This window comes from Leucopleurus acutus, assembly GCF_964270905.1.
Source record: "Leucopleurus acutus genome assembly, chromosome: 8".
In the NCBI taxonomy this organism is placed as follows: Eukaryota; Metazoa; Chordata; class Mammalia; order Artiodactyla; family Delphinidae; genus Leucopleurus; species Leucopleurus acutus.
The window spans coordinates 84,168,774-84,240,862 of NC_139151.1; the positions used below are offsets into that span (position 1 = coordinate 84,168,774).

Below are 72,089 nucleotides of genomic sequence, written 5' to 3' on the forward strand. Positions count from 1 at the left end.
AATTTTTGTGTAGCCATTTTAATATTGAAGATGGAATAAAAAAGGCAACATTTTCAGCACATTATGCTTTATTATTTCAAGAAAGGTAAAAACGCAACTGAAACGCAAAAAAAGATTTGTGCAGTGTATGGAGAAGGTGCTGTGACTGATTGAATGTGTCAAAAGTGGTTTGTGATGTTTCATGCTGGAGATTTCTCACTGGACAATGCTTCACGGTCAGGTAGACCAGTTGAAGTTGATAGCCATCAAATAGGGACATTAATTGAGAACAATCAATGTTATACCACAAGGGAGGTAGCCGACATACTCAAAATACCCAAATCAAGCATTGAAAATCATTTGCACCAGCTTGGTTACGTTAATCACTTTGATGTTTGGGTTCCACACAAGTTAAGCGAAAAAAACCTTCTTGACCGTATTTCCACATGCAATTCTCTACTTAAATGTAATGAAAACATTCTGCTTTTAAAACAAATTGTGATGGGCAATGAAAAGTGGATACTGTACAATAAAGTGGAACAGAAGAGATCGTGGGGCAAGCAAAATACACCACCAACAACCACACCAAAGGCCGGTCTTCATTCAAAGAAGGTGATGTTGTGTACATGGTGGGATTGGAAGGAAGTCCTCTGTTATGAGCTCCTTCCAGGAAACAAAACGATTAATTCCAACAAGAACTTCTTCCAGTTGACCAACTGAAAGCAACACTGGAGGAAAAGCGTCCGGGATTAGTCAACAGAAAACACATAATCTTCCATGACGATAACACAAGACTGCATGTTTCGTTGATGACCAGGCAAAAACTGTTACAGCTTGGCTGGGAAGTTCTGATTCATCAGCCATATTCACCAGACATTGCACCTTTGGATTTCCATTTATTTCGGTCTTTACAAAATTCTCTTAATGGAAAAAATTTCAATTCTCTGGAAGACTGTAAAAGGCACTTGGAACAGTTCTTGCTCAAAAACATAAAAAGTTTTGAGAAGATGGAATCAATGAAGTTGCCTGAAAAATGGCAGAAGGTAGTGGAACAAAACAGTGAATATGTTATTCAATAAAGTTCTTGGTGAAAATGGAAAATGTGCCTCTTTTTTTTTAACTTAAAAACCGAAGGAACTTTTTTGCCAACCCAATATTTTGGGTGTTGGGGTTATAGCAGTGATGAAAGCAAAGACCCTGTCCTAATGGAGTTTTCATTTCAGTCGCTAATAGGCAGACTAGTAAATAATGTTGAATGTTTATTAGTGCTATGGAGAAAAATAACGCAAGAAAAGAGGGTTAGGCAATGTGTAGAGAGGATAGAGGAAGGATGTTATTTTATATCAGGTGGTCAGGGAAGTCTTCAGTGAGATGAAGTTTGAGCAGAGACCTGAGAGGAAATGAGGTGAACCAACTTAGTATGTTTGAGGAAAGAGCCAGGAGACCTGTGTGGCTGGAGTGGAAAAGAGATAAAATTGGAGGTTTAAGGGGGCAGCAGTTAGGTTACTTAGTACATTGAGGATTATTGTAAGAACTTTGGCTTTTACTAGGGTGAGATGGGAAGCCATTGGAAGGATTTGAGCAGAAGAGTTTCATGATTTGGCTTTACTTTTTTTTTTTTTTTAAACATAATTGACCTTACAACACTATGTTAGTTCCAGGTGCACAACATAGTGATTCAGTATTTCTGTACATTACGAAATAGTTACCATCTGTCACCATACAAAATTATTACAACATTATTGATTATATTCCTCATGCTGTACATTTCATCCCTATGACTCATTTATTTTGTAACTGGGAGTCTGTACTTCTTAATCTCCCTTACCTATTGTGCTCATCCCCCCCACCTACCACCTGTTTATTCTCTGTATCTATGAGTCTGTTTTTGTTTTGTTATGTTTGTTCATTTATTTGGTCTTTCAGATTCCACATATTTATCTCTCTGACTTATTTCACTTAGCATAGTACCCTCTACGTCTGTCCATGTCGCCTCAAATGGCAAGATTTCATATTTTTTATGGCTGAGTAATATTCCATTTTATTTATATATTTGTATGTGATACACACATTATATGTGTAATATATACACACACCCCACATCTTTATCAATTCATCTGTCAATGGACATTCAGGTTGCTTCCCTATCTTGGCTACTGTAAATAATGCTGCAGTGAACATAGGGGGGGTGCATAGATCTTTTCGAACTAGTGTTTTGAGTTTTCAGAAAAATACCCAGAAGTGGAATTGCCAGTTAGTATGGTAGTTCAATTTTTTTAATTTAATTTTTTTTTTTTTTTTGCGGTACGTGGGCCTCTCACTGTTGTGGCCTCTCCCGTTGCTGAGCACAGGCTCCGGACGCGCAGGCTCAGCAGCCGTGGCTCACGGGCCCAGCCACTCCGCAGCATGTGGGATCTTCCCGGACCGGGGCACGAACCCGTGTCCCCTGCGTCGGCAGGCGGACTCTCAACCACTGCGCCACCAGGGAAGCCCTAATTTAATTTTTAATTTTAATTCTATTGATAAGGGGTTAAAATCCAAAATATACAAAGAACTCATATAGCTCAATGTTTTTTAAAAAATCAACCGGTTTTTTAAAAATGGACAGAGGACCTGAATACACATTTTTCCAAAGAAGACATACAGATGGCCAACAGACACATGAAAAGATGTTCAGTAACACTCATCAATGAAATGCAAATCAAAAGCACAATAAGATATCATCTCACACCTGTCAGAATGGCCATTATCAAAAAGACAGCAAATAACAAGTGTTGAAGAGGGTATGGAGGAAAGGGAGCCCTTGTACCCTGTTGGTGGGAGTGTAAATTGGTGCAGCTACTATGGAAAACAGTATGGAGATTCCTCAAAATACTAAAAATTGAACTATCGTATGACTTCATTTTTTAAAGGAGTGACTCAGGCTGAGAATAGGGGGTGGGAGGGGTTAGGGCAGAAGCAGAGAGACCAATTAGGAGGTTATAATTATTCCTTGCCTGTTAAAGAAGTGGAGTTAGCATGGATTTCTAAGAAGCAAGACAAGACAAAAAACCACCCCTACAACCTCCTGATATTTACAGTTCATCTTGATCATTATTCTTACTCTTAAAGAGGTTTCAAGATTTGACATGGCTTACAAATTTTTCTTAGTGTAGATTGTATTTTTGAGAGCCTCTTTTGTTTTTTGTGGGGTTTTGGGGTTTTTTTTGACCATGCCACGTGGCTTGTGGGATCTTAGTTCCCCAGCCAGGGATTGAACCCCAGCCCTCAGCAGCGAAAGCATGGAGTCTTAACCACTGGACTACCAGGGAATTCCCTGAGAGCTGTTTTAGATTTACAGATAGTTACAGGGTTCCCATATACACCCTCACCCACTTTCCCCTATTATTAACTTCTTATATTCTTATGGTACATTTGTTACTAGTAATTAACTGATACATTGTAGTCAACTGAAATCCATAGTTTATTCAGATTTCCTTAGTTTTTACTTAATGTCTTTTTTTGGTCTCTCCAGGGATACCCCTTTACATTTGTTTATCTTGTCTCAGTAGATTCCTCTTTGCCATCACAATTTCTCAGACTTTTCTTGTTTCTGATGACCTTTATATTTTTGAGCAGTGCTGGTCAAGTATTTTGTAGAATGCCCTTCTCTTGGAATTTGCCTGATGTTTTTTTTCTCATAATCAGACTGGAGTTATGGGTTCTCTAGAGGGAGATCATAGAGGTAAAGTGTTACTTCCGTTACATCATATTAAGGGTATATCTTATCAATGTGATTTATCACTGTTGATGTTGTTTTTACCACCTGGCTGAGATAGTGTTTGTCAGGTTTCTGCACTGTAAAGTTATTTTTTTTGTTTTTTTCCTCCTTTCAATACTATCCTCTTTGGAAGAAAGTTGCTATGTGCAGCCCATTAAGGAGTGGGGAGTTATGGCCCACCTCCTTCAATGTAGAGTTGCTACGTAAATTATTTAGAATTCTTCAAGGGAGATTTGTGTTTCCTCCTCCACTTATTTATTAATCATTTAATTTTATCAATATGGACTCACAGATATATACTACTAAATTTTTTTTGCTCAAAATGTTCCAGTTTTGGTCATTGGGAGCTCTTTCAATTTGCCTCTTTGTCCCTTTGACATATCCCCATAAGTGTAAGGTTTTTTCCCCTCTCTCTTTCTGTTTGTTTGGTCAGGAAGAAAATGCAAAGATGCTCAACATCATTAGGTAAATGAAAATCAAAACCACAATGAGATACCACTTCACACCTAATAGGATGGGTATTATAATAAAAGTAAAGACACAGGCAATAACAAGTATTGGCAAAGATGTTGAGAAATTGTAACCCATTAAACGTTGTTGCTGGGAATGTAAAATGGTACAGCCAGTTTGGTTGGCCATTCCTCAAAATGTGAAACATGGAGTTATCATAAGACCCAGCAATTCCACTCCTAGGTATATACCCAAGAGTATTAAAAATATACATCCAGGGCTTCCCTGGTGGCGCAGTGGTTGAGAATCTGCCTGCTAATGCAGGGGACACGGGTTCGAGCCCTGGTCTGGGAGGATCCCACATGCCGCGGGGCAACTAGGCCCGTGAGCCACAACTACTGAGCCTGCGCGTCTGGAGCCTGTGCTCCGCAACAAGAGAGGCCGCGATAGTGAGAGGCCCGCGCACCGCGATGAAGAGTGGCCCCCGCTTGCCACAACTAGAGAAAGCCCTCGCACAGAAACGAAGACCCAACACAGCAAAAATAAATTAATTAATTCCTACCCCCAACATCTTAAAAAAAAAAAAAAGAAAACCACAGCTTTAAAAAAAACAAAAAACAACAACAACAACAAAAAATATACATCCACACAAAAACTTGTATGTGCATGTTCATCACAACATAATTCATAACAGCCAAAAAGTGGAAACAACCCAATGTCCATCAGGTGATGAATGGCTAAACAAAATGTGGTATATCTATACAATGGAATGTTAGTCAGCCGTGAAATGAAGTACTGATACATCCATGTTTGTAACATGGATGACCCTTGAAAACATTATGCTAAGTGAAAGAAGCCAGTCACAAAAGCCTGCATATAATATAATATGATTCCATTTATATGAAATGTTGCGAGTGGGCAAATGCATAGAGACAGAAAAATTAGTGATTGCCAGGGACTGGGTAGAGGAGGATATATAGGGTGTGATGCTAATGGGTACAGGTTTATTTTTGAGGCAGTGAAGTGTTCTAAAATTAGATTATGGTGATGGTTGCACAACCCTGAGTATTCTAAAAGAGCTCTGATTTGTACACTTTAAAAGGGTGACCTTTAATGGTATGTGAATTATATATCAATAAAGCTGTCATTTAGAAAAATTTAGAACAAAAGAAAAATGAGATATCTAGGGATTTATACTTGTAAGAATCATACACTAAACACTACAAAAGATTGCTGACAGGAATTAAAGACCCAAATAAATAGATATACTCATGGATTAGAAGACCCAATACTCTTAAGATGGTAGTTTGCCCCGGTTGATGTATAGAGTCATTGCAGTGTTTTTGTAGAAATTGACCGGCTGACTCTAAAATTTATATGGGAATACCTGGCATAGACAAAGTCATTTTGAAAAAGAACAAAATTAGAAAATCTGTACAACCTGAATCATTTATCAGACTGTGTGTTATTGGCCTAAGAACAGACATGGATCAATGTAACACAGTAGTTAAGAACAGAACCACAAACATATGGCTAGTTGACTTTTTTGGACATAGGTTCAGATAGGTTCAATAGGTAAAGATTCAGTAGATAAAGAATAATCTTTTTGATAAGTAGCACTGGGATAATTGCATATCCAAATTAAAAAAAAAAATGAATCCCAAGCCTTACATCACAACATGTACAAAAAATGAATTCCAAATGAATCACAGACCTAAGTGGAAATATTAATACTATAAAACTTCTAGAAGAAAACATAAGAAGAAATCTCTGAGATGTTGGATTAGGCAAAGATTTCTTAGCTACAACATCAAAAGTACAATTCATAAAATAAAAATTATTTTGCTCTTCTAAATACATTGTTAGGAGAATGAAAGCCACAGATTGGGAGAAAATGTTTACAAAATATGTATCTGTCCAAGGATTTGGTTCCAGAGTATATAGGCAACTCCTAAAACTCATTAATAAGAAAACAAACAACCCAGTAAAATATGGGAAAAGATTTGAGTGGATACTTTACCAAAGAATGTTTCTGCATGGTAGATAAACAAATGATGCCCAACATTGTTAGTTATTAAGGAAATGCTAATTAAAACCACAGTGAGATACCACTGCACACCAATTAGAATAGCTCAAATTTTTTTAAAGAAAAGGAAAAGAAACAACTTACAAACTTAAAATACTTGGTGCCAGTGAGGAAGCAGAGTAACTAGACCAGATGTACATTATTGATGGGAATGCAAAGAGGTATAGCTACTTTGGAAAACAAGTAGTTTCTCTAAAGTTAACATATTACCATATAACTCAGCCATTCCCCTCCTAAGTTATTTACTCAAGTGAAATGAAAACTTATGTTCAGACTAAACTTTAGGCATGTGTTTATAGCAGCTTTATTCATAATTGCCAAAACAGGAAAAAACCCAAAGTTCCTTTGACTGATGAACGGATTTAAAACAACCATCAACCTTTGGTACATCTATATAATGGAGTGCTACTCCACAATAAAAAATAATGAATTACTGGAAGTGGGCACGCTCCACGCCTTGAGGGCATTGGTCTTTTCCCACCTGCCTTGCGCCACTGTGGGAGATTCTGAGAGTCAAGAGGAAGTCATCTGGGACATCGCCAGGCAGCTCATCCAAGTAGCAGACAGGATGAAGTGCGGCATCCAGCCAGGGCTGGTGGGCAACCTGGCCACGCAGTTTACAAATGGGAGCCTGTCAGAGGAGGACAGGCGTGTCTATTTGTTCAACAGATACAAAGGTTTGGTTAATGCAAGATGAGTAAGCTCTTCATCGTTCATGAACAGATCTGCGGTACAACATGGTGCACATAGTTAACAATACTGTATTATATACTTTAAGCGGGTGGATCTCATGTTAAGTGCTCTTACCACAATTAAATTAATTGGTTAGAACTTCGGCCTGGAAGAAAACATTCACAATACATGTATCTGACCAAAAAAAATGTGGATCCAGACTGTATTTATTTATTTATTTATTTTAAAACATTTGATTATTTTTTTTAAAATTTTTATTTATTTTTTGGCTGCATTGGGTCTTCGTTACTGTGCACGGGCTTTAGTTGGGGCGAGCGGGGGCTACTCTTCGTTGTGGTGTGAGGGCCTCTCACTGTGGTGGCTTCTCTTGTTGCAGAGCACGGGCTCTAGGTGCGCGGGCTTCAGTAGTTGTGGCTCACGGGCTCTAGAGCACAGGCTTAGTAGTCATGGCGCATGGCCTTAGTTGCTCCGCGGCATGTGGGATATTCCCGGACCAGGGATTGAACCCATGTCCCCTGCATTAACAGGAGGATTCTTAACCAGTGCCCCACCAGGGAAGTCCCAGACTGTATTTTAAAAACTTTTTACAACCCAGTAAGATGGCTAACAACCCAATTTTTTTTAAAGGGCAAAATCTTTGAACAAACTTCACAAAAGAAGTTACAAGAATAGTCTATAAGCATATACGAAGATGCTCCTCATCATTGGTTATTAGGGAAATGCAAATTAAACCACAGTGAGATACCACTTAACCTACCTAGAATAGCTAAAATTAAGAAGACTGAAAAGATCGTGTGGTGACAAGGATGTAAAGCAAAAACGGAATGTTGATTAATTACTGATGCTGATGTAAAATGGTACGTGCACCTACCTTATCACCCAGTAATTCATTCCTAGATATTTAACTTAGAGAAATGAAAGTATATGTCCACAGAAGACTCGTATACAAAATGTTCGTAGTACATTTATTCATAGTAGCCTCTAACTACAGACAATCCAAATGTTCATCAGTAAGTGAATGGATAAACATAATTGTGATAAATTCATATAATTCAATGAAAAGGAATGACCTACTTATGTATGCAACAGTATGGTTGTAGCTCAGAAACATTATGCTGAAACGAAAAAAGCCAGACACAAAAGAGTACGGACTGTATGATTCCATTTATATGAAATTCTAGGACAAGCAAGCCTAAATTTTCATAACATTAGGTTTCTCAGTGGTTGTCTGGGGCCAGGGGTGATATGAAAAGGATATTGACTGCAAAGGGGCATGAGAAGCCTTCTGTTGTGATGGAAATGTTCTGCAAGTTGGTTGGGATTATGGTTATACTGGTATGTACATTTATCGAAAAATGTGTACACATTGAACTGTACACTTAAAATGGGTGCACTTTACTGTATGTAACTTACACCTTAATAAGGTGATTTATAAAGTTTAAAATAGATTTAAAATTAATCCTAAAATTGAATCTTCAAACTAAAACAATCATTTACTTAACTTTCGAATCAGTATTCTAACTGTATATACTTAATGGGACATGATCTTGAGACAGAAAGTACTGTGCAGAAATACTTAACTTTACTTGGTGGTTTTGTTTTTGAAAGAGGTTGTATTACAGTATTTTCTGATAGAACTAATAAGTAAATATGTTGATGTATCAATAGTTGTGAACTGGGATTCTGACTGTAGGAAAAGGGAAATACATGTGAAATGGAGGAAGGTGAGGAATACTACATTAGATTTGAGTTAGAGTTGTCATTATGAACTCACGTTTTTAAAAAGACATGTATTTCCTAGCTTTGTCCACTTAAAGGGCCTAGAAGCAGTGACACCTCAGGCATTGAATACACCTGACACCCAGATCTTGGTTTCAAAATGCCACTGCCCACTAAAAAACCCCTAGTGGAAATGGTTGATTTCAGGTGTGGTACAGGGTTAAAAAAACAAGGTGAACCTGAAGCATCTTGTGCTAGGAGGTAAGAATGTGTCTGAGCACCAAGGAGGATATGTCAAAAGGAAACAAGATTGAAGGGACACTATAAATTAAATATGAAGAGTCTACGATGATATTTTTTTAAGCACAACGTATATACATTAAAAAACATTAGTATATATTTTATATATTATATTTAAGTACATATATAGATAAGAGAGAGAGAAAAGGGGAAAAAAGCTAATTTTTATTTTATAGAAGAATGCTAACTTTTAAATATGGAAGGTAGTGTAATTAGAACACTGCTGTTTCTAATCTTCAGTGCAATAATTGAAATGAAGATCATGAATGCAGGGTGTTTGAAACCATTAGCTGTTGGGACAAGATACTGACACTGTCTTAAGTAACACCTCACAATTGCATACTTATTTCAAAGAGAAGAAATAACTACATTGAGAGATCTGACAGTACCTTAACCACTTCAAGTTTAGCATCACCAGTGAGACAGACTGACATTATGTGTGTCCTCATGAGTGCAATAAGAATTACGAAGCATCATTATGTATTTCTCATGAAGTAGCAATCAGACAAATCCAGAATTTGGGATAGCGTATATTCAACTGACTTCAACAGACATTCAACTGACTCCTCAAAATAAAAAGTCCATGTCCATGGAGTCAAGGCAAAAGGGGTTTGGCATTAGAGGCAGAGTGGAGGCACTGTTCTAAATGTAAAGAGACATAACCAAATGTAATTGTTGAATTTTGATTGAATCCTACAGAAAGCTTTAAAATATCAAACATTTTGACAACAATTGAGGAAAATTGGAATGTGACCTCTGTATTACATGTTATAATGACAGTGTTGAATTTCTTCAAGTCTAATAATGATACTTGGTTATACAGCTGAATGTCCTATTCCTAGGAGATGCAACTGAATTATTTAAGGATACAGTTTCATGATGTCCACAAGTTATTTTCAAGTAGATTAAAAGAAAGGAGTATATATGTCTGTGTATAAAGATAAAACAAATATAACAAAATATTAACAGTTGTTGAAACTTAAGTGGTGGGTATACAGGTTATTCATTGTACTGTTTCAGTTTTTCTGTGGGTTTAAAATATTCAGAATAAAAATCAAGGGGAGAAAAATATCTTGTTCTGAATTACTCTCAAGATGTATAAGCTTGAAATTTTCTAGGAGAGTTATTGGGAAATAGTGTTAAGTTTCAATTCATTTGAACTGTCTATTATATTCCAGAGACTGTTAGAGGGACTTTAGAGATTATCCTATCTGGGTCCCTTATTCATACAGGTGAGGAAGTAAGTCCAACAGTAATAGAGTCACTTATTGAAATCACATGGTAAGCCAGTAGTAGCACTTGGACAGTGAATTCAGCTCTCCTATTTTCCAGGATATTGCTCTTCCCAATGTACCATGCTACCTCTTGCAGTAAAAGGACTTTGTTGTAGGTAAAGTTGAACTAAGAAAAATACTGTGTATTATTTTTCTTCCCAGTGTATCTTCAATATGTTCCCCCGCATTTTGACAGTATTGTCAGACTGTGTTTGATCTCTTGATCTGTAGGTCAGGAATTTAGTCAAAAACTTATGCTACTTTTGATAATTGCTCTCCTAGAAATTTTTTGATCATCTGGTTTGAGCTCTGTGTTTTTTGTCATTTATTTTTATCATCCTCTAGTTTAAGCTATGAAGAAGGACATCCTTCTCACTCTGAAACAGATCTCCTTCAGAGACAGACTTTTGCAGCCTCTCATCAGCTTCCTGGATATGCTGCCACACCTCACCCAACCGGTAAAAATTCTCTTATGAAATATACCACAAATCTGGGTACATTTAGTGAATAAGAAGAAAAATCAATTTTCACATGTTGGGTTACGAAAGTATACGGAACATAACAGTCTCATGGGAAATGTTAAAATGAAAATGAGATTAAAAGCTTTGTCTTTTACTGCTAGGGAATATCTGTATAATTAGTAGGGAGATCTCTTTTTCATGCATCTCTGTAGATTTTAAATTATAATTATGCTTGAGCAAATTAATATTTGTTGCTATTCATAATAAAACAGTTTAGGGTTGTAGAACTTCTGGCCTCAAATGTCAGAGATTCCTTTTTAAAATAGGATCCGGAATATCATTTTATATTAACATATATTTTTACTTTGGGATACATTTTATCTTCAAATGTAGGTCTTTCTGGAATATTTGATACTAGTGTGAACAATGCCAGCACTAACACTAAAGAATCTTCAGTGATGAATTTTCTCTCTGCTGTTGAATCCCGAACTGCTCAGGCTGCTTCTTCAGGAACTACTCTTGTACCACAATTCAGGGCCCCATCCTGGCAGACAGGTGATTCTTTGTTTTCAGAATTTTTAAGTCCTTTAAAAATATGGATAAAATTTCACTTTTGATAATCTTGTCATTATAGTAGTGTGGCTGAGAGTGATGTTAATTATTGATTTTCCAGTGAACTTTAAAACCTGGAATTTTTCACTATTTTAAGGTGGACAAAATTCAAGAAATTGTTACTAGCAGAAATTCGGTTTTAGCACTCTGATGAAAACTAGCAAGTTGAAGAAGGTAGGTAATTGTTAAAGATAAATCCTAGATATCAAATTTTTATCTAGCAATTTAAGTAGTTACTTGTTTACTTGAGAGGAGGAAAGATTAAATTTTTCCTATTTCACCTTTATAGAGGTGTAATTGACATATAAAACTGGAAGATGTTTAAGGTGTACATTGTGGTGATTTGATATACATTTACATTGTGAAAGAATCCCCACATCTGGTTAATTAACACAGCTATCACTTCACATATTTATCTTTTGTGGGGGGCGGTTGGTGAAAGATTAAATTTCATTTCTTTTAGTGACTTTGGGCTGGATAGGTGTGGTATAGTAAAAAAAAAACAATCTTGGAACTGATTTCATCATTAGAGTTATGTAAAGTTATCCTTAACTGAACAGAATAAGTCAATCTTTAATAAAAGCCATTCCAAGTTGATATATTATGTACTTTTCTTTTTAAAATTTATTTATTTACTTTTATTTTTGGCTGCGTTGGGTCTTCGTTACTGTACACGGGCTTTTTCTCTAGTTGGGGTGAGCAGGGGCTACTCTTTGTTGCAGTGCGCGGGCTTCTCATTGCGGTGGCTTCTCTTGTTGCGGAGCATGGGCTCCAGGTGTGTGGGCTTTAGTAGTTGCGGCGCACAGGCTTAGTTGCTCTGCGGCATGTGGTATCTTCCCCAGACCAGGGCTCGAACCTATGTCCCTTACACTGGCAGGCGGATTCTCAACCACTGCACCACCAGGGAAGTCCTATTATGTAGTTTTCTGTTTTATTTTTCTTATTTCATTTTTCAACTGTTCCCCCGCCCCAAAAGTGTTTGTATATACTTTTATTTTTTGCCGGATGACAGAAAGGTTAGTTTTTTTTTTTAAGGTTTCATTTTAAAGAATATATTTTTAAGTAATAGCTATAAGAAATAATATTTTACATTCTGATATAAACTCCATTAATAGAGCTTCTCAGTATGTCTTAGAAACATTTTTTCTGCTTCCAAAGAAACAATGTTTTACTGTGAAATAAAACAGTATTAAAAAACACAATAGGGGACTTCCCTGGTGGTCCAGTGGTTAAGAATCCGCCTTCCAACACAGGGGATGCAGGTTCAATCCCTGGTTGGGCAACTAAGCCCACACGCCGCAACTAGAGAGCCCACGGGCCACAACTAGAGAGAAGCCCATGTGCTGCAACGAAGATCCCGCGTGCTGCAACTAAGACCCAATGCAGCCAAATAAATATTAAAAAAATAAAACTACACAGTAGCTTCATTGTTTGCTTCCTGGAATAATTTTACATTACATGTATTGAGTTAGACTTTCTATCTCAGTTTCTATAATTACATTATTTTAAACATTAATTCTAAGCGCTGTTTTTTCCTTCAAGAGTAGCTAGATATTTTCTGTCCTTGTAATGGTAATCCTTTTTCTGTCTGCATTGCGAGGCTTGTGGGATCTCAGTTTCCTGACCAGGGATTGAACCTGGGCCCCAGCAGTGAAAGCACCGAGTCCTAACCACTGGACCGCCGGGGAATTCCCACTTTTTTGACATTTAATGGAAAGAGTTGAAAGAAGAATATTTTTGAAAAGGGCAAGAGAATCTTTTTTCCCCAATTTTTCCAAAATGAAAAAGAATCTTTTTTAAAGGAAATTCACTAAAAAATATGTAAACAGACTTAGAGAATGAACTTATGGTTACCAGGGAGGAAGAGTAGAGGGGAGGGATAGACTTGGGAGTTTGGGATTGACGTGTACACAATGGTATATTTAAAATAGATAACCAACAAGGACCTACTGTACAGCAAAGGGAACGCTGCTCAGTGTTCTGTAATAACCTAAATAGGAATAGAATTTGAAAAAGAATAGCTACATGTATATGTATAACTGAATCATTTTGTTGTACACCTGAAACTAACACAACATTGTTAATCAATGGTGCTCCAATATAAGATAAAATTTTTTTAATGTAAACAATAAAAAGGTGTATAAAATGGAAAGTGATAGTTCCTAATTACAGTCCCCCGTTTTAAAGAAGAGTTAACAGTTTGGTATTTACTCTTCTTTAATATCTTTGTACATCAAAACTGTTTTTGTATATCCACCTAAGCAATGTTTATAGCATCAGTATTATTAGGATATGCCATAATTATTTTACCAGTCTCCTCTTGATGGATATTTAGGTTGTTTCTACCTGTTATTCACAATAACTATAATGAATATCTTGTTTGAATCTTTGTGTCCACTTATTTCCATAGGGTAAATTTCTAGAAATGGAACTTTTGGATCGCATGGGTATAACATGTTTTTACTTTTGCCGTATGTGGCAAGAATGCTGTCCTGAAATGTTAATACTCTCTTCTTGACAGTGCTTTATTAATTTCTGATGAGCTTCTTTTGATAAGCATGCATCTATTGTTATGAGAAGTTGTTCATAGGAAGTCAAAACTTGAAATGCAAGGAATTTTAAAAATGCATTTATTTTGATAAAAGAAGCTGCACTATTAATCTCACTATTATTTTCAGATTTATTATGTTAAATATAGGCAGTTCAGTTTCAATTTTAATGTTATGAACATTTTAGTTTGTCCATTGGTATTTTGCATTGGGATTTCAAGGGAAATTAATCATTAGAGATTATGTACATTTTCACTGTTTTCTTAATTATCAAATGACCTTATCTGACTATATATATGTATAATCTCATATTTGTAACAATCATACATATGAATTGCTGATACCTTTGTAATTTTGTTCCTGCCTTATGAAAGCTAGCTGTTTTGAAATGTATTTTTGAAAATTCATGTGCAGAACTAATTTGTCAGGCTTTTCAGTTTTAAAGAGATTTTGATGGATTGAAGGTTATGTAAGTTTTATTAAGTCTGTATTATGAAAGCAGATACAAGTGTTTGTGCTGTAACTGCATGAGCATATTTGTTTTCTTTTCATAGGTATGCATTCCTCAGCAGCAACTGAGCTGTTTGTTACTGGACCTTTGCCAACCACTGGAGCACTTCCACCCTCTGCCCTCCCTGCTTATCAGCATCCCACCACCTTCAGCAATAGAAACTTTGCCACCACCTCACCTTTGGTGCTTCAGGATTCAACTTTTAACACTACATCCAATGGAATTTTAAATCCTCATGATCCTTTGCTGCAAATCAAGACTTCCCAGGGAACTGTTCCAACCGCTTTGGCATTTGAGCGCCTGGGCAGTTCTGCGATAAGTAACAGCATACCACCTCAGTCTTCAACATACCGCTCAGCTCAAGAGTCTGCACCCCATCTTTTACAACCTCAATTTAGTTTGTTGCCTTCAGCACTTGGAGGAGCCCAGCAAACTCCTCAAGCCTACGGTTCAACTCTCTTTACTAGTTCTACTGCTTCCATTGAAAGAGCTCTTCTTCGAGAATGTAGTGTTATTAAACACCATCAGCGGCCTTCAGGTACTCAGTCTATTCAGGCACAACTGACTGGTTCACAGCATTCCTTACACAGTTATCTATCAAATGCAAGTGTGGTTAATTTTCAGGAAACAAGCAGGCAGTCATCTTTATCCTGTAACCCAATTGGAGATTCTACTCAGGTGAGCAATGGAGGATTGCAACAGAAGACATCCCAGGTCTCAGTGGAACTTGCTCAGTCCTATTCATCTGCAATTCCATCATCAGGGTATCCTCCTTCTACTACAAAAGTAAAAAGCTGTTCTACAAAACAACCACTAACATCAGCCAAGTCCCCCAAACCTCAAAGTATAATTCCTCCTGTGCAAACACTAAGCTATTCCAAACCTTTACATAACCAGAGTTCTGTAATATCAGGCCAAGCACAAATTTATTCTACAGCGCAGCTACCAAGCCTTTTATCAGTTAGTCAGTCTCAAAATTATGGTTTAGTACAGCCACATAATGTGCCATCTATTGTTCATTCACATGTTTATAGGTCCAGCAAAGTTGAGAAGTTGCCATCTTTATATAAAACATTGACTTTTTCTGGGTCATCTCAGACTATAACTTCTGAAAATCCAACACTTAATTATTCTTCTGATCAGCAAGAGGTATTATCTTCAGTTACAAATGAGAATTACCCTGCTCAAACAAGAGATCTATCTTCAGTTAGCCAGTCTCAGAGTTACTCATCTGGTCACTCTCAGGGTTTATCACCAGTTAGTCAGACACAGGTTAGTTATTCATCTCAGTCACAAGTTTTGTCAGTTGTTAGTCCTTCAGAAAGCTATGCTTCAGGGCAGTCCCTAACATTAACAGCCCCTTCTCTTTCTTATTCTTCTGCCTCTCGGGCTCAGAATATGCCAGATTCTAGCCCAACTCAGAATTATATTTCTATGCATTCTTCCCAAAATGCTCAGACTCAAGGGTCATCATCTCCCCAGTCCCAAAAGTTTTTGCCTGTTGTCCAGTCATCATCTTTTGCGTCCTCTACTCATTGTCAGACATTACAGAATAACATACCTTCCCCTGATCCAAAGTCTTACGCTGAAAGAAAACTTGACTCAAATGTGTATACATCTTCAAAGCAAGAGGATGATTTTCCAATGCAAGAGTTACAGGTATTACAGCCGCAAGTATCTCTTGAGTCATCAACCCAAAGGCTATCTGATGGGGAAATTAATGTTCCTGAGTCAGCTTATAAGGTGTCAAAGACAGATGACAGATATTCCCAGAGCATAATCAGAAGTAATTCCCATCTTGAAGATCAAGTTGTTGGGATTGTTCTACAGGAGTCAAAAAAAGAAGAAAACATAGTTGGTTCAGTGGCACAGCTTAACCAACAAGTTGGCCAAGTCAATAATGCAGCAACCCTTGATATAAAGAAGACAACTAATTTAATGCAAACTCCACAAATAAGGTTGAATACTAAAGACCTAAACCAGCAGCATTCTCTTATACAGAAGGTACATGAAGCCAAGGTCCAGGAGCAGCATGATCAAATAATTAATGCCTCATCTCAGATTCAAATTCCAAATAATGCTTTAGGGCATGGCCATCAGGCATCTCTTCCTAATACACAGGTCCTTTTAGATTCTGCCTGTGATTTACAAATTCTTCAGCAGTCAATACTACAGGCCGGTTTAGGACAAGTAAAGGCATCTCTGCAAGTACAGCGTGTTCAAAGTCCTCAACAAATAGTACATCCTTTCCTTCAAATGGATGGTCATATTATTCAGAGCAATGGCGATCATTCTCAGCAGCAACTCCATCCTCAAAATTCTGAAATTATGAAAATGGACCTCTCTGAGTCTTCAAAACCATTACAACAACATCTAACAACAAAGGGCCATTTTAGTGAAACAAATCAACATGATTCAAAGAATCATTTTGTTTCTCTTGGATCAATATGTTTCCCAGAGGCAATGCTCCTCAGTGATGAAAGAAATATTTTATCAAATGTAGATGATATCTTAGCAGCTACAGCAGCAGCTTGTGGGGTCACACCTTCTGATTTTTCCAAGTCAACTTCAAATGAAACCATTCCTGCTGTTGAAGATGGTGATTCTAAATCTCATTTTCAGCAATCATTAGATGTCGGGCATGTGACGTCAGATTTTAACTCCATAGCAGCTACGGTAGGCAAGCCACCGAATATAAATGATATTTCCTTAAATGGAAATCAAGTTACTGTAAACCTTTCACCAGTACCTACTCTTCAGTCAAAGATGACTCTTGATCAACAGCACATTGAAACACCTGGTCAAAATAAAGCTTCTAAAGTAACTTCACCAGTGGTTGGGCCGGGTCATGAAGTCCAGGAGCAAAGTTCTGGCCCATTCAAGAAACAGTCTGCTACCAATCATGAACCTGAAGAAGATAGCGAAGTACCTGTTGATAGTACATTAAATAATAACAGAAATCAAGAGTTTGTTTCTAGTAGTAGAAGTATAAGTGGAGAGAGTGCTACATCGGAGAGTGAATTCCCTTTAGGGGGTGATGACAGTGGTGTGTCAATGAACCCGACTAGGAGTACACTTGCACTGTTGGCCATGGCCCAACCTGGGGAGCCAATCAGCGTCAAGATTGAAGAGGAAAACCAAGATTTAATGCATTTTAACCTTCAGAAGAAGAAAACTAAAGGAAAAGGGCAAACTAAAGAGGAAGACAACAGTAATCAAAAACAGCTGAAAAGACCTGCCCAAGGCAAACGCCAGAATCCAAGGGGAACAGATATATATTTGCCGTATACTCCCCCTTCCTCGGAAAGCTGCCATGATGGTTATCAGCATCAAGAAAAAATGAGACAGAAGATCAAAGAAGTAGAGGAAAAACAGCCAGAAGTCAAAACCGGATTCATTGCCTCTTTCTTAGATTTTCTGAAATCTGGGCCCAAGCAGCAGTTTTCCACTCTTGCTGTACGAATGCCTAACAGGACTAGACGACCAGGAACCCAGACTGTTCGTACATTTTGTCCCCCACCACTTCCAAAAGCTGCATGTGCAACACCCACACCTTTAGTGTCTGAAACTGGGGGTAATAGTCCGTCAGAAAAAGCTGATAACGAACTTAAAAACTCGGAACATTTATCTTCACTTTCTTCTGATGAAGATGATCCTGGAGTATGCAGTCGTGATATTTATAAAAGCACCTCTACTACCTTAAATACTTCGGATGCCACTTCTGATAAAAAGAAGAAAACAGGTAAAGTTTTAAAATTTAGATTCATAATTATGGCTTTCCACTTTTAATTTTTCTGGCTCTATACCAAGTTTTATGCTTTCTTAGCTTGAAGCAGGTCTGCATTTTTCAGGACAAAATGCATAGGTAGGTATCTCCTTATTAAATAAGGAGACTTATTTTTTTAAATGTTCCTTGCTTATAGGAAAGTTCTGGGTTTTAGGCTGAGTAGTTCTGGTTTTTCTCAGCTTTTTACCACATGCAACATAGTGCACTATCCAGACTATTCTAACCTGAGACATCTTGAAGTGGCTCATGGATATGAGGCATTGTACTGAGGGCCATGTTGTTATATAAACTGGCATATTTTCTTGGTATGCTAATTTTACCTAAAGATTAACATTTTACTATTAAATATGGTTATTTTATGTGCAGCTTGAAGATTAATATAATTAAGTTAAAACTTTAAAAATTTTGTGCTGGGGCTTCCCTGGTGGCACAGTGGTTGAGAGTCCGTCTGCCAATGCAGGGGACACGGGTTCGTGACCCGGTCCGGGAAGATCCCACATGCCGCGGAGCGGCTGGGCCCGTGAGCCATGGCCGCTGAGCCTACGCGTCCGGAGCCTGTGCTCCGCAACGGGAGCGGCCACAACAGTGAGAGGCCCGTGTACCGCAAAAAAAAAAAAAAAATTGTGCTGGTTCCAAAGTATATGCCCAAATCCTTGGGTGTGTGTTTCACTTTATTCTGTAGTTAAGGGAACATTTCAAGGAACTGTTTTGAGAAGCACTGCCTTATGTAAATGATTGACAAGTAGTATAAAAGTTACTATTTTAAAGAGCATGCTGAGCTTCCCTGTGGTGCAGTGGTTAGGAATCCGCCTGCCAATGCAGGAGACACGAGTTCGAGCCCTGGTCCGGGAGGACCCCACATGCTGCAGAGTAACTGGGCCCGTGTGCTACAACTACTGAGCCTGCGCTCTAGAGTCCACGAGCCACAACTACTGAGCCTGCGAGCAACAACTACTGAAGCCCGCGCGCCTAGAGCCCGTGCTTCACAACAAGAGAAGCCACCACAATGAAAAGCCTGCACACTGCAATACAGAGTAGCCCCCAGTCGCCACAACTAGAGAAAGCCCGCGCACAGCAACAAAGACCCAACAGCCAAAAATAAATACAAATAAATAAATTTGAAAAAAAAAAAGCTTTTAAAAAAAATCATGCTAAGGAAAAACATATTTATAACAATAAAATAACTACCATCTCTGTGCCAGGAACTATTAGCAATGCTGTAAGATGTGCTTTGTTATCTCCAATATACAGATGATATAACAGACTAAATGAATTTTCCAGGTCCATACAGTCAGTAAATGGAAGAGCTGAAATCCAGACTCAGGTTTATCTGGTTCTAGAATCTGTATTCCTGCCTACCTCCTTTTTTTTTTTTTTTAATAATTAATTTTTTGGCTGCATTGGGTCTTCATTGCTGCACGCGGGCTTTTCTCTAGTTGCGGTGAGCGGGGGCTACCCTTCGTTGCGCTGCATGGGCTTCTCATTGCAGTGGCTTGTCTTTGTTGCGGAGCACACCTGTGCAGGCTTCAGTAGTTGTGGCACGTGGCCTCAGTAGCTGTGGCTCGCGGGCTCTAGAGCGCAGGCTTAGTAGTTCTGGCGCACAGGCTTAGTCGCTCCATGGCATGTGGGATCTTCCCAGACTAGGACTTGAACCCGTGTTCCCTGCATTGGCAGGAGGATTCTTAACCACTGCACCACCAGGGAAGCCCCTGCCTACCTCTTTTGTATGAATAGAGTGGTGCTTTATGAGTAAAACCTTGTTTTGTGATATACTTTTCAGCTTCTCTCCAGATTTGAGACTACCTTTTTAACTACTAGAGTAATATGAAACAGCTGGTATCCCAAATACTCTATCAGCATAAATTTCTGCTAAAACATTTGTAAAGAATTCTCATTTTGTTATACAAGGAAATTAGCATAATGGAAAATCATTGTTAGATTCAAAACATTAGAGATGTGGCTAATCCTAGTAAGGTTTTACACTCTATTCCCCCAATTCAGAGTTCTTTGCAATTACTGTTATATTCCCTCCTATGTTCCTAGAGCAAACATTTTATAATCTCTGTTATAAAACATGAATGTAGAACTAGTTTCTTCCAGACAACAGTTATTATCTCATTTTTAGTTAAAAATCACCACCATCAAACTGATCCTTACTAATAGGTCTTTGAAGTTCTCCCTTTACCATCCCCATTGCCTCCTCATCTGTGAGAACTCATCATCTCTTGCTTGGACTATTGCAACAGACTTCTCATTAGAATCCTTCCCATCAGTCTCTACACCAGTCCATCCTCCGCATTGTCATCACACTTTATAAAAAAGGAAAACCAATTGTTACTTCTCTGCTTTGAAATGCTTCTTGTTGCTCCATGGGAAAAAATAATAATGTGTAAAAATTCTCCCTTTCCATGTTTCACTCTTGCTCCACCCTTTCCACTTCCCCTCTTCCGTGACAACTGAATTTCTCATTGTTCCTTGGACCTGTGAGCCCCTGTCAAAATTGTGCTCCTTTTGGGCAGGTTTTTTTCTACCTAGGCCTTCCTCTTGATTTTTTAGCCCAGCAGACACTTAGTTTTCTTTGAAGACCATCTTCAAAGTCACTTTATGGAAGTTACTCCTGGCAGAATTAGTGCTCATATCCTCTAAATTCCCACAGCCCTTAAATATTTCTGAAGGGCAGAAGTTTTAAATTGCAGCAAGGTCTAGTTTATCCAATTTTCCTTTTATGATTTGCGCTTTTTGTATCCTAAGAAATCTTCGCCTAGCCCATAGTCACAAAAATTTTCTCCTGTTTTCTTCTAGGAATTTTAGAATTTTGCATTTTACATTTAAGTCTAGGGTCCCTTTTGATTTTTTTTTTTTTTTTTGGTATAAGATATGTGGTATGGGTTGAAGTTAATTTTTTTGCACATAGAAGTCCAGCTTTTCCAACACATTTGTTGAAAAGACAGTCCTTTCTCCATTGAGTGCTTTTTGCACCTTTGTCAAAAATTAATTGTATGAATTCATATTTGTGTGAATCTATTTCTGGACTCTCAATTCTATCACATTGATCTATGTGTTTATGCTTTCACCAGTACCACACTGTCTTAATTCCTATAGCTTTACAGTAAATCTTGAATAAAATAAGGCAGTGTGAGTCTTCCAAATTTGTTCTTTTTCAAAATTGTTTTGCCTATTCTAGTTCCTTTCCATTTCCATTTAAATGTTCAAGTCAGCTGTTGGTATCTACAAAAAAATCCTTCTGGGATTTTGATTTCCTTGAATCTGTGGCAATTTGAGGAACACTAAACTGTTAACAATATATTGAGCCGTAATTCATGCACACATTTGATTTCTCTCACTAGTCTTGTGTAGTTTTTGGCATATAGATCCTGCTTTGTTAGATTTATTCCTAAGTTTTTTGGGGTGCTATTTATTGTAAGTGACACTTTCTAAAATTTTCAGATTCCAGTTATGCATTAGTAGATTATAAAAATAGTTATTTTTTATACGTTGATCTTAAATCCGCACAACTGATTTATTTTAAGACTTTTTAAATGGGAATTCCCTGGCGGTCTAGTGGTTGGGACTCCACAATTCCACTGCCAGGGGCACAGGTTCGACCCCTGGTTGGGAAACTAGGATCCCGTAAGCCATGCGCACGGCCAAAAAAAAAAATGTTTTTTAAAAATTAGATTCCATAGGATTTTCTATGTAGAAAATGATGTCATCTGCAAATAAGGATAGTTTTATTTCTTCTTTTCCAGTCTAATGCCTTTTTCATTCCTGTCTTAATATACAGGACTTCCTATACAATGTTTAATAAGAGTGCTGAGTGTGGACATCCTGAACATGTTCTTGATCTTTGGGAGAAAGAAATCAGTCTTTCACCATTAACTGTGATGTTCACTGTAGGTTTTTGTAGATGCCTTTTTTAATTGCATTAAGGAAGTTCCTTATATTTTATAGTTTGCCAACAGTTTTTATAATGAATGGAGGTTGAATTTTGTCAAATGCTTTTTCTTCATCTATTTAAGTGATCATGTAGTTTTCTTCTGTAGTCTGTCAGTATGGTGAATTACATTGATTGATAAATATATCTGTGGCCTTGCATTCTCAGGATAAACTCCACTGACTCATATATTATCTCATTTATACATTGATGGATTCAGTTTTCTAATTTTTTTGTATCTGTGTTCACAATGAATATTAGTCTGTAGTAGTATTTTTGTAATGCCTTTGTCTGGTTTTGGTATCTGGTTATTGCTGACCTCATAAGTGAGTTGGGGAGTATTCCCTTCTTCTCTGTTTTCTGCAAGAGATTGGGTAGTATTGTTTCTTCCCCAAATGTTTGGTTGAATTTGCTAGTGAAACCATCTGGACCTGGAGTTTTCTATGAATTAAATTTCTCTGACAGAACTATTCAACTAGTCTGTTTCTTCTTGACTGTGTTTTGTATCTTTGAAGGAATTGGTCCATTTCATTAAGTTGTCAAATTTATGAATATAGAGTTGTTAGTAGCATTTCCTCATTATCTTTTTAATTTCTGTAGGTCTTGTAGTGATTCCCGCTCTTACAGCCTTTTTTTTAAATAAAATATAGCCTTTTTTAAAAAAAAATTATTTATTTATTTTTGGCTGCACTGGGTCTTTGTTGGTGCACATGGGCTTTCTCTAGTTGCAGCAAGTTAGGGGCTACTCTTCACTGCGGTGCGTGGGCTTCTCATTGCAGTGGCTTCTTGTGTTGCGGAGCACGGGCTCTAGGTATGCGGGCTTCGGTAGTTGTGGCACGCAGGCTCAGTATTGTAGCACATGGGTCCCACTCTTACAGTCTTGATGTTGGTCATTTGTATCTTCTCTCTTCATCTTCGTTAGTCTGGATAGAAGTTTATTAATTTTATTGATCTCTTCAAAAGACCAGCTTTTAGTTTCATCGATTTTTCTCCTTTGTTGACAGTTTCACTGATTTCTGCTATTTTCATTAATTCCTTTTTCTGTTTGATTTTGGTTTATTATGTGCTAGTATTTTTTTTTCTAGTTTCATATGGTAGAAGCCTAAATTGCTGATTTCAGACCTCTATTCTTTTCTGCTTTAAGCATTTAATGTTACAAACTTCTCTCTAAGCCCTGCTTTAGCTATATCCCACAGATTTTATTTTTATTATTTGTTTTTATTTTCTTTTGTTCTAAAAGTTTTAAAAATTCCACTTGGTGCTTTCTTTTTGATCTATGAGTTATTTAGAATCATATTTTAAGATATTCAAATATTTGGGAATTTTCCAGACATCTGTCCTTTATTGATTTCTACTTTGTGTAATTTCAATTCTTTAAAATTTTTAAGGTTAGCTTTATAGCCCAGAATATGGTTGATCTTGATAAATGTTCCAGTGCACTTTAAAAGAATGTGTATTCTGCTGTTGTGTGGATTGTTGTATAAATGTCAATTAGATCAAGTTGGTTGTTAGTGCTGTTCAGATTCTTCTCCTTGCTGGTTATCTGTTTACTTGTTCTGTCAATTACTGCGAGAGGATTTCCAAAGCTTCCAAGTATGCTTGTAGATTTGTCTGTTTTGCTTTTCATTTCTATCTGTTATTGCTTTGTGTATTTTGACCTCTGTTTTTAGATATGTACACGGTTAGGATTGTTAAGTCTTAGCGAATTGACCCTTTTATCAGTATATAATATCCTTCTTTTTCCTTGGTAATAATCTTTATTCTGAAGTCTACTTTGTCTGTTATCAATGTAGCCACTCCAGGTTTCTTTTGATGAATTGCATGTATATCTTTTTCCATCCTTTACCTTTAACCTATCTGTGACGTTATATTTAATGTGGGTATTTTGTAGACAGTATATAGTTCAGTTTTGTGTTTTTAAAAAACTCTAATCTCATAATCTCTCAGCTAGAATGTTTAGACCATTTAAATTTAATGTAATTATTGATATAGTTCAATCTTCCATTTTATCATTTTCTGTTTCCCCCCTTTTTTGTTCCTGTCTCCTCTTTCCTATCTTTAAAAAAAAAAATTATTTGAACTTTTTTACTATTTTATTTTTAAATTTATCTCTTTTTTTTTTGGCTGTATCCTTTTGTATTATGTTTTTAGTGGTTGATATAGTGATTACAATCCACTTAGTTAATATTTTTGCTACTTAAAATGTAAAAACCTAAAAACCATAGAGATCTCTTTACCCTTGCCCTTATGTTATATATATTTGTCCTGTATATTACCTCTACATACATTGAAAACCCTGATAGAGAAGTAATTTTTGCTTTCAACAGTCATATATATTCTAAATAACTTAACAGGAGCAGAATAGTCTATTGTATTTACCCAGATATTTATAATTGCTGTTGCACTTCCTTTATTCCTGATGTTCCAGGTTTCCCTCTGGTATCATTTCCTTTCAACACAAAGAAGTTTTCCACTTTTAAGACTTTTTCTTTGATTTTCAGGATTGTAATTATTTGTCTGGATAAGGTTTATCCTGTTTGGAGTTCATTGAGCTTTTTGAATCTATAAAATGTATCTCTTTTTCCAAATTAGAGAAGTTTGGGGACGTTATTTTTTTCTGCACCAATCTCTCTCCTATGGGACTCCAATGACATAAATGTAAAATATTTTTATATTGTTACTCAGGTTCCTGAGGTTCTGTTTATTTCTTTTTCAATCTTTTTTCCCCCTCTGTTCTTCAGATTGTATAATTTCTATTGGTCTGTCTTCAAGTTCATTGACTTTTTTGCCTTCTCAATTCTGCTACTGAGCCTATCCAGTGAATTTTTTATTTCAGATGTTTTTTTCAATTCTAAAATTTATATTTGGTTCTTTTTTCTAGTTCCAGTGTCTCTGCTGAGAACTTACATATTTCCATTCATTTCAAAAGTATGTTCATCTTACCCCAGGGAGCCATGGTTATGATAGCTGCCTTCAAGTCTTTGATAATTTTAACATCTGAGTCACCTTAGAGTGGCATCTGCCAATTATCTTTTCCCTTTGAAGTTTGGTCACATTTTTCTGGTTCTTAATATATTGAGCAGTCTTGGATTATATCCTGGACATTTTGAGTACAATACTAAGGCTCTGGGTTCTATTAAAATCCTCTGCAGAATGTTGATTTGTTTTGTTTTAGCAGGCAGTCAGACCATAAGTTCTGTCTCATCTTTGAGTGATGGTCTGAAGTTAGTTCAGTTTTCAAAGCCTTTGCTCTGGTGCTTTGGATCTGTCGGAGCAGTTAGTGTGGAACTTGGGTGGATGGTAGACTGTTATAGTTTAGATCTCAAAGACTTTGCTATACTAGTTTGGGTATATTCTGCATATGTGCAGTTTAGGCATGAAACTAAGATTTGTGTAGGTTCATGCACAGAACTAGAGGATACCACTCTCCAGTTCTCTCTTCCCTGGGAATTTGCCTACATGCCCAGCTCTTAGGGTTCCCTTTCCCAGACATTTGGCTAGAAATCTGGAATTTTCCTTGGATTTTTTTTAGCTGCTTATGCTTTAACACAATTCTGTACAACTAGGACTGCCCTTGGGGCAGCACACTGAGAGAAGAGAAAAAAGGACAGGGAATCCTCCTACATGTTTTTCCCCAACTTTATTGAGATATAATTGACATACAACATTTTCTACTCTCTTCATGCCATAGGAGCCCATGCCCCATCCAGGTGCCTCTGGTACACCAAAAAGACAGGTCTTCCGTTCGGGTTTAAGATGTCAGGTTTACTGCCTTTGCGTTGCAGCTCTGTGACTTGGGTTGCCCTTGGGGCAGGGCTGGGAGAGAGAAAGAGAAGAAAAAAGAAATGACAGTGGCCCCCCACATTCTTACTTCGCATGGGGCTCCTTTCCCCACTCCTCTGTCCAGAAAGACAGATTTTCTTGGAGTTTTTGTTGTCTGTGTCCTGTGTAGTTCTGCATAAGGGCCACCCTCTAGTCAATGCTAGGTGATAAGAGAGGAAGGAAAGTGAGGAAACACCTCTATATAAAGATTATTTCAGTTTGGGCTTCCCTCCCCAGTCTGCCTGCAGTTACTAACTTTGCAGAGTCTTCAGGTAGTTGCATTTTATGTTTTGTCCAGAGTTTTTATTTGTAATAAGTAGGTCTAGTGGACTTAACTTCATCTTGGTTGGCACCAGAAGCCTTTCATGAATTTTTAAAAATTTGTCTTACAGGTTACAGTCGTTATTTCTGATGCTCAAACTGTCCTGTAATGGGACGGTAGGAGCCCCTTCAATGTTTTGAGATTTTGATTGTGATTACATTGAATTCATAAATTAATTTTAAGGGAGAATTGTTAATCTTTACAATATTGTCTTCTCATCCACTTATGGAATGTAGTGTTTTTCTACTTATTCAGATCTTATTTTATGTCTTTTAATATCTTATCATTTTTTTCCACATATTCTATATTATAGTATCTAAAAAATACTAGTTTTACTAGTATTTTAAATATAATTTTCCCCATAGTGTTCTCTCATTGGTTACTGATAATATATGGCAATGATTGATTTCTGTGTCTCCATCATGTGTTTGGCATTTTTGTTGCATTTCTATTTTAACAGTTTTTCCACCTGATTCTCTTGCCCTCTTAAGTAGATGATTATATCTTCTAAAAATAATGGTAATTTATGTTTCTTTTTTTTTTTTTTTTTGGTAACTTATCTTATTGGCTCAGGCCTCTGTTGTTTAATAGTAGCAATGATAGCAAGCATCCTGGCCTCCTTCTTGATATTTAGTAAAATATGTAGTGTTTGACTATGAAATGTATTTGTCAGTTTCTAGTATACCATACTCTTTAAGAAGATATCCTTATGTTTTGAAGTTCTTAAGATTATTTTAAAATTAACAATGAGCATTGAATTTTGTCAGATGCCTTTTTGAGCTGGTTCTGGTAAATCTGCTTTCTTTTACCCCCACATTCATCTACTACTTGATTTCTTAATGCTAAACCTCTTTTTAAAAATTTCTACCATGAACTCTGCTTGGTCATGATGAATTGCTTTAGTCCACTGTAAGATTTAAGTTGCTAGTATTTTATTTGGGATTTTTAGACCTAGATTCATAAATGAAGTGAATGTATCGTATTTTTTGTCTTAATCTTGTTCATTTTTGTATTCAGGAATATGCTGACCTTACAAATTGAATTAGGAAAGTTTTTATATTTGTTTAAATTTTAAAAAGCTTATATATAATTGGGATTTCTAAGAATATATCTGGAACTCTCTAGTTTTTTCCTGATAGTTTGATCTATCTGGGCCAATTTGAATGGCATATTTTCTAGTAAAATCATCTCTTTCATTTAGATTTTAAAATTTGTTGTTATAAAGTTGTACATACTATTACCTTATAAGTTTGTAGTCTCCTCTGTTTCTGTAGGTATGTTCTTTCTTGTTCCAAGTGATTATTTGAATCTTTTTCCTTATCAATCTATGGAAGATTTGCCTATTTAATGGTTCTTTTCAAAGAACCAATGTACTTTTCTTTTTTTTTTTTTCTCTCTTATCATTTTTTACTCACTTTTTCTTAATTTCTGCTTTTATCAGTTCTTTTTCCCTATCTTCCCTGGGTTGAATATTCTCTTTCTGGCTAGTTTGTTATTTGTTTGCTGTCTAATGAATGGCATTAAAGTTGTATGTTTCCTTTTTTTTTTCACTACACTCTGGCTCTATTCCTCTGGTTTCAATTTTTAATGCTCTCACTGTCCTTTCTAAATGGTTTGTCGTTTCATTTGATTTCCTTTTAACCCAAGAGTTATTAAGAATAGTGGGGTCTTGCCTGTTTCCCAGTAGATTTTTGGTTTTTTGGTTGTTTTTGGTATTCCTTTAATACTAACTTATGGCCCTGTTGTATTGTGGTCAAAGGAATATGGCTTAAGTAATGTCTACATTTTGAAATTTGTGGAAATTTTGTTACTAGCTTGGTAAATGGTCAATTTTTATAAATATCCCATGATATCTATTAGATTTTATTTGTAATATTGTTCAAGTCCTTTATATCTTTTTATTTTTTGTGTAATGTAATAAATGATATTAGGTTATTTAACAAAATGTATATGTACATGTTGCAAGTAAATGATAGGTCTGGAATTTGCCTTAAACTATCCCAGCAAATATAAAAGAGGTGACAGAAAGATAAATTTATCAAAATGTTTGTGGTTGTTACAGTTGGGTTATGGTATCTGAGGGTTTGTATAGTCTTATGTATGTTTTAAATCTTTAATAAAAAGGTTTTTTAAAATCCTCCCTATCCTTATTTGTTTTTAGATTGCTTCATCTGTTGATCCCTGAAAAGGGTGTGTTAAAGTATCCAACTATGTTTTATTGTTTTTCTAATACTGTGTAGTTGTTTTTTTTGTGTGTGTGTGTAGTTGTTTTGAATCCATGTAATTGGGTGTTTGAAATTTTACTACAGTTAAATTTCCTTTTATCATAATAAAATCTCTTTTTCACATATAATTTCCCATTTTGGTTTTTAATATTGCCATACTAATCTTATTGTTAGCATTTTTAGTATATTTTCCATATCTCTTCTTTCAGAACATTTTTTTCTTGTGAGATATAACTCACATATGGAAATATGATACACATAAGAAAAACACACAGAAAATTCCCATAAATTTGAAAATGCAGATATTAGTTAAGACATATTCCCTGACCACAATGCAGTAATTTCATAAAAAAATAGCAGAAAGGAAAAAAGAGACAAATAAAAGTAAGTTTTTCTTTCTAAAACTTCTAAATAACTTCTGCTAACTTCTAAATAACTCATGGCTTTAAAAGGAAACCAAAGCTGAAATGACAACTCACTTAGGACAGTGGAGCATCATATTTTGGAACCAAGGGGATGTGCCAGGAATGTGTGGGGCAAAGAAGAAAATTTATGGTGTTAAATGCTACTCGTTAGAAAGCAAGAAAGTTCAAAAATAAATTGAGTGTTAAAGTAAATCCAGCTCATAATCTGTAGAACTAACCACTGTCTGAGTTGGATGGTAATCACCTCCTTGCTTTTCTTTTATAAATTTTACCACCTGTGTATGTATCCCTGTACTTTTGTTTGGCCCATTTTAAAACTTCTCATAAAGAGCATCATACAGTATTGATAAGTTTTTCCTTCCGCTAATTTGGAAGCTATTCTTTTTATAAAATATTTCCTTAACTTTTTATTATGGAAATTTCAAACATAAAGTTACAAAGGTTGGTATAATTAAACCGATCTATGAATCACTCAGTTTCAGTAATCATCAATACATGGTCAGTCTTATTTCATTCTTATCTTTACCTACCCTCTCACCCCCCCCCCCGATGATTTTGATGAAATATTTCTGTTCTTTACCTGGAGATAATAGGGATTACAATATGCATTTTCACTTTCTCAAAATCCATTAGTATCTTACTCTCCTCCCGAATAACATAAAGACTCTGAGCACTAAAACTCCATTTTATCCCCTCCTAACTTTAATGTTACCATGTATTTTAATATTTACGTTTTTTTCTTTCTGGCCATGCCATGTGGCTTGTGGAATCTTAGTTCCCCAACCAGGAATCAAACCCTGTCTCCCGGCAGTAGAGGTGTGGAGTCCTAACCACTGGACGACCAGGGAATTCCCCCACGTATTTTAATTCTATCCTATTAATACTCAACAAGAAATAGTGTATTAAATAGTCAGTGTTTGCTTAGGTTTATTTATATATTTACCATATTGCCCTCCATTCTTTCTTGCACCTCACATCTCCTTGGGATGACAAGCTTATGACTAAAGCATGTCCCTTGCAGTTTCTTTTTCTGAGGGTCTGCTGGTGGCCGTATCTCTGTTTTTGTTCATAGATAGCTATGTGATTTGTTTTGCCATGTAACTTAGAGTGTATTTTCAAAATTCAGTGACATTGCTATAATAAAATCCCTTTTATTTCTTCATTCATCCATTATTTATAAGAACAATGTTTCCCAGTTCCTTTATCAATAAAAATGAAGGACAAATAAAATTGGTTGTAAAACCTATCTCAATAAGTAATATTCGCCCATGAGTCCATAAACAAGTAAGTTTTAAATGCCACATCCACTCAAAAGAAGCATTCTTTTTACATTTACATTTGTTTTACATTAAATTTGAAAAAATATTAATTTAGATCTACGGTATTATAATGTATTATAAGTATTATAATGTTAGAAGTGTTTAATATATAGAGCCTTCTGGTCACAAGACATAAAAAATTGATTTCCATTTATATACATTTTTGAGGCAGAAAGTATGATGTATAGTTATAGTAGCATAAAAATATATTACATTAGGATAAAATTCTGTAATCTAATCTTGAATGATTAGATTATTTTCCCATTGTTATTGAGATATGATTGATGTACAAACTGTATAAGTTCAAGATATACAGCACAGTGACTTGATAATTAGATTATTCATTTGTATTTCCTCAACAGGCCTCTCCCTTTGATTGGGAGGAGTCATATAAATGTATGAGGATAGTTTTAATTTGGGATACAGATCAGGTAGGCTGGCTGGTGACAGCTATTAGACCACCCCCCCCCAGCCCCTCCTCCCCCCTAATTAGCTAGAATAAGGGAGAGATGTACTCTAGTTGCCAAGCACTGTAGTTCACTCATTTCCCTTGCCTATCTGCTTTTCCATTTTCTTTTGTGTTTCATAGGTCTGGATTTGTGTTGGGCTCTGCTTTCATTCCCTCTCAACCCCTCCTGTAGGCAGGTAGAGTTCACTTTCTTCAGGGAACAGTTTTTACATTTTGGCCTGTAAGCCACCCCTGCTGCCTACAGCTCAGCATAAGCAAGGGGATCACTGCCCTTCCTGTTTTATTTACTTATTATTGTATATGTTATTATTTTAATTCATCAGCACTACTCAAAATTACTGCTGCAGTGCTACATGTTCTTTATATTTGTTTCTCAGCCTGGAGCTTCTCTATCAGCTCTAGGCTTCAAAGTCCTTTTTTAACAGCTTTGTTAAATTATAATTCACATATCATAACATCCACCCATTTGAAGTGTACAATTCAGTGGGTTTGTAGAGTTGTATAACCGTGACCACAATCTAATTTTAGAATATTTTCATTATCCAAAAAGAAACCCATTATTAGTCAGTCTCCACACCCACGCTCACACCCAATGATAGGCAACCACTAATCTATCTTCGCTATAGATTTGCCCTTTTTTGGACATTTCATGTAAAAGAAATCATATAATATTTGACCTTTTGTGACTAGCTTCTTTCATTTAATGTAATGTTTTCAGTGTTTATTCATGTTGTAGAATATATCAGTACTTCATTCCTTTTTATTCCCTAATAATGTGGATATACCACATTTTGTGTATCCATTCATCAGCTGATGGACATTTGGGTGTTTTCCACTTTTTGGCCATTAGGAATAATGCTGCTGTCAACATTCATATACAGGTATTTGTGTAGATTTATTTATTTAGAAAGTGGAGTTTAGAAGTGGAATTCCTTGGTTATATGCTTAACATTTTGAGGAATGGCCGAACTATTTTCCATAGTGGCTGTACCATTTTACATTCTCTCCAGCAAGGTACAAGGGTTCTAGTTTCTCCTCACACCTGCTAGCGTGTTATTGCCTGTATTTTTTGTAGCCATCCTAATAGCTGTGAGATTGCAATTATCTACTGAATTTGCATTGAGCTAATGACTTATAGTGTTGAACGGCCTTTCATGTGCTTATTGACAATTTTTATATCTTCTTTGGACAAATAGGTCCCTTGCTCACTTTTTTTTTTAATAAATTTTATTTATTTATTTAGGCTGTGTTGGGTCTTCGTTGCTGCACGCAGGCTATCTCTAGTTGCGGTGAGTGGGAGCTACTCTTCGTTGCGGTGCATGGGCTTCTCATTGCGGTGGCTTCTCGTTGTGGAGCACGGGCTCTAGGCCCACGGGCTTCAGTAGCTGTGGCACGTGGGCTCAGTAGTTTTGGCACACGGGCCCTAGAGCACAGGCTCAGTAGCTGTGGTGCACGGGCTTAGTTGCTCCGCAGCATGTGGGATCTTCCCGGACCAGGGTTCAACCTCGTGTCCCCTGCATTGGCAGGTGGGTTCTTAACCACTGCGCCACCAGGGAAGCCCTTGCTCACTTTTTAAATTGGGTTATTTGTCTTTTTTATTATTGAGGTGTAAGAGTTCTTTATATATCCTGGATACAAATCTCTAGCAAGTACATGATTTGTAAGCAGTGTTTCCCATTCTGTAGGTTATCTTTCGACTTTTGTGATGGCATCAATTGCAGCACAAGTTTTAAATTTTGATGAAGTCCAGCTTATTTTTTTCTTTTGTTACATGTAGGGTCGTGAAAATTTATACCTATTTTTCTTCTAAGAGTTTCATGATTTTAACTTTCACATTTATGTCTATGATCCACTTTCAGTTAATTTTTGTATATGGTGTGAGGTAGACATCCAACTTTATTCTTCATTCCTATCTAGTTGTCCCAGCACCATTTGTTAAAAAGCTTTTTCATTTTTCCCCCATTGAATGGTTTTGGCACCCTTGTTGAAAATCATTTCACCATAAATACAGAGTTTATTTCTGGACTTTAATTCTACTCTTTTGATCCATATGTCAATCCTTACGCCACCATCACACTGTCTTAATTACTAAAGCTTTGTGGTAAAGTTTTGAAATTTCTGAAATGTGAGTCTTCCAACTTTATTCTTTGCAGGATTTCTTTTGGCTATTCTGGCTCTCTTGCATTTCCATATGAATTTTAGGAATAGTTTGTCAGCTTCTGCCAAAAATGCAGCTAGGATTTTTATAGGGATTATGCCGATTCTTTTTTTTTTAGCCAATTTTTTTTTTTTTTTGCGATACACGGGCCTCTCACCGTTGTGGCCTCTCCCGCTGCGGAGCACAGGCTCCGGACGCACAGGCTCCGGACGCACAGGCTCAGCGGCCATGGCTCACGGGCCCAGCTGCTCCGCGGCATGCGGGATCCTCCCGGACCGGGGCACGAACCCGTGTCCTCTGCATCGGCAGGCGGACCCTCAACCACTGCGCCACCAGGGAAGCCCCCGATTCTTTTTTTTTTTGGCTGCACCACACAGCATATAGAATCTTAGTTCCCTGGCCAGGGATCAAACCCACACCCCCTACAGTGGGGGTGGAAGCGTGGAGTCTTAACCACTGGACCGACAGGGTAGTCCTTGATTCTTTTAATCAGTTTCGGAGTTTGCCATCTTTACAACGTTGACATTTCCTATCCATGAGCACAGGATGTTTCTCCACTTATTTAGACCTTTAATTCTTTCAACAATGTTTATAGGTCTCAGAATATAAACTCTGTACTTCTTTCATTAAATTTATTCCTAAATAGTTTCTTCTTTTTGATGATATTATAAATGGAATTTTGTTCTAAATTTGTTTTTGGATGGCTCATTGCAAGCATTTCGAAATACAATTGATTTTTATATATTTATCTTATGCCCTGCAAACTTGCTAAATTTATTTATTCTAATAGTTTTTTTAGTGGATTCCTTAGGATTTTCTGTATACAAGATCATTTCATCTGCAGATACAGTTTTATTTCTTCAGACATCCTTCTTAGGGGGAAGCATCTCATTTTTTACCGTTAAGTATGATGTTAACTGTGGGTTTTTTGTAGATGGCCTTTATCAGGTTGAAGAAGTTCCCTTCTATTTTTAGGTTCTTGAGTGTTTTTATCATGAAAGTGTTTAAATTCATGATACTGAATTTTGCTAAATGCTTTTTCTGTACCTATTCTGATGATCCTGTGGTTTTGTCCTTTATTATATTAATATGGTGATTGATTGATTTTCAGCTGTTAAAACCAAGCATGCATTCCTAGGATAAAAGCCACTTGGTTATGATGTATAATTCTTTTCAGTGTTGGTATATTTGCTCATATTTTGCTGAAGGTTTTTGTGTTTGTATTCATAAGGGATACTGGTCTGTAGTTTTTTCATGATATTTTTGTCTGGTTTAGGTATTGGAATAATACTGGCCTTGAATGAGTTGGGAAGTGTTTCCTCTTGTTTCTTAGAGTTTATAATGGATTGGTATTAATTCTTACTTAACTGTTGATAGAACCCATGTGTACCCATTTGGGTCTGTGCTTATCTTTGTGGGATGTTCTTAATTTCTTTTATTCCCTTGTTATTGGTCTCTTCAGATGTTCTCTTTCTCCTTGAGTTCTTTTGGTAGTTTGTGTCTTTCTAGGAATTTGTCCATTTCATCTAAGTTATTTGTTAGCATACAGTTTTTCATAACATTACTTTATAATCCTTTTTATTTCGGTAGCTTCTACTGCTATTTCAAAGTATTTGGGAGGTGCTATTTTTGTTTTCCACGTCCAATCAGCTTTTCTTCTAGGAATTCACAGTTTCAGTTGGCTGACCCTTCCTTGTCTTGCATCACTTTTTTGTCTCTATTCTTTTAAAAATATTTTTCTGCTAAATACTTAAGTGGAAGTAGGGAGTTTAGGTCGATGGAGGTTCTGTCTAATTGTCATCCAGATGTAATTCTCACCACTTTGGTTCTTGGAAGTTAACAACCATTCTTTAATTTCATTGTTTCAAACAATTTGATGGCAAAAATAATAAGGTCTTTCTTTGTAAACTGTTCAGATTTTACTCAAAGCAAGTAAATGTTTAATAATTTGTATTACTAATTTGCATTTGCTTGATCTAGTTTCAGAAGCCCTACAGGTGGCAACTACTAGTCCAACTGCCAATACTACTGGTACTGCTACTACTTCCTCCACCACTGTGGGTGCAGTTAAGCAAGAACCTCTCTACTCTACTTCATCTGCAGTAAATATCCTGGAAAATATAAACTCTGCAGAACCCCCAAAGTCCATCGAACATGATGGTCTTCCTTCAGACCAGTTTGCAAAAGGACAGGACACTGTTGCCATAGAAGGTTTTACAGATGAGGAGAACACAGAAAGTGGAGGAGAAGGCCAATACAGAGAGCGTGATGAATTTGTGGTAAAGATAGAAGACATAGAGACTTTTAAGGTGATGTGAATGTTCACAGGTATAAAGGTCATAGCTTAATGGGCGTGCCCTATGGTAGCCTTCATGATGACTTTTAATACCATGCATCTAGCCTGAATTGTGAAAAGTTATATTTTTATAATTCTGTTGTCATAATTGTTAAATAATGAAATCAAACTAGAGATGTCAGGTATTTTGAAAAGGAAAATAGCTTAAAATAATTTTAACTCATCTCTGAGTCTTGTGTATTTCTGACTGGTCAGTATATTGCATTTAGCTACTAGTAATTAGAGCAGTTTTGAAATGTTAATTTTTTTCAAAGCTTCCAAGTCATTTGTATTATTAGAAGTTTGGAGAAAATGGTTATTTATCTAACTTAAAAGTTTAAAGAAAATAACAGGAATACAATGTAAAAGTAGAATTAGACTTTTTTCAAATTGCAGAATGTTATAATTTCATATAAGAAAATTTTAGCAGTGTTTAAGAAAACTTATTTTGGGGTTTTTGTTTGCTTGCTTTTGATTTTATTTTTTAATTGGGGTGGAGAGAAATGGTATTAAAAATACAATGAAGAACATAATATTTAAATTATCCATATTCCTTCCATTCACAATTAACTATTGTTAATATTTTAGCATATTTGTTTCTGGTCTTTTTGAATATATACATACTGTTATAACATTGCATAAATAATGTATGACAGTATCATTAGTGGAAAACTTTCCAATAGCTATACAAAAGGGTAATGGGTTACTTTGCATGTTTTTGCTCCCTGTTTCTGGAAGAATTTAAGCAGAGATTGAATAGCCCACTTAAAAGAATTACTGCAAAAGTTCAGCTAGGTAAAAGATAAAAGGTTGAGCTAGGTAGGTCTTTAAGATTCCTTTCAGCTCTAAGATTCTATAAATCTAGAATATGTTGCTAGTTTCTATAAATGTTGTTAATACTTCTTATTACAGGAGGCTTTAAAAGCAGGAAAAGAACCCCCAGCTATTTGGAAAGTACAAAAAGCTTTATTACAGAAGTTTGTTCCTGAAATTCGAGATGGGCAAAGAGAATTTGCTGCTACAAATAGTGTAAGTAAAATGCTTGTTTACATTAACCTTCCTATTTTTTGACAGTGATCCTGGGTAAAATACAGAATGATGTAAATTTAAATGTATTGTTTAATGTTTGTATATTGAGCATTTCTGAGATAAAATATTAAAATTGAACTACAGAGTATATGATACTGATTTTAAAATAAAATTAATGTCTAAATACCAGCTACTTAAATTGCTTAACTTTTTATTTTTTAAATAAAGGAAAGGAATTAGTGTTAGTCTGTGAAGAATTCAGATGGACTCAGAGACTCTTGTATTGATTGTTCTGCCAGAGTCAGATATCCTGATTTACCAAGAAGACTTACAGAATTATTTTCTACCTAAGTAGTTGTTTCATAGCACTGAGTAAGTGGGCATCTGATGATCAGCCAAGTACGATTGCATCTATATATGGGCTTGCAGTTAAGAGTGAGGCTGGAATCAGTTTTACTGAGGGTACAATTAGCCTGACCAGAGCTGCATTTTGAAAAACTTGAAGGATGGCTCTGTGACAGTCTATCAAGACAACAAAGTAATATTTTATGTACAGAATGTACAATTATGTAATTCAAAGTGTTTCTTTCCTTAGTACCTTGGATATTTTGGAGATGCAAAGAGTAAATACAAAAGGATATATGTGAAGTTCATTGAAAACACTAACAAAAAGGAGTATGTCAGAGTGTGTTCCAAAAAGCCACGAAATAAGCCTTCACAAACTATCAGGTATTTATTATTTTATGTAATATGTTTGTAGTAATTATTGGAAGGCTTATTATTGGCAATGTCTTGTACAAAGAATTACATAAATTAAAGAGGCTGATTTTTTTTCCATTATGTACAAGTCTGAAAATTCAGTGCCTGATGTAATAAGTGATTCTTTTTGAAGTAATGAGACAGGAACTGTAAAGCCCATGGCTATCATGGTGGGATGGGTACCCTTTTCTTCCGAGTCCTTTTGGTGTCACCCTAGTATAGTGAAAAAAACTGGATTTACAGTCTAAAGGTTTGAATCCATCTTTTTGTGACCTAGATTAAGATAACCTTTCTAGGGACTTCCCTGGTGGGCCAGTGGTTAAGACTCCATGCTTCCACTGCAGAGGGCCCAGGTTCAGTCCCTGGTCGGGGAACTAAGATCCCACGTGCAGTGTGGCCAAAAACAAAGAAGAAAGAAAAAAAAGATAACCTTTCTAAGCCCTCTTTTTTATTCATAAATAAAGTGAAAGTAATAACAGAATGTCAAAGTTAAAATGAAAAAACATTGAGCCTGCACATTACAAGTGCAGTAGAATTGTCGTCATGGATCAGTGCGACTCTGGGTTGTCTGGGGTGTGAATTTGGAAAACAGACGACCTAGCCACGTTCCCTTTGATCTCTGTGGGAAAGGGGGTGTGAACCTTGATATTCTCAATCTAGTGCTAGGAAGATCTCGTTTAATGAAGATTCCAACATATTGGACACAGCCCACCTTATTTTTATGATGCAATTTTATCCACTCCCTCAAATCTCCAGAACTAGTATATAGCAAATCTTATTGAGGGGCTCTAGAACAGGTGCAGTTGGGATTCCACATCAAAACCTGGCACCACCAGAGCCTGTGAGAGTTTCTGATGTGACTATAAGTCCATTGACCATCTGCCGTGTACAGCCTCATAGTCAGGAAAATGAATTTACAAAGGGAAAGGAAGAGTGGAGGGAGAGAGAGAAATAGGGATGGAATTAATATAGTCCCTTATTAACTGAATATTGAATGTCAGTGGTTAAAGAGTATATTACAAGAGACTTTTGGAGGAATCACCATTGGAGATGTGTAGGACTTAGGCTTTATTTTGGAGATACCGGTGAGGTAAATAAACTTTTCTTCACCAGTGTTTCTCGGGTCTTTGTCTATTTTATTTTATTTATTTTTGGCTGCATCACATGGCATGTGGGATCTTAGTTCTCTGACCAGGGATCAAACCCACACCCCCACCTACAGTGGAAGCGCAGAGTCTTAACCACTGGACCGCCGGGGAAATCCCTCGTCTAATTTATTTTAATTTGACAGGATTTCAGTGCATTAATGAAGTCTGTTTGTAACATTGCAGAACTGTTCAGGCTAAGCCAAGTAGTAGCAGTAAAACTTCTGATGCTCCAACACCAAAAACTACAACGACAAAAGCCCCTTCCATGAAACCCAAAGTTAAACAGCTAAAAGTAAAGGCTGAGCCACCACCAAAGAAAAGGAAGAAATGGAAAGAAGAATTTTCATCATCCCAATCTGACTCATCTCCCGAGATCCACTCTAGTAGTAGTGATGATGAGGGTGAGTTCTCCATGAAATGAATGCCTTGATAACTTTAGATTGTGTACATTAATGGGGAGGAGCAGTGATGCTGACAATTCAAAATGTATTTACTTTTACTTAATTAGGGAATTTAGCTACCTAATTAAGTTCTGCTTAGGCATATATTTGCCCATGACTGAGCTAGATAACTGTGCCTTAGTTTCTCTTTTATAAAGTGAAAAGGTTGAAATAGATAGCAGTTATCATACTTTTTGACCTTAGAACCTTTCTACGCTGTTAAAAACTGTTGAAGACACCAAAGAGCATTTATATAGGCTATATATATTGAAATTTACTTCATTACAACTTAAACCTGAGATAGCTGTAAAACACAGAATATACCAGGACACATTCCATCAGCCATCAAACTTGTTGTGTAATATATGCAAGAAATTTCTAGCAGTTCAGTAGTCTAGAGCAGAAGTAGGCAAACTACTGCTAGTGGGCCAAATCTGATCTGCAGCCTATTCTTGTAAATAAAGTTTTATTGGAACACTGGGATTCATTTACATATTTTCATACAGTTACTTTCCCATTACAGTGACAGATGTGAGTAGTTACTACAGAGAGTATATGACCACTAAAGCCCCAAATATTTACCATCTGGCCCTTTACAGAAAACGTTTGCTGACCCTTCTTCTCCTAGAGCATACATTTGAAGGTAGTCAGGAAAAGATGAAAGGATGATGGAAGGCTGCATATGCCATGCTAAAGCTAAAAAGCTTGGGATCCTGTAAGCAAAGGGGAGTCCTTGGAGGGATTTAAGTAAGGGAGCAACATGGTAAAATCTGAATTTGAATTACGTGACATCACAGTTCAGGTATGAACTGAAAGTCTGAACCTAAGTTTTGGCAGCAGGGATGGAGGAGAGAGAACACATTTGAGAAATTCAGGATGTAATCTTGGCAGAACTTGAATGATGAATTGGGTGTTGGGGGAACTGTTGAGGTGGATGTCCAGGATGGTTTCTGACATTTTAAGTATCACTGCTAGGGAGCTGATCTTAGAGATTACTTGGATAGAAACAGAATTATAATAAAAACTCTTCAATACAGAAGTTTACTTTAAATGTATTGTTTTTAAAAGCTACTTTTGAACTGTTGTTTAGAAGTAGGCACGTTGGAATTTATAAAGAAATTTAGTGCTTTGAGTATGTGTGGAAGGCATTATACGTAATTTCGCAGTTAGCATTTCTGCCTACTGTTTAGAGAAGTTTGGGTTCTGAATTTGCACTCAGTTATTTATACAGCTTCCTCAAATGACAATTAACGTGAAAATTTTCTTTCATTGGTAACTTGAGTTACCACTAGGTGTCACTAACAGGCAAGCATTTTTAGTGCTTCTTAAAAAGAAGGCAAATATTGATAATAAACATAGATTTATAGGCTGGTGATTTTCAAGCTATTTGTTTCAAGACTTCTTTATAATCTTCAAATTTACTGAGGATTCCAAAACACTTTGTGTGTGTGTGTGTGGCCTGTATCTATGTATATCACCAAGTATCAGGTAAAAGAGACAATTTTAAGATATTTTAAATAAAAATTACATATTACATATTCACATAAGTTTTTTTAGACAGTTGTATTTAGTTAGAAGAATAGCATTTTCATATCTGCTTCTGTATTCAGTTTGTATATATATTATTTTGGTTAAAGTATATGAAGAATACCCAGCCTCACATTAGCTATGTAGTTGGGAAAGAGAGGAGTATTTTGATTACCTTTTCAGATAATTATGTATATTTTTCTTTGATACTCAAAGGATTTTATTTGATAAACTTGACAAGTGGTAGCTTCTTCAACTTTTCATGCTTGTTACATTAAAATCTATTGGTTTGTTTTACCCTTTGAGGTATCTTTCGTCCATGAATGATTTATAACATTTTTTGGTAATGTGAAAATATCTGTTAGCTCATTGATGTACATAGTCTATTTCATGTTTTTTCCACATTTTAAAATGTGGTAAAATATATATAACATAAAATTTGCCACTTTTAACCATTTTTAAGTGAACGATTCAGCAGCATTAATTATATTCACACTGTTGCTCAACTGTCACAGCTATTTCCAAAACTTCCTGATCATCCCAAACAGAAACTTTGTAACCATTAGGCAATAACTCCTCATTCTCCCTTTCCCCCAGCTGCTGGGAATCTCTACTCTATTTTGTCTCCATGAATTTGCCTACTCTACATATCTCATATAAGCGTGGCTTATTTCACTTAGCATAATGTTTTTAAGGTTCATCCATGTTACATAGCATATATTAGAACTTACTAGTTTTTATGATTGAATACAATTCCATTGTAAGTTTATCCGTTGTATGTTCTTGTTTATCTTTTTATCCATTGATGGACACTTGGGTTGCTTCCACATTTTGGCTGTTGTAAATAATGCTGCAGTGAACATTGGCATATAAATATCTGTTTGTGTCCTTGTTTTCAATTATTTATATACCGAAGAGTGGAATTGCTGAGTCATATAATTATATGTTTAGCTTTTTGAGGAACTGCCAAACTTTTCCCACAGTGGTTGCACCATTTTACATTCCCACTAGCAATGCATAAGGTTCCAATTTCTTCACATCCTCACCAATACTTGTTATATTTTGTTTTTTGATTATAGCTATTCTAGTAGGTGTGAAGTGGTATCTCATTGTGGTTTTGATTTGTATTTCCCTAATGACTAATGATGTTGAACATCTTTTCAGTTGCTTACTAGCTATTTGCTTATCTTCTTTGGAGAAATGTCTTTTCAAATCCTTTGCCCAGTTCATGTCTCTTTTTGTTCTTGAGTTGTAGGAGTTCTTTATATATTACAGATATTAAACTCTTATTAGACATATGATTTGAAAACATTTTCTCCCATTCTGTAGATATTTCAGTTTGTTTGTTTGTTTGTTTTGCGGTACGCGGGCCTCTCACCGTTGTGGCCTCTCCCGTTGTGGAGCACAGGCTCCGGACGTGCAGGCTCAGCGGCCATGGCTCACGGGCCCAGCCGCTCCGCGGCATGTGGGATCTTCCCGGACTGGGGCACAAACCCGCATCCCCTGCATTGGCAGGCAGACTCTCAACCACTGCTGCACCAGGGAAGCCCTTTTTTTTTTAGTATATGTGCTGCTGAAGTGAGCACAGTGTTTCACTTTCTTGATAATGTCCTTTGATGCACAAAAGTCTGAAATTCTGATGAAGCCAAATTTATCTACTTTTTTTTCATTGCTCATGTTTTTGGTATCATACTTAGAATCCATTGCAAATCCAAGGTCATGAAGATTTATCCTTGTATTTTCTTCTAAGAGTCTTACGGTTTTAGTTCTTACATTTACATCATATATTTTTGCAGTATTAAAGAAATGACATTTTTAATATCAACACTGATTTCATCAATGAAGTCCTTAAGTATTGGAATGTTGTCAGGCTCACAGTGGTGGAAACAAGTTTTCCGGAATTCTGATTTTCACTTGAAACCTCAAATTTTATCATTGGCAACAAATAGTGTCAGTTGTTTTCCTTGCAGTGACAGGTTCACTTCGTTAAGAAAATGTCTTCCAAATACCCAAGTCTGAATAGGCATAGTGTATCTGTCAGTCATTTTTTTCAGATAAAATTGGTATCCCAATGGGGGAAAAGGTGGCTGGTTCATGTTGTAATTCAAACAATTACATGGATGCTTTTCCTGGAGAAAACTGTCATACTTCATAGCAGAAATGCCTTATATGTACCTCTCATTTCATCCCACAGAATTTTAAGACATTTACTCAAGAGTAGAGATTTAATACAATTAATAATTATTACCGCTTCATCAAGGATTATTCTTAAGGGAAATTTTTTTTTTTTCCTTCAAATTCATGGCAGTTAGATGACAGTCATGGCAAAGTATATGGCTACTAGTACAGTTTGGTGTCACTGCCTCAATTCAGGCTAGGTAAGGCCCCAGCAGTTTTACCCAACATTCCTTTTACAAATGTCAACAGAGTGAAAAAGGTATATAACATCTTAATATTATTAGGAAAACAATTTGACATCAGAGACCCCTGAAATGGTTATGGGGGGAGACCCCGAGGGGTCCGTGGACCAAAGTCTAAGAACCCCTGTTAAAGGCCATGATAATAGTTCCGTACTTGAATGAAAAGAGTCAAAATTCAGACACACCTCTAATCTTGCAGTTCTTGCCATTGAATTTGAGTGAAATTTTCTTTATGCACAGGCTATGTTTACATTAAAATTTTTTTTTAATATGTGTTGACTCTAGACCAGAATTTTATAGAAATTTTATAGAAACCATCAGTTTTGAAGTAGCACGACCTGGCAGCAGATGTCTGGTAGGGCCAGGGGAGGAGAAACAGGTTCCTATGGGGCAGATGTTTCCAAATGCTGGGCTGGTGTTGGGCTTCAGAGGCACATGGGAACTTTTTAAAAAGTATAACATTTAAGCTTCATCACCACTACCACCATTACCACCCCGGATTCTGTTTTAATAAGTCCAGCAATCTGTTTTTTTTGTTTTGTTTTAAAAGCTCTCCAGTGATTGTGATGTGCAAAATCACCTTTGAGAATCTCTCACCCACGGTGTTTTTAAAGGCAGAGTGGGAGAACCTTGAATTTGAAGAAATTTTATCTAAAACCTTTTATCTGCTTATAGACACTTGCTATAGAGCAGAGTGTTTTTAAAGTTGTCAGGAAGGAGTATTTAATATTTCATCTTTTCTCCCTCCCAGAATTTAATCCTCCAGCTCCCTTTGTCACTCGTTTTTTGAACACAAGAGCAATGAAGGAAACCTTTAAGAGTTACATGGAATTGCTTGTTAGCATTGCTTTGGATCCTGACACAATGCAAGCCTTAGAGAAGAGCAACGGTACAGTCTGCTAAGTAGTACTTTCTTGGTAGTACTTTCTGGATCTTTTTTATTCTTCTCTGTTAGTTACATATTTAATATGTGGTTTTTGTATATGTTGTCAGTTAACAAACTTGATATATTGATTCTATAAAGTGGGGTCATAGCTTTTCATGAATTGTTTGAATATATGAACAAATTTATATTGAATATATTTTTATTGATTTCTACTCATGAGAATATTATGTAACTACCCACTAGTTTCTTTCAATTCTAGAATCTTTATCATCCTCATAATATTTCACCAATTGTCTGAGTTGCGTGGAAGGTCCAGATGTCAATATATTCTGTTTTCTAATAATTGGAAAGATAATAATGGTGTAAAGATTAAAATTGTATATTCGTGTCCAGTAAAAGATACATCACAGAGTAATTATTTTCTAATCAATTAGTAGTAAAACAATAAACGCCATGGGTTATATTTATTAATATTATTCCTTTTTTACTCTTCCTTTAGTAACTTTTTCTTATGGTAGAGTAGGGATGAAATTGACATAAGAAATAAACTGGTAATTTATATATCTAATGTTGCTCACTAACATTTACCCTTCAGCTACTATAGCATTCACCAGGGACAACTAGAAGAGAGAATAAAAGGATTAACGAGTCAGTTTCCATTATCCTTCTATCAAAATGAGTTGAACAAGTGTAAGATCAAAAAGATAGTAACAATGAATAATCAGTAACAATATACTTCAACAGCAATGCCTAATAATGTATATTGTTTTATTATTTCCACATACTTTGACATACATTATTCTATATTAATCCCAGAACAACTTAGCCATTTTTTGGGTGAAGACAATGATGCTGAGCCTTTTTTGAAAAAGGTTAAGTGAAAAAAAGAAAAAAGGTTAAGTGACTTGCTTAAGAGCCCACAACTTGCAAGTAGCAGAGAAAGGATTAAATCCAAGGTCTTCTAATTTCTAGTCTTGCTTTTTTGACTATATAATCAGAGGCAGTAATTCATACATCAACTATTGTAGAGCTGGAAGAGACGTTAGAGAAGATATTAAATGTGTTTCCTAAAGTTACAGAACAAGTTAGTGGTAGAAGAACCACAATCAAAACCCAAAATTAATTCCCTAGGTCAGCATTTTGCCAATAAACATTTTCTCTCTCAATCAAAACTCCTTGCATCATAAAATATGCATTTCTTAGTAGTGATCATTTCTGGGTGGTTGTATTTTAAATGATTTTTTTTCTATTGCTTATCATTTTTTTTTAATTTTCTCCATTTAAAATGAGGGATGAAAAATTTAATGGTTATATTTAAAAATAATCCACAAATGTTTAAAACTTATTTGTGTGAAATGTAAATTTTTATAATACTTGAATAGATTTAATCACTGCTAGAAAGATAAAAAGAAAGCTATCAGGTGTGTTGTGATCTTAGAAAGCATTCCTTATTGAGGACTTTTTCTTCAATTTGAGGAAAGTGTTCTTTTTCTGGTCCCTGTGCTTGTGTTTATTCTCCAATTATAAAGAGTCATTTTGTTTAGCTATGAAATTAGTAACCAGATTCTGAGGGTTATATATACATTTTCAGAAGGGTCATTAAAGCTAATTAGTATTATAAAATGTTCTTATGCTGATAAATTAAGAAATAGTTTAGTAACCTAAAATATTTAATACAGCACTAAAAGTAATTAACTTATACTCTGAAAGTGTTTCTCTTAAAAGAGCTTAAAGTTTCAGAAGGGTAAAAAAGAAATCATAATCTTTGGGTAGGAAACCTTCATCATACTTTTACTCTCCCCTTTTCTCAAATAACTATTTTGACTCTTCCCTTGTGTATTTGAAACTGGATTTTGACTATTTTTCTTGCCCTACTTTTTCTTTGCCCCAGACTATAGTGAATTAAGAATATCATACTCAGGGGCTTCCCTGGTGGCGCAGTAGTTGAGAGTCCGCCTGCTGATGCAGCGGACATGGGTTCATGCCCCGGTCCGGGAAGATCCCACATGCCGCGGAGCAGCTGGGCCCGTGATGAGCCATGGCCGCTGAGCCTGCGCGTCTGGAGCCTGTGCTCCGCAACGGGAGTGGCCACAACAGTGAGAGGCCCGCGTACCTCAAAAAAAAAAAAGAATATCATACTCAGTATTTTATAAAAAATTTTAATGTTAAATTTATGTTTTGGAATACTGTTATCGTTCACATGGTAAATGAGGTCTGAAGAGATTAGGCGGTTTGCCCACTGGTTGATCAATTCCGGTGGCATAGATGGGGTTAAAACCCAGGACTTTTGATTCTGTCATCACACTATGCTACTTCTTTCTCACTTAGCTATTGTAAACCTATTTTTTCAAGGTAACTTTTGTTCAAAAAGCTTCATGTGCAATATTTTTAAATCAATACTTAATCAATGAATTTAATGTCAATCTATTAATGTTTTAAAGAAAAGCTGTATTTCTAACAAGTTTTTTTGTTGATAGTTTATCCTGTCACAATAAATTTTTATCTTGTTTTAGATGAGCTACTTTTGCCTCATATGAAAAAAATAGATAGCATGCTGAATGATAACCGAAAGAGACTCCTTTTGAATCTTCATTTGGATCAGTCATTCAAGGTATTTCCGTCAGGTGGTTTATTAGCAAACTCAGTGGCAATCATAGTCTTAGATATAATAGGAAAGAAAATTTTGGGAAGTCATTCTCAGTTTTATAAGATTTTTCCACCCAACAAAAATTTGATTTTTATTCATTATGAGTCTTGTCTGAGCTTGTCTTTTTATTTTATTAAGTGTATTCTTAGTGTTAATCATTTGCTTTTCTCTCCTTAAATTCATTTTTCAGGTTTTTATATTCATCTCGTATTCCTTATATATAATAATTTCCAAATGTTTTTAAAAATACTTCCTTTAAACTACTGTATTCCAATCTTGTTTTTCTTTTAAACCTCTTTAAAAATTTCACATTTCATATATACTTAAAATTGGCCTTAGCACAGTTATCAAAATTCCCTTTACTTGCCTGCATTACTCAGTATCTGAGGAAAAATTGATCCTCACCTAATGGTAGGAGGTATATACGTCTGTTAACGTATCTTGGCACTATACATTGGTTTTTGGTGTTACCAGAAATAGAGAACAAAAAGCTAATCTAAACTCAGAAAATATATCATAGAAGCTACTTAGTAGTCAAAACTTTCCCGCCTTTTCTTATTCAAAGTATAACTTATGGGCTTCCCTGGTGGCGCAGTGGTTGAGAGTCCGCCTGCCGATGCAGAGGACACGGGTTCGTGCCCCAGTCCGGGAAGATCCCACATGCCGCGGAGCGGCTGGGCCCGTGAACCATGGCCGCTGAGCCTGCGCGTCTGGAGCCTGTGCTCCACAACAGTGAGAGGTCCGCGTACCGCAAAAAAAAAAAAAAGTATAACATGTAACACCTAGAATCACTTGATTATATCTCTCTCAAGAGAAGTTTTTAGCTTTTTAAAAAACAGACTATATTTTGGAGCAGTTTTAGGTTCACAGCCAAATTGAGCAGGAAGTACAGAGTTTCCATGTGCCCCCTGCCGCCACACCTGAATAACCTCCCATTACCAGCGTCTCCCACCAGAATGTCACGCTGATGAACCTGCACTGACACATCATTACAACCCAAAGTCCATAGTTTACGTGACAGTTCACTCTTGTACATTCCATCGATTTGGACAGACATAACCACTATCATAGTATCGTACAGAGTAGTTTCACTGCCCCCCAAATCCTCTGTGCTCTGTCAGTTCATCCCTTTCTCTCCCTCAGCCTTTGATCTTTTTACTTTTACTCCATAATTTTACCTTTTGCAGAATGTCATATAGTTGAAACCATACACTATGTAGCTTTGGCTACAGATTGGCTTCTTTCACTTACTAATATGCATTTAAGGTTCTGCCGTGTCTTTTCACGGCAATAGTGAAATAGTTTCTTTCTTTTTAGCCTGAATAATAATCCATTGTCTGAATGTACCACAGTTTATCCATTCACCTACTGAAGGACTGGTTGCTTCCTAGTCCTGGCAATTACTGCTAGACAAGTCTGTGTGAACTTACGTGTGGACATAAGTTGTCAACTCCTTTGGGCAATTTGTATAGCTTTTTCACATCCCTATTTTATCTGAACTCCACATAAAAGTGAAAATCGACTTCATTTTAGCTAGGTGAAAATTAAGGCTCTGAGATTGATTTAGAGGTTATGTGACACCAGACTCTGACTAGTAGTCCTGTATTCTTCACTGACATGTATTGATACTTGCAGAGGGGAAAGAAAAAGTTCAGAAGCTAGTAAGACACCCCGTGCTAAGAATTTGTTCTGCTCACTCCTAGTCCAGTATTTTGTTTAACTGCTGTCTTCAAATGAAATATTTTGGGGAGAAATACCATGTTTCCTACAGACAATGGAATGTTGTTATCTGAATATTTACTAAATTTTAAAAATGACCGGTTTTGGCTAACCATTTTAGAGATGTCAAACCAGTTCTCTAACAACTTGTATTAAAATAAAGCCACCAGGACTTCCCCGATGGTCCAGTGGTAGAGAATCCACCTTAGAATGCAGGGGAGCCGGGTTCAATCCCTGGTCAGGGAACTGACCCTGACCCACGTGCTGCGGGGCAACTGAGCCCATGCACCACAACTGCTAAGCTCACGCACCTCAACTAGAGAGCGTGTGTGCTGCAAACTGCAGAGTCCATGCCCTGGAGCCTGCACGCCACAACTAGAGAGAGAAGCCTCTCTCAGCGGAGATCTCGCGTGCCGCAACTAAGACCCGACATAGCAAGAAAGAAAGAAAGAAAGAGAGAGAGAGAGAGAGAGAGGGAGGGAGGGAGGGAGAGAGAGAGAGAGAGAGAAAGAAAGAAAGAAAGAAAGAAAGATAAAGCCACCACTTGGAATTTAATAGACTCAGTAGAATTTTTTTTTTTGCGGTACGTGGGCCTCTCACTGTTGCAGCCTCTCCCATTGCGGAGCACAGGCTCCAGACGTGCAGGCTCAGCGGCCATGGCTCACGGGCCCAGCCGCTCCGCGGCATGTGGGATCTTCCTGGACTGGGGCACGAACCCGTGTCCCCTGCATCGGCAGGCGGACTCTCAACCACTGCACCACCAGGGAAGCCCTCAGTAGATATTTAAATCTTATGCAATAGTTTATGGTGAATAACTGAAATATTCATTTTCATATTCTTGTTTTCACAGGAAAAAACACAAATTTCTAATTTTGAAATTATAGTTATTTAATATAACTATAAATGATAATAGTGATGTCTATGATAGATAGTTTTCATTTATAGCAATTTGCATTTCAAAGCCAAAATATGCATACAGTATTAAAAGTTAGAATGAAGCTAGAAACAAATAGCTCACTATGGTAGGAAATGCCAAAAATTCTATTATTTCTATTAATGAAACAGTTCACTCCTACACTTTTATTTAGAAAATTAAGTTGTTTTAAAATGCACTGTTTTGAGGGGTCACAATACCAGGTGCTTGGGAATCTATATAGAGTTTGGGAAAGAGTGACCTTGAAGGTTGAAACTGTTTATAAACAGTTGAAGCTTACAAATGTCCTTCTTTCCCCTGCCTTGAAGCCAGAGAGGCATTACTAGTCTTACTCATTCGGGAGTCCCCATAGTGTCACATGCTGTTGCTTAAATCAGGTCATAAGTTTGGCCCAGATCCAGGGGATGGGGAAGTCGGTTCCACATCTTGATGGGAGGAGCTACAGAGAATTTGTGGCCATGTTTAACACCCCACATATGTTTGTGTATGTATGTATAGATTGTATATATTTACCGCACCCCATCAGTACCCCCCCACATATATTTTTTGAGTATATGTACATGTATGAATATATTTCTATATTTTTTAAAAATAAGTTTTGAATAGCTGGAAGTAGTTGAGATCACTTTTCTGATGTCAGTTATTTTTGCTTTATTTTATTGTAAAGAATGCCTTGGAAAGTTTTCCTGAACTAACAATAATTACTCGAGACTCTAAAACAAAAAGTGGGGCATCTGCTATTTCTAAAATCAAAATGAATGGCAAAGCTTATAATAAAAAAACTCTAAGAACTTCTAAAACAACTACTAAATCTGCACAAGTAAGTATATATTGATTGATGTAATTATACCTTCTAGTTGTCAATATAAATCCTACTTCAGACATTGAAACAAGCAAATATTTTACTCTGTTGTTAAATGTGAAATGGTTTCAGGTAGGAATGAGCAGCTCTGGCCTACAGAATAGGGACTCGTTCTTACTCTTTGTTTTTCTCCATTGCCTAGCACAGTATCTGGTATATGGTGAGTGCTCACAAATTTTCTAAATAAGACTAATAATCATCCCATGCTTATAATTATATTTTTAATATTTTTGTTTGTCACTGGGTACAAATGCATACAGATAAGTGGATGTGCACACATTCCATAAGATTCAATATTCCATATCTGTAAAATTATTAAAATTGGAACTCATTTATTTTCAAACATAGTCTAAATTATTGCCTTTTCAGAAAGCAGTTTAGCAACATATCAGTTCCCCATCAAAAATGTGTTTTGTAGAATCATTCACAAATGCATAAAACCGTATGCCTTTGCTTGTTGTAGAATTAGTTGTAAGAACAATTCCAGTTATATATCACCAGCGTGAGACTAAATAAATAAAGAGCCACCCAGATAATGTAATATTATGTACTTTTTAAAAAGAAGAGAGAGATTCATTCATTCTTTCAATTAAAAAATTTGGTACCTATAGTATACCAAATATAGTTTTGAGTACTAGGAATACAACAGCGAAAAGTGGTCCAAAATCCTGCCCTCATATAATTTCTCTTGGGAGGGTGGTGCTTAATAAATAGAAAGATATCCAAGTTTTACTTTGGTTAAAGAAAAAGAATTATAAAAAATAAAATTGCAAAACAATATATATAGTATGATTCCCTTCCCATTACAAAATTAGTGTTATTGATATATGTTATACATATGGAAGCATGCACATGGAAGAATATGTGACATACTGTTAACCTTGTTTGCCTCTGAAGCAAGAATTATAGAATTCTTTACCTTGTAAGTCATCTTCTATGTTTACTGTTTAAATTTTTTGTAATGTTTAACTTTTTGGAAATAGTGTATATTTATATTCAGGAAAAAGAATAAAGATTTTAAAATACAATTTAAAATCTTATTTTGTATAAGTTTCTTGTCCATATTAATACATATTAATATATAGCCATATAAGTCATTTTTAAGATTTCCATTGAGACATTTGGTCTAGTATTTTCATAAAAGTATTCTTAGTTCAGATGCTCCATGAAATAAATGTGTCTATAAACTCTTTTCTTTTTATAGGAGTTTGCCGTTGATCCAGAGAAAATACAGTTGTATTCTTTGTATCATTCACTCCATCATTATAAATATCATGTTTATCTCATATGTAAAGATGAGGTAATTACTTTTTCCTTTACTTAGAAAAGAAATGTATGTTTTTCTGAACTTTAAGAAGACTGTAGCTGTAGCATTTATATATATAATTTTTAAAGATTACACTGCAGTTACAGTTATTACAAAATATTGGCTATATTCCCTGTGTTGTACAATATATCCCTGTAGCCTGTCTTACACCCAACAGTTTGTACCTCTCACTCCCCAGCCCCTATATTGCCCCTCCTGCCTCCCACTGGTAACCACTAGTTTGTTCTCTATATCTGTGAGTCTGCTTCTTTTTTGTTATATGCACTAGTTAGCTACAGTATTTTTTAATGTTTTAAAGAGAATTGTTAAAAATTGTTTTAAAAACTGTGTCTATACTCTAAGCGTTGTGCTCAGATTAATCTGAGGCTCACCATCGCATAGGAGCTGTAAGTGGTAATGTTTTTAAGCTGTTATACTCGCTTTACGTTGCCATAATAAATGGCACTTTATTGCATTCTCTTCTCTCATACGTATAATGATCCTGCTTTAATTAATTCTCGTTAGTCACTGCTTTGAATATCTTGCTGTCCTCCTTATCTGTAGAATGGCCTTATCCCAGTTAATTGCAGAGAAAATGGGAGTTTTGTCCCTTGGCATGAAGAAATGATAGTCAAAATTTAATTGTAACTTTTAAGTATCAATTTAAGTTGCTCAGAAATTATGTATGACCATAATAACACTTGGTGGATAGGATGTAAGGATTAATCTCAGAGGTTAAATGGTTGTAGACAGTAAGCTTTTTTGACAAGCATTATCAGTTTTTTAATTAAAAAGGGTTAAGTTGGCTCAAGGCTGTACAATCATGTGTTTGATAATGGTCTGGTGTGGAAAGACGTTCATAAATCTAACCTCTGTCTAGCAAAGGAGAAAGTAAAGATGGTCATGTAAAGTATGTTGGCTAGTTTTACAATGCCCTGAAACGCAGAACTTACCCCAAAATTTGTCATTTGGCTTTTAACACAAATGGAAGTAATTGAGAAAGTTTGAACCACTTTTCCTAGCCTTCCTCCCTGCCCCCATGTAGTCAAAAAATGATAGGATCAGACCACCCAAATTTATATGGAATAGTCATTCTTCGTGGATGGAATTTTTTAAAAAAATCTGTACTTGTAGGTGAATTTATAAATCCTCTTTTCATTCAGGATATAGAAACAGTAAGCCCTCGTGAAGAGCTTATAAAGTGATAAGTATAAACCAATTTGGTATTTCTTTTTATTTTAGATTTCTTCTGTGCAGAAAAAAAATGAAGATTTAGGACAGGAAGAAATTGTCCAACTTTGTATGAAAAATGTAAAATGGGTGGAAGACCTATTTGAAAAATTTGGAGAACTTCTAAATCATGTACAGCAGAAATGTTCCTAACATTTTCACAAAAATTCCATCTATTTTCTAGCACTAATAAGACGGCAGAGGCGGGTGGTCAAAGAGGGGTCTAGGGGCCTCAGATAATTGAATGTCAAGCAGTGGTCTCCTGCAAGCACGCCTGCTTTGATCATGAACTTGCATCCTGGTCTCTGCTAAAAGACAGTGGTGCTGCCAAGGAAGTCAGTCCTTTGGAAATGGACCTAAAATCCCACCACGTTTTTATCCTAATGAACGATTTTTCTACTTTGTAAACCATTGGGTAACTGAGTTTTATTTTCAGAAATGTTTTTTGACAAATGATGAAGCATGCACTAAATATAATTTTTCTTTATTGCTAGAGAGATAACACTTAAGTAACATGATTATTTTTTCCTGACTCCGACTAAACACCAGAATGAAAGAGAGGTGGCAGAAAACATGTTAATATTCATGTCTGACCACAAAATGGAAAGTATTGTACATTATGTAAACATATCTGGTGTGATGTGACATTCTGTATGAGAACATCATCAGTTTAAAATGTAAAATTCAGAAACTGCATTCTGGTTTATGAACTCCTTTTACTCTTAACATGTTCAGGAAACTGGATGTGGAATTGGTGCAATTCTATGACTGCTTTTTGTGTCAAATTATATGGTGATGAAAAAACAATGACATACTATTTTCCCTATCTCAAAGAAAAGTATTTTCCTTTATACTGTTTTTCCTTTGGAAAAATTTTCAATTGTACATTTTATTTCACTAATAGTTGTATTTTTCACAAGGAAAGTGTTGTGGTTATAATTATGTTTGATGTATCTGTACTACACTTTTCATTATTTTCAGTAAATCTTATTTAGTTATATATTGAATTTCTATTGTGAATTCTATCTTGAGGTAACCATTTTTGTTTATACAGATTTGCTTCAGTGTTATCCAGAATATGCATTCAGTACTAGAATTAGTTTAGCTTTATAAATGGGGTTGTGTTAGACACTGCAGGAATTTTCTAATTCATGAAAATAAATTTCTTAGTAAACTAGCACTTGGTTAACTGATCTGTCGAAGTAAAAATTAACCACATTATACATTTTGAAGAATAAAATTTATAATTAGACTACATGCAGTGTTAAACACAGCTTACCCAACTCTTAGAACTGGAAGTGGTAGAGCCCTCCTTTTGGTGCCTTTCCAACCTTTATATATGCTATGGTAGCTCTCTTTAGTTTGATAGCTAGTGTTTCTTCAAGTAGTTTAGCTGAGACCATGAATGTATTAGGTTCAACATGACCTTGTGTTTTATTTGTGTTTGCCAACAGGATGCCTTATTTGTTTGAGAAAAAGATTTACTAGTGTCCTTCTAAATGATCTCCTTTTTTACGATTCTAAAGAAGTTGTTAATCATCATACTTTTGTTTATTTTACCACCATTTAGTGCCTTAAGTAAGTCCTATCAAGAAAGCAGTGTTACTGCTCAATGCCCAAATAAGACGTGCTTATGTGGATATTGCTATTGTCTTGATTTTGAGTTAACAGGCCAACTTCTTACACTTAAAACCTTGGTAAACTGGCAAAGAATTAAAAGTAACACGTGACTTGATTTGAGAATAAACATTGTAGCATTGGGTGAAAAATGAGTATTTGAGTTAAGCTTACATATTTATTTCTGATGGTTATCTTATTGAAAGCAATAATCCTTAATCCAACAATCCTTGTACCTGCCATTAGACAAGATAATCATGGAAATTTCTCTCAAGGATTAAATGTTCCATTTCTGAAAGTCTTTTGAAAACCTGTTTAGGCAGCTTATTTTGAAAACAAAAGTAACCTATTAGATTCATTTTGCCTAACTAACTCAAATGAGAGAATATCAGCAGTGAGAGCATCATAAAATTAATTTTGCTAAGTGGAGAAGAGTAGGAAGCAGCCATATTTCTTTCTGATATTGACTCTGGACAGAATTGGTTTCTTTCATTTCCAAAGTGCAGAAGTAGATAACTACATCTCCTAACGTAGTGTTGTAAGTATACACCTTTACGTTATTTCCCCCAGCTTACTTCCCTGAAGCATTGATGGTTTAAACATTTTTAAAAGCCATCCTGCACTTAGGTTAACTCTTGATGTACACGTTTGAAATCACTAGCCACATTTCCTTCATGATAAGACCCATGGAAAACAGAGACCTTTCCTTGTTTCCTGTAGAAAATAACCCATTTCCTTTTCAACTGCAGTTGCCCTTCCAGCTGTTTGCAGTTGTATTCATATTAGTCAAATCAGAGGCCAAGTGTGTGATACTGCCTGGAGGAGAGCCAGTTGCTTTGCACCATCTTCTGTCATTTGATCCATATAGCATAGGTGAAGACATCAAACTCAGGCCTTAGTGAAGTGGGACTATTAGTATGACATCCACACATGAGTCCTTTCTTTGTATGAAGTTGAATAAATACCTAGCTGGTTAGCATTCACATTCCTTGCCAGGGAGTTTGAAATGTATAATATAGGAATAACCTTAGGTTGTAGATGGAGTTCAAGAGATAAAGCACATGTTGCTACAACCCAGGAAAACCTGTTTAAGAAAGATTGGATTTTCCTACCTACAGAAACCTAGAAACGATTTACTCCTTAAAAAAAAATCACTTTGTATTGGTAATTACTTCTAGTTCAGATTAGTGGTTAGAGAAAAGGGGCCTCCTTATTCCCATTTCATGATGACCCAGTTTCTACTTAATTGATCTTCTAATGAAGTCATAAATTTATAATGATTTATGAATTATAGTAAACAATAGAAACTGCCCATTTTTCTATTATACTATCAGATAGAAAACATTGATGAGATGGAAAAATCTAAACTTAAAATGGCCTAGAAAATATTCAGATTACCTTTAAATTTCTAAATTTCTTTTAATTTCTAAAATAGTGAAAATTATTGATGGCTCACATCATTACTATTTTCAAAGTCTCACTTTCCTTTTAGTATACATATTATTTTTGTTAAAGCAGCTATTTTCCAACCTGTGATTTTGGAGATATACCCATAAAGCTAATATGGCAGCAGGGTTATTGAATCAGCTTTGGGTCCCAGAAGTTGCTTCAGATGTGCACGGTGTGAATTTTATTGTATCTATAGAATACAATTTTGTTTTAAACTGTAGTTCCATCTGTTTCTCAGAAATACTTTTCAAAGAGTGAAATATCCCAGGATAACTGCTTCTGTGTCAATTACACTTGACACATAACTGCACAAATGAACAATGTACACTATTGGTTGTACATTAACTTACACATACGACTTTTGGCACCTGTGTTCACAAATGCATGTTTTGGCAAATCACTGTTATTTATAAGTGACAATAATTGAAGTTAAGGATACAAAGAAACCTGCATTTGTAGTCCAGAGTTTTAAGTGGTCCATAATACAATGTATGGAAATGTGAAAGAGAATTTTGTATATTTGTTTGTTACTAACTCAGATCATTAAAATGAAAACAATTTTTTAAACAACAAGATCAGAATGTTTTGGGGTTTGGTTTTTTTATTTTTAAGAATTGAAAACTGAGGTATTATCCATGCATCATCATGTTACAGATTCAACGTACATTATAGAGTCCTAAGTAAAGTTATTAGGTACAAATGGTAAAGGGCCCACCCATCATTTTCTCAAATGATTAAGTCAATATTTGATGAATTATTCAGCTTCAGCTGACAATATCAGAAAGTATTTAGGAGTTTCTGTGTTAAGATACAACTCCTTTAGCCCTTTTCCTCCTATAAAGAAGTATAAGTTCTATAATTTCTAATTTTTATTTGAAAATAATGCATAGCTATAAGTAATTGCTGATATCCAGATACTTTTTATTATCTATATAAACTGTTGAATAAGTAAAAAGGATTTTGTCTTGACTGATCCTTTAATTTTCAGAATAAGATTCTGCCTTTACTTTCATGTAATATTTTAAAATATTAAGTATTTCAAGTAAAAATATTGTCAGCATATTTGCTAGGTTTTAGTTTTGATTATAAAAGCACTTTTCACTCCTTGATTTTTTTTTTTACACAGTACAAAAATAAATCTTTAATCAATGACCTCTATCAAAAATTTTTAAAATTCTGTAACATCTCTGTTTTATTCTCCACTGGCTGCTGAAATTGCTGTTCATTTTAGAAAATGGTCATCGTTCATATATTTTAGAAAATAGTCATTATTCAAATTATACATACGGCAAACCTAAATAATAGTACTTACACTACACTGCTTTGTTAATGTCTTGTTACTATATGGTTCTTTTTATTAGCATTTTAAAAAATATATACTTTGTATCTCAGAGAAGCTCTCTAAACTCAATTATTTAACGTGACCTTCTCAGGGAAGATGTGAAAGAGGATACTTCTGCTCTTTGCTTTCCACGTGGAAATGTTTTTATTACCAGAAAAATAATAAAGCTACTCATTCCTGTACAAAAAAAGTCAAAGAATACAAAAAATATATTTTAAAAAGATATAAATCACTCTCTACTAAGTCTTGACATCAGCCTAGAACAAACATACTGTTAGTTCCCAGTATGGGATGGGTCACAAGATTTAAGCCTGTATGGATTGGCCCATTTCTGTGGTATGGCTTTAAGTAAAGTCCTAAATTTCAGAGACACCCATGTTCAAATGAAAATTGAAAAGCACATTCCTAAGTGAAATAGAAATTATCTGGATCATTGATCATTTCAGGTTACGTATGTATCTGTTCTTCAGTTAGCATGAATAATTTAGAACTGACTGGTTTCAAATAAAAGGAAGATACAATTACCTATTAGTCTATTGTTAAGCCTTATCTATTTTGTGATGTTAATCAGGAGGCAAGAAATTGCTTTATAAGAATAGCTTATGTTTTATGTAATTTACCTATGATGTATATAGTTTATTGTTTTCTCTCAAATCAAATACAGATTTTCTTTTAATTTAGCTCCTTACAGTATTTAGAATAAGGCAACAATGAAAATCATTTTAGACATAGAGTTAAAAATAATGGACATGGTAGAAATTTTTCTTAAATTGCAGCCAAAATTATCTTTCTCCTGTCCTTCCCCTCTTTACAACCTTTCCATGGCTTTTCATTGCCTTTAGCCCAGATTCTGTCACAGTGTACAAAGTCCTCTAAGGAATGGTTCTTCTTTCCCCATTGTGGCCCAGCCTGAAGGAACGTGTATGTTTTTTCTTGCCTTCAGGTTCCCTCTGCTGAACTATTCTTCATCTTTTAATCTTCAGATTTCACTTTAACATCACTTCTGTTAAATCAGACTAGGTGTTTTTTTTTTTGAAGTATAATTGATTTACACTGTTGTTAATTTCTGCTGTACAGTAAAGTGCCTCAGTTATAGATACATATACATTCTTTTTTATATTCTTTTCCATTATGGTTTATCCCAGGACATTGACTATAGTCCCCTGTGCTATACAGTAGGACCTTGTCCATCCATTCAGCATGTAATAGTTTGTATCTCCTAACACCAAACTCCTAGTCTACCCCTCCCCCACTTCCCTCCCCCTTGGCAACCACAAGTCTGTTCTCTATGTCTGTGAGTCTGTTTCTGCTTTGTAGATAGGTTCATTTGTGTCGTACTCTAGATTCCACATATAAGTGATATCATATGGTATTTGTCTTTGTCTTTCTGACTTACTTAGTGTGATAATCTCTAGTTGCATCCATGTTGATGCAAATGGCATTATTTCATTCTTTTTTATGGCTGAGTAGTGTTCTATTGTATGTATGTACCACATCGTCTTTATCCATTCATCTGCTGATGGACATTTAGGTTGCTTTCATGTCCTGGCTATTGTGAACATTGGGATGCATGTATCTTTTTGAATTATGGTTTTCTCCGGATACCTGCCCAGGAGTGGGATTGCTGGATCATAAGGTAGCTCTATTTTTAGTTTTTTAAGGAACCTCCATACTGTTCTCCATAGTGGCTCTACCAATTTACATTCCGACTAACAGTGTAGGAGGGTTCCCTTTTCTCCACACCCTCTCCACAGCATTTATTGTTTGTAGATTTTTTGATGATGGCCATTCTGACAGGTGTGAGGTGATACCTCATTGTAGTTTTATTTGCATTTCTCTAATAACAAGAGAGGTTGAGCGTCTTTTCATGTGCCTTTTGGCCATCTGTATGTCTTCTTTAGAGAAAAGTAATCAGACTAGGTTCTAACCCTCTGGACCAGATCATATGCCCTGTGATTCCTCTAATGTAGGATTTACCACACTGTTGTGGCTGCTTGGTCCTGTCGTCTGATGATAGGACCATGTGTGTTTTCCTCACCATTGTATTCCCAGCATCTAGTGCAGTATCTGTTCTCATTAAATATTTGATGAATAAATGGATATATGAAAGGAAACTTACAGGGAACATTAAAAAGGTAAAAACAGAAAAGTATACAATGAATTTTGCAATAAAGGTGTTCATGATCTTAGTGAGCAATAGTAATTGTGACATCAGAAAAAAATCACAATATCAAGAGTTTGTATCATAGGAAAGTTGCTGGTATTTTATGAAAAAGTGAATGTAGTGGCCATGATTTTCTCCATTTTGCCCTCATGCAGAGAGAGCCCAGGGACGAGGACTTCACATTCCTCTGTCTTTGGGGCTTGAGACTCCCTAGACAGAATAACTAGGGAACAAAGTCCTGGTAAAAATAAATGAATGTTTCTGTTAGAGGTACTCACTGTGAGCAAAATACTCTTGGGAGGAGGGTTCATTTCTTGGGGAGGGTCAGGGAAGGCATCATGGAAGCAGTAATGATCGAGTGGAGCCTCAGAGTTTGGGAGGACTTCTAAACATGGCTGGATGAAGAAGGCGTGATACTTAGTTTGTATTCAGGAGAATGGTTTTGTCTCAGTTCTGTCACTAAACTAGCTCTATCCTCAGGCATGTCATGTGAAGCCTAATCTGGATGTTTTCTCATCCAGAAAGTAAGGTAAGAAAGTCTTCTAAAGCTGTTAATCTTCTCTGAATCTGGACAGAGAGGCTGGAATGTTGGGAGAAATGCAAGGCGGTTCAGTTTGGCAGCACCAAAAGAGAGGGACAGCAGAATGGTAAGAATGGCTTTACTCCATTATTTACAGTCTTTTACTAACTTGCAAGACTGTATCAGAGTCATTAAGTAGGTATCTTATACACGCACACACCCTAGCAGTGCTTAGTTCATCTGTGACACTAGCATAAGATTAAGTAGAATCATGTCTGATGTCACCAGTCAGTTGTGAAGTACTTAAGGTCAGTATCCACATAGTCTTCATCTTGATATCTCCAATAGCATGGAGACTTTTACACAACAGGCACTTAATAGGTATGTGTTGAGTAGATGGGTGAATGGATAAATGGGGGTTTTTTTGGAATCAGTTCAAAGTGTTTTCAGGTTGACCTCTAAGTAATTCAAAATATAATAGTCAGTGGCCCATTCCCTGCTTTCTCTATTTTTAGAGGAAAACATCTCTTACAGAACGCATCCTTTGCATGTCACTCTGAGTTCTCACTCTGTGCTTACTTCTCAACAGACCAGAGTCCATTCTCTTAATTCTTATATTTAACTTCCGTTTAGTCAATGGAAGTGAATGGGCTATCATCAGACAGCAGCTGTCTTTAAGCAGTGAAGCAGAGAAATTCAGAACGCTAGCAACAAGCCTAACAGAAAGAACCTGGCTTCAGAATGAATTTTTTAAATTATCCTTGTTTACATAGACTATTTATCAATGACTTAAAAACTGTTAATGGGCAAATGAGCAGAAGGTCTTTCCAATGCCAGTCCTTCATTGAGTTTATTATAAGATAATGTTATTTGATTAAAGTAGAAGTCAGGAAGTTAAGGTTTTTCACAGCCAACACTAATGCAAATACATTAACATTACCACAGGAGTCTGCAAACAATTCACTATCAAAAGGGTTATGTATTAAAGCACCATTCACGAAGCACTGCAAAGCAAAAATTTGCCTTTTTGGGCTTCCCTGGCGGCCTGGCGGCGCAGTGGTAGAGAGTCCGCCTGCCGATGCAGGGGACATGGGTTCGTGCCCCCGTCCGGGAAGATCCCACATGCCACGGAGCGGCTGGGCCTGTGAGCCATGGCTGCTGAGCCTGCGCGTCCGGAGCCTGTGCTCCGCAACGGGAGAGGCCACAACAGTGAGAGGCCCGCGTACCGCCAAAAAAAAAAAAAAACAAAATTTGCCTTTTTAAGGTATACCCCGTACTGCTCATTAACAAACACATGGCCATCCAAATGAGAACGATGAGAAGTCGTCACTGACTGGAGTCTGAACACCACTGCATTAGTCTTCTCAGGCTGCTATCACAAAATACCATAGACTATGTGGCTTAAACCACGGAAACTTATTTTCTTCCAGTTCTGGAGGCTAGAACTCCCAGACCAAGGTCCAGCAGAGTCAGTTGCTAGTGAGGGCTCTCTTCCCTGGCTTACAAATGGCTGCCTTCTCGCTGTGTCCTCAAATGGCAGTGAGAGCAGGCTTTGTGGTGTCTTTTATACAGGCACTGATCCCTGCATGAGTGCCCCTCACTTCATGACCTCACTTAACTCTAATTACCTCTCAAAGGCTCCATCTCCAAATCCTACCACACTGAGGGTTAGGGCTTCAACATATGAATTTGGAGGGACAAATAACATTCAGTCCATAACAACCACTAACTTATCAACTATGGCATAGAAAAGGTGAAAATCATCACTGATTTTCTTGAAATTATCTGGGATCTACCAGGAAGCAAGAACACAGTTTATATACACTGCTGTCATCTGCTATGAGATTTTCAGAGGTTCACAGTGAGACTCCCTCATCATATCATAGAGATCAAAGACTTTCATCACTGGGCTTCCCTGGTGGCACAGTGGTTGAGAGTCTGCCTGCCGATGCAGGGGACACGGGTTCGTGCCCCGGTCCGGGAAGATCCCACATGCCGCGGAGCGGCTAGGCCCGTGAGCCATGGCCGCTGAGCCTGCACATCCGGAGCCTGTGCTCCGCAACTGGAGAGGCCACAAGAGTGAGAGGCCCGCGTACCACAAAAAAAAAAAAAAAAAGACTTTCATCACTGAGACGTATTCTTTGAAATTCACACAGGCAATAACATCCTGTCAGTTCCTAACTAAACCTCACCTTTCCCCAGTTCTCTTCTTCCACTGTCATTTTACTGGTCCTAACCACCATCAACTGTAGTAATGGCCTACTATAGTAATCTATGAATTGCTGTTTCCCCCACTTCCCATCTTGCTTTCCTTCCATCCATTCTCTACAGAGCAGTCGGTGATTTTAAACACCACTGGAAACCCTTCAGTGCCATCTGTTGCTCTTAGGATAAAGGCCAAAACTTTACTGGCAACCTCCACTTTCAGCCATGATGGAGTAACAGGGACCAGATGTAACTCTGCCTTATAAAGGAGGCCAAAATTATGAAAATGGTTTTCAAACATTTAAACAATAGGCAGCACAGGATAGTAATCTGAGAGAAGGGAAACAAATGACTTGAGCCCTCCAGCTGTCACAGCTTACTCTCTGGAAAGTTTCTAGGACACAGCACAGGAACAGTGAACCCAGAGCATGTAGGTCTTGCTAAATTGAGACAAACTTCAGGTTCTGGGGAGGCCTAGGCACCTAGAATTTGAAGCGCAGAGTACCGGAGAGGAGAAAGCTGCACAAAAACTGAGTTCTGCAGATCTGCAGAGGGTTCCCCTCAAGAATCCAGCTAAGTACTGACTGACCAGCTTACATGTGGCAGGACACTACCAAGGTCAAGTAAAGGACCGCCAGAAAGAGTCAGAACAATCTCCCGAGCTCACACAGGAACTAGCAGCGTTCATGTTCCCACTAGGCAGATTGAAAAGACTTCCTAACACTGGGCATTAGTAGAATCCTCAGGAGATTTTTGTCTCACTAGTGCAACAAAATTGGGCCTGGAATAAAGGCTGTTCTGGACTCATCTAACAGAGCTTAACAGCAATCCTGAAAAAAATTCAATTGTTTTTAAGTCACTTAATTGCATCCCAGAACAAAGCCCCAAAATATATAAAGAAATACAAAAAAATTTCCAATACCCAACAATGTAAAATTAACTTTGTCATCAAATCAAAAATTACCAGGAATGCAAAGAACAAGAAAATACATCTCATTTGAGAAGAAAAATCAATCCATAGCAACAGAAGCAGAAAAGATCCAAATGATAAAATTAGTCAACAAGGATAATAAAACAGCTATTCTAAATATATATGCTCAAGAAGGTAGAGACAGGGGACTTCCCTCGTGGTGCAGTTGTTAAGAACCTGCCTGCCAATGCAGGGGGCACAGGTTCGATCCCTGGCCCAGGAAGATCCCACATGCTGCAGAGCAACTAAGCCTGTGCACCACAACTACTGAAGCCCGTGTGCTGCAACTACTGAAGCCCGTGCACTCCAGGGCCCGCGTGCCACAACTACTGAGGCTGAGCACTGCAACTACTGAAGCTGCGTGCCTAGAGCTCGTGCTCCACAGCAAGAGAAACCACCGCAATGAGAAGCCCATGCACCACAACAAAGAGTAGCCCCCGCTAACTGCAACTAGAGAAAGCCCACATGCAGCAATGAAGACCAACGCAGCCAAAAATAAAAAAGAAATGAAGGAAACAATAGCAAAGATCAATCCAACTAAAAGCTGGTTCTTTGAAAAGATAAACAAAATTGATAAACCTTTAGCCAGCCTCATCAAGAAAAAAAAGGAGAGGACTCAAATCCATAAAATTAGAAATGAAAAAGGAGAAGTTACAACTGACACCACAGAAATACAAAGGATCATAAGAGACTACCATAAGCAACTATATGCCAATAAAATGGACAACCTGGAAGAAATGGACAAATTCTTAGAAAAGTACAACCTTCCAAGACTGAACCAGGAAGAAATAGAAAACATGAACAGACCAGTCACAAGCACTGAAATTGAAACTGTGATTTAAAAAATCCCAACAAACAAAAGTCCAGGACCTGGTGGCTTCACAGGCAAATTCTACCAAACATTTAGAGAAGAGCTAACACCTATCCTTCTGAAACTGTTCCAAAAAATTGCAGAGGAAGGAACACTCCCAAACTCATTCTATGTGACTACCATCACCCTGATACCAAAACCAGACAAAGATACCACAAAAAAAAATTACAGGCCAATAACACTGATGAACATTGACGCAAAAATTGTCAACAAAATACTAGCAATCCAAATCCAGCGATACATTAAAAGGATCATACACCATGATCAAGTGGGATTTATCTCAGGGATACAAGGATTTTTCAATATCCACAAATCAATCAGTGTGATACACCACATCAACATATTGAAGAATAATAACCACATGATCATCTCAATAGATGCAGAAAAAGCTTTTGACAAAATTCAACATCCATTTAAGATTAAAAACTCCAGAAAGTGGGCATAGAGGGAACCTACCTAAACATAATAAAAGCTATATATGACAAACCCACAGCTAACATCATACTCAATGGTCAAAAGCTGAAAGCATTTCCTCTAAGATCAGTAACAAGACAAGGATGTTCACTCTTGCCACTTTTATTCAACATAGTTTTGGAAGTACTAGCCACAGCAATCGAAGAAGAAAAAGAAAGGAATCCAAATTGGAAAAGAAGAAGTAAAACTGTCACTATTTGCAGATGACATGATACTACACATAAAAAATCCTAAAGACGCTACCAGAAAACTACTAGAGCTCATCAGTGAATTTGGTAAAGTTCAGGTTACAAAATGAATACACAGAAATCTGTTGCATTTCTATACACTGACAACAAGAGATCAGAAAGAGAAATTCAAGAAACAATCCCAGGACTTCTCTGGTGGTCCAGTGGTTAAGACTCTGTGTTCCCAAAGCAGGGGTGGTCCAGGTTCGACCCCTGGTCAGGGAACTAGATCCTGCATACCACAACTAAGAGCTTGCATGCCACAACTAAAGGTCCCGCATGCTGCAACTAAAGATCCTGCATGCCACAATGAAGATCCCACACGTGGCAATGAAGATCCCATGTGCTGTGACTAAGACCCAGCGGAGCCAAATAAATAAATTAATTAAAAAATAAGAAACAATCCCACTTACCATCACATCAAAAAGAATAAAATACCTAGGAGAAAAACCTACCTAAGGAGACAAATGACCTATACTCTGAAAACTATAAGAGCACTGATGAAAGAAATTGAAGATGACACAAACAGATGGAAAGACATACCATGTTCTTGGATTGGAATTATCAATATTGTCAAAATGACTCTACTACCCAAGGCAATCTACAGATTCAATTCAATCCCTATCAAATTACCAATGGCATTTTTTCACAAAACTAGAACAAAAAATCTTAAAATCTGTATGGAGACACAAAATACCCCGAATAGCCCAAGCAATCTTGGGAAAGAAAAACGGAGCTGGAGGAATCAAGCTCCCTGACTTCAGATTATACTACAAAGCTATAGTCATAAAAACAGTATGGTACTGGCACAAAAACAGAAATATAGATCAATGGAACAGGATAGAAAGCCCAGAAATAAACCCACACACCTATGGTCAATTAATCTACGACAAAAGAGCCAAGATTATACAATGGTGGAATGACAGTCTCTTCAACAAATGTTGCTGGGAAAACTGGACAGCTACATGTAAAACAATGAAATTAGATGCAGCACATGGGCTCCTTAGTTGTGGCAGGTGAGCTTAGTTGTGGCATGCAAACTCTTAGTCGCAGCATGCATGTGGGAGCTAGTCCCCTGACCAGGGATCAAACCCAGGCCCCCTGCATTGGGAGTGTAGAGTCTTATCCACTGTGCAACCAGGGAAGTCCCACCCCCACATATTTTAATTCTATCCTGTTTTCTAATACTCAACAAGCAATAGTGTTTTAAATAGTCAGTGTTTGCTTAGGTTTATTTATATATTTACCATATTGGCCTCCATTCTTTCTTGCACCTTACATCTTCTCTTTGGGATGACAAGCTTATGACTAAACCATGTCCCTTACAGTTTTCTTTTCTGAGGGTCTTCTGGAGGCTGTATCTCTGTTTTTGTTCATAGATAGCTATGTGATTTGTTTTGCCATGTAACTTAGAAAGAGTGTATTTTCAAAATTCAGTGACATTGCATAAAAGGGAATAAAATACCTTTTATTCCTTAATTCATCCATTATTTATAAGAACAACGTTTCCTAGTTCTTATATCAGAAAAAATGAAGGACAGAAATAAAATTGGTTGTAAAACCTATCTCAATAAGTAATACTGGGGGACTTCCCTGGTGGTCCAGTGGTAAATAATCTGCCTTCCAATGCAGGGGATATGGGTTTGATCCCTGGATGGGGAATTAAGATCCCACATGGCGTGGGGCAACTAAGCCTGCACACCACAACTGCTGAGCTTGCGCGCCTCAACAAGAGAGCCTACATGCCGCATACTATGGAGCCCACATGCTCTGCACCCCACACGCCACAACTACAGAGCCTACGCACCCTGGAACCCACGCGCCACAACTAGAGAGAGAAAACGCGCACACCACAACTAGAGAGAAGCTCGGTGCCACAACAAAAGGCCCACGCACTGCAATGAAAAATCCCACACACCTCAACGAAGACCCCACATGCCTCAGCGAAGACCCCGTGTGCTGCAACTAAGACCTGACACAGCCAAAAAAACAAAAAACAAAATAAATAAATATTAAAAAGAAAAATAATACTGGGACTTCCCTGGTGGCACAGTGGTTAAGACTCCGCGCTCCCAATGCAGCGGGCCTGGGTTTGATCCCTGGTCAGGAAACTAGATCCCACATGTGTGCTGCAACTAAGAGTTTGCATGCCACTACTAAGGAGCCCGCAAGCTGCAACTAAGGAGCCCGCCTGCTGCAACTAACATCTGGTGCAACCAAATAAATATTTTTTTAAAATGAAATTAGAACATTTTTTAACCCCAAACACAAAAATAAGCTCAAAATAGATTAAAGATCTAAATGTGAGACCAGACACTCTAAAACTCTTAGAGGAAAACATAGGCAGAACACTCTCTGACATAAATCACAGCAGTATTTTTTTCCATCCATCTCCCAGAGTAATGGAAATAAAAACAAAAATAAACAAATGGGACCTAATTAAACTCAAAAGCTTTTGCACAGCAAAAGAAACCATAGACAAGATGAAAAGACAACCCACTGATTCAGAGAAAATATTTTCAAATTATCTGACTAACAAGGGATTAGTCTCCAAAATTTACAAACAGCTCATGCAGCTTAATATCATCAAAGCAAACAACCCAATAAAAAAATGGGCAGAAGACCTAAATAGACATTTCTCCAAAGAAGACATACAGATGGCCAATAGGCACATGAAAAGATGTTCAACATCACTAATTATTATAGAAATGCAAATCAAAACTACAATGAGGTATCACCTCACACCAGTCAAAATTGCTGTCATCAAAAAATCCACAAACAATAAATGCTAGAGAGGGTGTGGTGAGAAGGGAACCCTCCTACACTGTTGATGGGAATGTAAATTGGTACAGCCACTGGGGAGAGCAGTATGGAGGTTCCTTTAAAAACTAAAAATAGAGCTACCATATGATCTTGCAATCCCACTCCTGGGCATATATCCAGAGAAAAACATGGTCCAAAAGGATACATGCACCCCAGTGTTCATTGCAGCACTATTTACACTAGCCAAGACATGGAAGCAACGTAAATGTCCATTGACAGGAATGGATAAAGAAGATGTGGCACAGATATACAATGGAATATTACTCAGCCATTAAAAAGAATGAAATAATGCCATTTGCAGCAACATGGATGGACCTAGAGATTGTCATACTAAGGGAAGTAAGTCGGGCAGAGAAAGGGAGATATATGATATCGTTTATATGCAGAATCTAAAAAGAAATGATACAGATGAACTTATTTACAAAACAGAAACAGATTCACAGACTCAGAGAATGAACTTACAGTTACTGGGGGGAGGGTTGGGTGGAAGGGATAGTTAGGGAGTTTGAGATTGACATGTACACACTGCTATATTTAAAATGGACAACCAACAAGGACCTACTGTATAGCACAGGGATTATGCTCAATATTATATAACAACCTAAATGGGAAAAGAATTTGAAAAAGAATAAATACATATATAAAAAATAAAAATAAGAAAGGCAAAAAAGAAACAAAAAAAATTTGACAAGTTAGATAAAGTGGACAAATTCCTTGAATAGAAACTATCAGAGGTCACTGAAGAAAAAATAGATAACTTGAACTTTTGTTTTTTTGTATATTTGGTTTTTATCCTGTAACCTTGGTGAACATTCTAATCATTTTTTAATGGGTTCCTTGAGATCTTCTATATAAAAGATCGTATCATTCACAAATAGGGAAAGTTTCACTTCTTCCTTTACAGTGTTGCTCCAGTTAGGACACCTAATACAATGCTGAAAAGCAGACTTCTTGTCTTCTTTCTGACTTTAGGAGGAAGCATCCAGTCTTTCACCTTTTAGTATTCCCTCAGCTGTGGGGTTGCCCCTCAGCGAAGGGGTATGCCCACAGTCACGCCGAGATGACAGTGGTTTTGGTAGAGTTGTCTTCCTGTCTTTCCTTGAACACACCTGGGGTTAAACTTCACTAATTTCCAGCCGATTGCTCTCTTGTTTTTAATTTATGCCTGGGCATAAATTTCTGTTCAGATTACTCCAATCGAGGCTCACTTGAAGGGATAGTTTCTGAGGTCAGTGTTCGATATTTGTTCTGACTCCAGGGGGGTTTCTCCTGCTGCCTTATTTCTGGTTCTCTTTCGAAAATTAACCAGCCTACAGTTTAGCATGTATCTTGAATCTCCTTCCAAATGTTTTTCACCAAAACATGCACTGTCCTTGTGAATCCTCTTAGGCTTGGTCTTCTCCATGCTCTGCTGTAAATGAAGTCAGTTCCTTCTGAAAGAGATTAGTAGTTATCTTTTTGTCCGGCTCAGCGGCCATGGCTCACGGGCCCAGCCACTCCGCGGCACATGGGATCCTCCTGGACCAGGGCACGAACCCGTGTCCCCTGCATCGGCAGGCAGACTCTCAACCACTGCGCCACCAGGGAAGCCCAGTAGTTATCTTTTTTTATGACCTGCTTCTGCTGCCAGAGATAATCTCTGAAACGGGCCTCTGAAGCTGGGTGGGGCATGATGGCAAGCTTCTCTCTAAATAACACCTCCATTCTAGGAGCCGGGTGCTCGTGGGGGTGTGGGGGGCAGTTGCGTGGGGTCCTCTTGGCTTGCCTCTCCTGGCACGGAACCACTGCTTTATGAACCAGGGCAAGAATGATCAGGATCCCAGAGTTCTCAGCATGTCACACCCAAGGTAGAGCCTACATTCCATGAGCAGGAGCTGGGCAGAAGGGAGTCCCCACCTTTCAACCATACTCAAGGACGTAGCCTCAGAAGAGGTAGTTGGGGGCAGGGTGAGAGATGCTGATGTTTTGCTCCACCCAGAAAGTCCTCCCACTGGGAGCTGGGGGAATAGGGAGCCCTGCAGCTGTCTGGAGTGCAGTCTCTTCCTTGCTGAGTTGGGAAGAAGGAGAGAGCGGTCGTGGTTCAGTATCATAGACTCGCCTTTTTTACTCAATTTTCATACATTTTCTTGAATAGATGTTTCTTCATTTGTTGTTTGTGCTTAGCATCATTCCTAGAGGCTTTAACTCGTTGGGTTTGTTTTTTTTTTTTGTGGTACGCAGGCCTCTCACTGTTGCGGCCTCTCCCGTAGCGGAGCACAGGCTCCGGACGCGCAGGCTCAGCGGCCATGGATCACGGGCCCAGCCGCTCCGCGGCATGTGGGATCCTCCCAGACCGGGACACGAACCTGCGTCCCTTGCATCGGCAGGCGGACTCTCAACCACTGCGCCACCAGGGAAGCCCCGTTGGGTTTTTAAAAATAATTTTCACCAATTTCATTGGTGAGTGGGTCAGTGAAGCTCCTCACACTAACATGGAATCTCCAGCTGTTTAAATTTTTAAATATAAGTTTTTGTGCAAAAATGCAACGGTCCATATTTAATATAAGCATAAGAGTCTTTGTACCATGTTTGCATTTGATAAAAATAATAATTAAATGGGAATTCCCTGGAGGTCCAGTGGTTAGAATTCTGCACTCTCACTGCTGCGGGCCCAGGTTCAATCCCTGGTTGGGGAGATAAGATCCTGCAAGCCACGCAACGAGGCCAAAAAAGAAAAAAAAAAAAAAAAGAAACGTATAAAAGTTTTAAAATATACATTATATATAACATATGTATAATAAAAATAATTTTTCTAATTTAGATTAGGGTTTTTGAAGGTATTATATGCATGAAATAGTAAGAAATATATTTTTCTTTTATCTTTTGTTGTCCCTTAGTCCTTTGTGTTCCACTTTTTCTGATTACATGTATTTACAAATATTAATCTTTTTTTTTTTTTTTTTTTGCTGTACGCGGGCCTCTCACCGTTGTGGCCTCTCCCGTTGCGGAGCACAGGCTCCGGACGCGCAGGCTCAGCGGCCATGGCTCACAGGCCTAGCCGCTCTGTGGCATGTGGGATCTTCCCGGACCGGGGCACGAACCCTTGTCCCCTGCATCGGCAGGCAGACTCTCAACCACTGTGCCACCAGGGAAGCCCACAAATATTAATCTTAATAGAAAAAGGGTTTGTATTTTTTTTAAATTGGAGAACATCAAAACCTTCCTTCAACTGGGATTAAGCATTACTCCAAATACACATGTTGGTATGATTAGTTTTTTATTACATATTAAAACTACAGGAAAGTGATTTACTAACTACATTGCAACCAGTTCTTTAAACAAAAGAAACTGGATTGGATTTAGAACTGCTTCTTCTGAACTTTGAAGTCACAACCTAACTGTCATCGCACTCATTGTTTATCTAGCTATATATGCTATTAAGGTGCATGCCCTAAGTGCTTTGTGTATTACTAAAGTAGATGATTAACTTAGTGGGCATACCCAAATCCCATTCTTTATAAACAATTTTTTTTTGGCTAACTGGCAAACAATATTTATAATTCATCACCTAGTTTATTAAGCACCCACTTTGTGTTAGGTGCTCTGCTTTTGAGATTTACACAGCAATAAAAATTAAGATGAAGTGAAGATTCCATTAGTAGTAGAAGTACAAATTATTTATTCTGGATGCTTGGGCCATTCATCCTTGGCTCTTTAAAAAACTAGGGCACATGGGGCTTCCCTGGTGGCGCAGTAGGTTGAGAGTCCGCCTGCCGATGCAGGGGACGCGGGTTCGTGCCTCGGTCTGGGAAGATCCCACATGCCGCGGAGCGGCTGGGCTCGTGAGCCATGGCCACTGGGCCTGCGCGTCTGGAGCCTGTGCTTCACAACGGGATAGGCCACAACAGTGAGAGGCCCGCGTACCGCAAAACAAACAAAAACAAAAACACAACAACAAAAACAGAAACATAGACAAATGGAATACAATAGAGAGTCCAGAATTAAACCCTGTGTATATGGTCAAATGATCTTTGCAAGGGTGCCAAGACCATACAGTGGGGAAGGATTTACCTTCAATAAATGATGCTGGGAAAATTGTATATCCACATGTGAAATAATGAAAATGGACCCTTACCTTACACTATATATAAAAAGTAACTCAAATGAGTTAAAGATCTAAACATAAGACCTAAAATTATAAAATTCCTAGAAGAAAACATACAGGAAGCGTTTCATGACATCAAATGTGACAATGACATCTTGACTATAATACTAAAAGTACAGGCAAGAAAAGTAGACAAATGGGAATCTATCAAACTTAAAATTTTTTCTGCAAATAAAAGGAAACAATCAACAAAGTGAAAAGGAAACCTGTAGAATGGGGAAAATAATTGCATATTATATATCTAATAAGGGTTTAATGTCCAGAATGTATAAAGAACTCCTACAACTCAACAACAACAAGCAACCCAATTAAAAAATGGTCAAAGGACTTGAATAGTCATTTCTTCCTATACAAATGGCCAAGAAGCACCTGAAAAAATGCTCAACATCATTGATCAACTGGGAAATGCAAATCAAAGTTACAAGGTATCATCTCATACTCATTAGGATGGCCAAAATTTAAAAAAAAAAAGCAAATAACACATGTTGATGAGGATATGGAGAAACTGGAACACTTGCATACTGTTGGTGGAAATGTAAGATGGTGTAGCCATTACGAAAAACAGTATGGAAGTTCCTCAAAAACTTAGAATTACCATATGATCCAGTAATCCCACTTCTTGGTTTATAGCCAAAGAGTTGAAAGCAGGATTTCAAAGAGGTCATTGCAGTATATTTACAATAGCCAAGAAGTGGAAGTAGCCCAAATGTCCACTGACAGATGAATGGATGTTGAAAATATACATACAATGTAATATTATTCAGCCTTAAAAAGGGAGGAAATCCTGTTACATGCTTCAACATGGAAGAACCCTGAGAACATTTTGCTGAGTGAAATAAGCCAGTTGTAAAAGAAAAAATACTGTATAATTCCACTTATATGAGATATCTAAAACAGTCAAATTTCTGGAAATAGAAAGTAGAATGGTGGTTGCCAGGGGCTGCAAGTAAAGGGAAATGAGGAGCAGTTGTTTGATGGGTACAGGGTTTTAATTTTGCAAGATTAAAACATTCTACAGATTTGTTATACAACAGTATGAATATAGTTAACACTATGATACTGCACACTTAAAAATGGTTGAGGGTAAATTAATACTGTGTGTTTTTTGCCAGAATTTAAAATTTTTTTAAATATTTGGAAAACAAAACTGCCATCTGTTCCCACCACGCTTAGCTTATCACTTTGG

General features: G+C 36.9%; 1 protein-coding gene across 2 annotated transcripts; it reads left to right on the forward strand.

Annotated features, from left to right (window-relative positions):
- The first annotated feature begins 10,612 nt into the window (after positions 1 to 10,612).
- Positions 10,613 to 55,818, forward strand: QSER1 (glutamine and serine rich 1). 2 transcript variants are annotated; one of them, XM_082845178.1, is made up of 12 exons: positions 10,613 to 10,719; positions 11,116 to 11,277; positions 14,438 to 18,136; positions 34,836 to 35,164; positions 36,103 to 36,219; positions 36,815 to 36,948; positions 38,310 to 38,527; positions 43,265 to 43,402; positions 45,913 to 46,010; positions 49,367 to 49,519; positions 50,766 to 50,861; positions 52,110 to 55,818. In XM_082845178.1, exons 2-12 carry the CDS (start codon positions 11,181 to 11,183, stop codon positions 52,248 to 52,250), a joined length of 5,220 nt encoding a protein of 1,739 aa, XP_082701304.1. In that variant the 5' UTR covers positions 10,613 to 10,719; positions 11,116 to 11,180; the 3' UTR covers positions 52,251 to 55,818. The 2 variants fall into 2 exon arrangements, with proteins under 2 accessions (XP_082701304.1, XP_082701303.1); XM_082845177.1 differs by lacking the exons at positions 10,613 to 10,719; positions 11,116 to 11,277 and adding an exon at positions 11,411 to 11,508.
- The last annotated feature ends 16,271 nt before the right edge of the window (positions 55,819 to 72,089 follow it).

Coding starts and splice junctions, on each gene's coding strand:
- QSER1 (XM_082845178.1), top strand. CDS start 11,181: ATGAATTTTCTCTCTGCTGTTGAATCCCGAACTGCTCAGGCTGCTTCT. Junction 38,528..43,264: donor TAGTAGTAGTGATGATGAGG/GTGAGTTCTCCA, acceptor TCTCCCTCCCAG/AATTTAATCCTCCAGCTCCC. Junction 46,011..49,366: donor ATTTGGATCAGTCATTCAAG/GTATTTCCGTCA, acceptor TTTATTGTAAAG/AATGCCTTGGAAAGTTTTCC.